The following is a 72,089-nucleotide window of genomic DNA, read 5'->3' as shown; positions in this document are numbered from 1 at the left end:
AACCAGAAAGCTTCTCTTCTTACTTCACAGGCTGCAATAGTGCTCCTTCCATCTTGCTCATTGTCTCCCCAGTCAGAATATGTATATCCAATTAAGTGGACATCATTCCTTCTATCATATTTCCGGCAATAGTGGATGGTTCCTTGTAAATATCTCAGTATGTGTTTTGATGCTATCCAATGATCATGCCTCGACTCCACTTGGAATTGACTGAGAACATTTACTGCAAAACATATGTCTGGTCGAGTATTCACCAAGTACATCAATGAGCCAATCAATTGTCTATACTTGGAAGGATCCACATGGCTCGATTTTCAACCCCTTAGTCTTTTTAAGTTTGTGATCATCGGGGTCGTCATTGGTTTGCAATCCATCATGCCAAACCTCTTCAACATCTTGATCACATACTTTCCTTGACCTAGATAGATCTCATCAAGTCCTTGCTAGACTTCCAGTCCCAAATAGTAGTGATTCAACCCTAGATCCTTCATGTCAAATTCTATTGCTAGTTGCTTCTTACACTCTTCAATTCGACCTTCCACACTTGTCAAGAGAAGATCATCCACATACAGAAGAATGATTACTGATTCTCCCTTCATAACCTTAATATAAAGGTTCGAATCAACAAAACTTTTTGTGAAGCCTAATCTCTATAGGTATGCATCCATCCTAGCATATCGTGCCCTTGGTGCTTGCTTGAGGCATCTGCAGACATATGCCTTTTTGTCTTTAACTTCAAATCCCAAGGGTTGTTCTATATAGACTTCCTCATCAATTGTGCCATTTGTTGAGAAATCTATAGGGTAATGATTAGAGTGATTTCTCTTTTCTTGATAACTGCTTGTGATGTATTTTAACTTTTTCTTACTTATTAACTTCTATACTTATTATTATGTTTGTATATCATCAAACAACTACCAAAACAAGAAGAACAAGAACACATAATATAGACTGCAAGCTAGGGCCAAAACCTCTCCAATTGAGAGGAAAACCCACAAATCTCTTCTCTTCCTTGTAGATTCTTCAATTGATGAATTCCAAGACCTTTAGACCAAAACTAATACCCTCTAGGACCAAGTCCAACCTTTCTAGATGATGTGCTTTCCTTGAACAAGTCAAACCCAGTCAAATGTCTTCCAGTAGCACAACTTTGATCCCCAGCTGCAGAATTTCAGCCTCCATTGCAGACTTGAAATTTTCGACCCTCCTGCAGTTGCTGCTGCCACATGTGTGAGCTTCGTTTTAGCCTTCCAAAGCTTCCTTAGACATTTCTTGGTACATATGGAGCTTGAGGATGGCTTCTTGTGACCTTCACTTGACCTTCTTGCCTTCCCTTCTTCAAGATTGAACTTGTAGAGGAAAACCCTAGATCTGCTCCATTGCAGACCTGAAATTTTCGGCCCTCCTGTAGTTGTTGCTGCCACACGTGTGAGCTTCGTTTTAGCCTTCCAAGGCTTCCTTAGACCTTCGCTGGGCTTTCTCTGACTTCTGGAGCTTGAGGATGGCTTCTTGTGACCTTCGCTTGACCTTCTTGCCTTCCCTTCTTCAAGATCAAACTTGTAGAGGAAAACCCTAGATCTGCGGCAAAAACCCTAACCTTCCTTTGCATGTGTGAGAGAGAAATAGCCCAAAACCAAGTCTTCTTCATCCTCTTCCTTTTTTGCTGCCTTCTTCTTCCTCTTCCTTCTCTTGAATGAGAGAGAGATGAATGTGCTTCAAGGAGGTCGCGTTTCCTCCGTTATATAGGCTCCTCAAGGTGGACGTGGCTCCTCATTTTAGGCCGACTTGCCAACTGCTAGGCCGACATGATCTTGAAGGGTGTTTTGACAAATTTAAAGACAAAAATACTTTTCTTTACAAGTTACAATGTGCCTGAAGGGGTATTCAACTTATGACAATGACTCTTTTGACTTCTTGACCTAGAACAAACCCTAGAAGCACTCAATGGGTGCTTGACCTATTAAATAAATGACCTTGAGCATGAAACCCATGCTCCAAAAATAAAAACAATAATTTTCTTTCATTTTACAATTTACAAGAATCAAAAAGTACATTTCATATTTATGAGGACCGAACCTAGTTACACATTTTTCAACACCATATAGGAATGCAGTCTTGACATCCATTTGGTGGGTGTTCCATCCCATCGATGATGCGAAAGAGACCAACGAACGAATAGTTGTATACCTTGCTATTGGAGCAAATGTCTCTTCGTATTCGATGCCTTCCTGTTGAGAGAAGTCCTTAGCCACAAATCTTGCCTGATATTTATCAATACTTCCATCTGCTGCATGTTTGATCTTGTAGAGGGAATTTACCACAGATTTGTCCTCAGGCCTAGGTATGATCGCCCAAATTCCATTCTTCATTATAAACTAATATTCTTCATTCATGGCATCCTTCAATTCTTGGTGATTGACAACTTCTTCAAAAGTGGATGGCTGTGCTTTAATTAGTTTTGTCATGTAGGCTACATACCCAGAATATCGTTTGGGATTCTTGCTTTCCTTGAATGTAATTTGAGTTGCTCCATGACCTTCTGCATCTAGAAGTGTAGACTTCAACCAGTTAGGTCTTTTTCTAGTTTCGTGGATTATTGCAGGTTGTATAAGTTCACAGGAACCTTCATCTTCATGGTTTGCTTCTTCTTCCTTACTAACTTCTTCAAATACCGGAAGTTCTTCATCATCAGAGTCCATAGGGAGATCCTTTGATTTTTTGAATGCAATATTTTCATCAAATATCACATCTTGACTGACTTTTATTTGGTGTGCTTTCTTTATGTAGATCCTATAGGCCTTAGAAGAGTCACTGTAGCCCACAAATGTTCTCTTCATGTCAGATGGATCCAACTTCTTCCTTTTTTCCTTAGGTATATGAATATAGATAGGACAACCAAATTTTCGGAGATGATCTACAGTTGGTTTCTTCCCAGTGAACACTTCTTCGGGAGACTTGTCGGGATTTCGATTTTGTATGTATACAACTGTCTTTGTAGCTTCACCCCACATAAATTTCGGTAAATCTTGATCATGTAGCATTGTTTTTACACTTTCTTCAATGGATTGATTCTTTCGTTTTGCAACTCCATTTTGTTCGGGATTATATGGGACTATTAACTCCCTCTTAATCCCAGACTCCTTACAGAAAGCTATGATTTCCTGAGATGTGTATTCTCCTCCATTATCGAATCTTGATATCTTGATTCTTCTTGTAAGGTTCTCTACTTCAGCTTTGAATTCTTGAAATTTGATAAATACTTCATCCTTGGATTTCATTAGGTAAATCCAAGTTTTCCTTGAATGGTCATCTATAAATGTGACATAATATAGATGACCTCCAAGTGATTTAGGAGTCATAGGACCACAAACATTGGAATGAATAAGATCCAAGATTTCTTTTGATCGTGAAGCATTGCTTCCAAATGGTCTCTTGGTGTTCTTACCCAATGCACATCCCTTGCATACTCCTTTGTGATTTTCTTTCAGTTCAGGGATTCCATCTACTATTGAATTTAGAGATGGAAGAATTTTGAAATGGAGATGACTGAATCTTCTATGCCAAAGTTCACATGGGCTGATTTCAATGTGAACTAAAGCTTGAGCAAGAGGAGATAGCAACCTGTAAAGTCTTCCTTCATGAATCCCAATCACTCTAGCATTTTCTATGCTTGAGTTTTTACCCCTTACTACCACTTTTCCATCAATGAAAGCCACTATATCACCTTTATCTTCTAGAGCTTGGTTTATACCTTCCTTCCTTCACTTGATAATACTTCCTTAAGTAAGCTTCGCACCTCTTGCTGCAGACTTGATAATCATTGAAATTTTGTGCCTGAAATGATGCCGAGTTGCCCTATAAATAGTTGTTGGAGCCTGTAATAAGCTGACTTGAAGAGGGTGAACCGACATGACTCCTTGGTGAAGATATTATTATTCTTATTGAAGACGACTTGAAGGAGAGGTAGTGTGCTCGACTTGGAGGGCTTTCATACTTAATTTAATGACTCATACAAAACGTAACATACCCAAGAAGGGTCCTTCATACATGACATTGGCTCAACTTGAGTTTTATGACTAGATGACAAAACCTAAAGGCTCACAATGGGAGCCATTACTAAAAATAAAATTCCTTGCTCATAAAACCCATGAGACAAACATTACAATAATAATTTATTTTTCTTCTTTTCATCAATTATATAAAATCACAATTACATATGTCATTATGAAGGCCGAACCTAGTTACATTTTTCAACACTCCCTCTTAATTAGGGAGGTATTCATAATGGTACTTTGTCATTCTCAATCTGAAGAATTTCTCATAAGAAGAGTTGGATTGGTAACCCATCTGTTTAGCATCATATCAACCAGCATTGTCACATAGCAAGGCCTTGTTGAACAACTCTATCTCTTCATGAGATCTGAGTTCCGGTGAGACCAATATGATGTATAGACACCCTCATCGTTGTATCTCTTGGAACATACTCCACCCAGGTTCTCAGGGTGTGTTCCTCCAAGACTATTCTTATCTTGGATTCCCAATCCTCAAAGAATATCGGTCCTCTACAACTACTCTTATTTGGATGCCCTAACACATCCTCAAAGACCATCAGATGCCAGATGTTTACCCAATCCTCCATTTTGTCTTCCCAAGTGAAAACAAGAATTCTATGTCTATCTCTCCTCTTAATTAGGGAGGACATATCTATTCCAATAAAGGAATGTACCTAAGCTCCCTCTTGGCTTAGGAATTTCCAAGTTTCTTCCAAGTAAGAAACTTGTTTCCAAGTTCCCTCTTAATCAGGGACCTACAACAACTCCTCAGGTGGAGATGATGGGACAACTCGCTGCTTGAAGAAATCCTCATCATGTCATGATTTTTTTGTTGTTGTTATTGTTGTTGTTTATGTTTGGTAATCATTATTTAGGAGTCTTCATGTTTGGGACTTCTACATAGGGCACCGACCATCCATCACTTTCATCCATGTCATCATCGGAAAGTGATCCATCAGTCCATATCTGGCCTTCCTTCATGCCATGCTACTTTCTTCATGCCATGTTTACTTAAGGATCTTTCATCCTACTATACGCGCATCGATGTTGGAAGACATCCATAGATCTTCCCTCGACAGCCCTGCATAAACCCGTCCAAATATTTGTTCAAAAATAAAGGAATGAACATTAAAATCAACATTGTCTTTGTGATGGTCTTTCAACATGACATCTTCTAGTTTGCATCAGTATCCTGCATACATATCGACACATGTCCCAAAGATATATATTGTCAAGGGTCTCTTTCTTTTTCAGACTCCATCAGAGTTTTCATATCTTCCATGGAGATATCCTAGTCAAATCTTCTTGATCTTTCGGATGTTGATTGCCTTTACCATGGTTGCATATTCCATGATCTCTTCCTTCCTTTCTTCACGCATTTCATTTCCAGGAGCTTCCAATTAGAGTTCTACAATTGTAGTTATCCACATCATACTTCATATGAGGACATATTATGTTGATTTCATCTAGTGAATGTGTGACCCATGCATTCCTGCATCCCTTTGAGGGAGAAGATCCTTTCTTTTGATCATGCTCTTAAGATAGAGCATTGGTTCATGATATCTGCAACCATATGACATGACTTCCACAATATCAAATGTAAGCACACATACCTCATTTTTCCTTTGGGTCATTCAGATTTCCTGCAACAACTTCCTTGATTGAAAGAGCTTCAATTCCTTGATTTGATTCACTTTTATGTCATCATACCATCATCCCATGAATTCCACAAGTTTGGAATTCTTGATGAAACACTTGCTTCCCCTCATGATCAGTGAACCAAGGATCTAAAGTATCCCCATCAACAAATGTTTCCTTTTGACAGATGTATGGTGAACCTTGAACTAGATGACCTTGCCACTTATGTTTCCAATGAGATTCCCAAGAGCTATGTCCTTGAATTCCATTGGTTCTAACCATCTTTAATGCTTTTCTATGATGATGTCCTGAGCTCTTGCTTTCAATGCTTCTATGATGCCTTGATGCATCCCATTTAGTGAATCATGATGGCCATATCTTACAACAAAAGACTTAGGAACTTGAAAAGAACTTAGGTGAGGAAGACTATCTAAATAGTGGAGATCTATTACTTCCTCCTTCTTGGATTTATTCTTTTCAGCTTCCTCCACTTCCTCAGTGATGTGGGCTTCTTCTCTTCCTCTTTTGTTATTGTCCTTCTTGAGCTTAGGACAATCTCTCCTATAATGCCCATATTCTTGACACCCATAGCATTGTATTTTAGCCACGTTCTTCTTTTTTCTGAGGACTAAACTTTCCAAATTTTCCCTTTCTTTTTGTCTTTGTAGCATATGCTTGATTTTGCTCACCTGCTCCCACATCAGATTTGGCCTTTAGTCTAGATTCTTCAATCTTGCATAATGACCATAGATCTTGGAATGGAGTAGCTTCTTTCTTCCCATAAATACTTGAAGTAAAGTTACCCTACTCCTCCGATAGTGCATTTAATACAACTGTAGTCATTTCTCTATCGGACATGACTTCTCTCGGATCTTGTAGTTGATCCCGGATTTCAGATATCCTCATAAAATATCAGGCTATTTCATCTTCCCTTGATATCTTCAGCTTGTAGAGTTCTTTCCTTAATGAGATGACTTCTCCAGCAGTGCTTACGGAATACAACTCTACCAGTTTGTCATAGATTTCTTTTTAAGTTTCAAGTTTGGATACATATGGGATAAGGGGATCCTTGATAGATTCTATGAGAATCCTTTGAGCCCTAACTTCCCCTTTCATATACTTTGCAAGAGCTTGACAATCTTACTTTCTTGGTTTAGTGATAGATCCTTTGACATGTTCCATAAACTCATTTTCAATGAGATTCAGATCTATCATTTTCTTCCATGCAAGATAGTTTGAAGCCCCAACCAATTTGTTGCTTTCCTTGCAAAAAGACATTTTTACAGATTCATATACTTACTTGATAGGATGCTCCTTCTCCTTGCTTCTTCCTTGATGTTGATGATGATATATATTTGATGTTGATGATGATATAGAGAGTAGAAAACTTCTCCTTGATGAAGGTAGTTTTCTTCAAGAGTGATCCTTGATCCCACAAAGAGTGAGATCTCTTTAGATCCTTTGATGAAGATCAATGATGACTTCTTAGTGACGTCTTCAATGGTAAGGACCTTGATTCGTAGATCTCTTCAACTTGGCCTTGTTTTCTTGATGATGATCAGGAGACTTCTTTGTAGAATCCTTCGATCTAGGGTTATAATGCTTCCTTTGTAGATCTTGTCTTAAAGATGATCTTTGTTTTGATGCCTTCTTTGAGATTTGATTCTTGAGTTTCCCTTGATAAGATACCCTTCCTTGACTTTGTCACCTTAGCTTTGATACCATGTTGAGAAATCTAGGGCATCAAGATTAGGTGTTTTCTCTTAATTAGATAACTGCTTAAGTGTTTTCTCTTAATTAGATAACTGCTTGTGAATGGTTTTTACTTTTTGATTAGGATCTTCTTTTTCTTATGTTATTATAATGTTATTCTTCATTAAACAACTACCAAGCATAAACCATAAAGAGATGACAGGCACAGAATATAGGCTATTTGCTAGAGCCAAAACCTCTCACTTTGAGAGGAAAACCCGAGCAAATTCTTCTTCTTATAGAGATTCCAATTGATGAATATCAAGACCAAGACCCTTGACCTATTTTCTATTCCAAGAACAAGACACAAGTTCCTTTGATGATAGTCAACCTTCTGCTCATTCCTTTGTTTGGGCTCCTCTTCCACTTTGACCTCCTTCTACTTCAAACCTTCGACCTCCTTGAATTAGTTTTGCAATCCCAATTCTAACTTGTACGTAAGACCTTTTCTTATGCCTTTCCTTTGCTTAGGATGGAGTCTCCTATTAGCTTGACTCGGCCTCCCTTATGACTTGAACTTGTTTCAACTCGGCTGCCCAAAAGGACTGTTGTTCTTCTCGGCTCCTTTTGTTACAACTGACCTTTTGCTACCCCACACGTGTAGAGGAAATTAACCAAAAAACAGACCTGAAATGAGCTTGGTTTATACCTTCTTTCGCTTGATAACAAACTTCCTTTAGTGAGCTTCTCACCTCTTGCTGCAGACTTGATAATCACTGAAATTCTCTGCCTGAAATGATGCTGAGCTACCCTATAAATAGTTGTTGGAACCTGTAATAAGCGGACTTGAAGAGGGTGAACCGACATGACTCTTTGGTGAAGATATTGTTATTCTTCTTGAAGTCGACTTGAAGGAGAGGTCTTGTGCTTGTCTTGGAGGGCTTTCATACTTAATTTAATGACTCACAAAATGTAACATGCCCAAGAAGGGTCCTTCATACATGACATTGACTCAATTTGTCTTTTATGACTAGATGACAAAACCTAAAGGCTGACAATGGGAGCCATTACTAAAAATAAAATTCCTTGCTTATGAAACCTATGAGACAAGCATTACAATAATAATTTTATTTTTCTTCTTTTCATCAATTACATAAAATCACAATTACATATGTCATTATTAAGACCGAACCTAGTTACACTTTTCAACAATTCATGACTTCAAATTGCTATTGTTGCTTTTCATGATATTCACTATGTCAAGAGAACTTGTACTTGTCTCAATACTTTCATTGTTTTCATTGTTTTAACAAAACATGCTGAAATGCCATCCATTTTGTTATAATTAAATGTTTTCATAGCAAAGTTATAATTGAATGCATATTATATTATTTAGGATTTATTGATATAGTGAGTGCTATACAAAAGCAGGTAAAGGAAGATGGAGGAGCATTGGTAAAACTGTAGAAATATTTTAGTGTGAGAGACTTGCAGATGTGTAGGAGTCCACAAGTATAGTGGGGAAAGGCAAATGAGGTATGTATAAGGACTCATTTGTTGATTCATGATTATATGATGTGTGTTTGTTGATATTTAGATGCAATACATATCAATAAATGTATTGAATTTGTTTCTATGATGTGAGGCACCATAGCAAAGGTATACTTGAGTGCATATTATATTATTTCAGACTTATTTATATAATGAATGCTATGCAAGTGTAGGGAAAGAAAGTCGGAGGAGCATTGATGAAACTATAGAAATATTTTTGTGAGAGATTTGCAAATGTGTAGGAGAGTGTACAACTAGAAACTGAGTTCAGGTGTATTTTTTCATTTCAATATAATGGTTCTCCTTTCTCCTTTCTTTTTCAAGAATTATAATTTTTGGTAATTGCATAAGATGCACTTTTGCATAATATTGCTAAAAAATGATTTTGTTTTCATTTATGATATTCTCATAATATGTTTAAGTGTTTATTTTGATTTATATTTGGTATATTGAGTGGGAAATTAAGGTAGGTTCTAACAGCCCATGATTCCATAGGTGTAGTGAGTAAATGTTTATTTTGATTTCTATTTGGTACATTGAGTGGGAAATTAGGGTAGGTTTTAACAACCCATGATTCCATAAATGTAGTGGGTAAAGGTGAATGTTGTGGAAAATGTATGGTCCCATGTGTGTTTTTATTTAAATTTGAGTCATTTTACATTATTAGCCATTTGTTTAATTATTGAATGCAATGCAATGTAGGTAAAGGAATGTGGGGGTCACTAATGAAAATATTGAAATATTTTCATGAGAGAGACATTGTAGTAGAGTGTTGAGGCAAAAGTGGAGGTCAGTTTTCTTTTGGTGTGAAAGTCATGTATGATATGCTATATAATATTTCTTGTTATGAGTACTATAGTTTTCTCCCCCTTATTTGTTTCATATTTCTCATAATATTTCATGTGTACTTAATATATTTTAGAATGTTTTCTAGTCTCTGTTTAATACTTATTCATTTTTTGGTGTGCAGGGTCCCCTTAGTTGGATGCTTTTTGTAGTTGTAGTGCGCTATCTCTTATTTGAGTTTTATGTTTTACTTTTGTTGGTTTTGTTGTATTTTTCTATTGTTGGTCATTTTTGTTTCTTTTGTTGTTCTATTTTATTTTTATAATGTTGTGGCTTTTATGTATTTGTATTTGCGAGCATGGCCATGCTAACTTACGTTTGGTATTTTGTTTTTTCTGTGTTTTTTGAGCTTATTTTCTCTTGTTCATATATATATATATATATATATGGATTCAATGGATGGGGAAATTAAAGAAGACCTAAAAGACCAATTGTGGGTTTAGGGCTGATGCGGAGTTTACAAGTGTAGTGGGCAAACATGAATGAGGTATGTATGGAGGAATTTACTTCTTTGTGGGGAAAGACCAAAGAGGTATGTATGGGGTACTTGTTTGTTACCAAGTTACATGGTTTCATGTCCATTTTAATTGAACTCATTTGTTGCTTCATCTTTATATCATGCATGTTTGTCGACATTTTGTGCAATACAAATCCAAAATGGTGAAAGGCCATTGGTGAAACTATCGACTAAATTTGTGTGATGTGAGGCACCGTAGCAAAGGTATGACTGAATGCATATTATATTATTTGAGATTTATTTATATATTGAGTGCTATGCAAATGTAGGGAAATGAAGGTGGAAGAGCATTGTGGTAAAACTACAAAAATATTTGTGTGAGAGACTTGCAGATGTGTAGGAGCCCACAAGTGTAGTGGGCAAAGGCAAATGAGATATGTATGAGAAAATTTACTTGTTTATGGGAAAATGCGAAAGAGGTATGTACGAGGGAACTTGCTTGTTACTAAATTATATGGTTTTGATTCCCATTTTAATTTAACTCATTTATTGATTCATTATAATGTGCGTTTGTTGAAATTTAGAAGCAACACAGATCAAGAAAGGTGAAGGACCACTGGTGAAACTACTGAATGTCTTTCTGTGACGTGAGACACCATAGCAAAGGTATAATTGAATGCATATTATATTATTTGGGATTTATTAATATAATGAACGCTATGCATATGTAGGTAAAGGAAGGTGGAGGAGAACTCATAAAACTATGGAAATATTTTTGTGTAAGAAAGTTGCAGATGTGTACGAGAGTTTATAGACAACAGGTGAGTTCAAGTATATTTTCTCATTTCAGTACAATGGTTCTCCTTTCCCCTTTCTTGTTGAGGAATTATGATTTTTTGTGATTGCATAAGATATATTTTTGCATAATATTGCTTAGAAGACTTTTTTTTTTCATTTATGATATTCTCATAATATATTTAAGTGTCTATTTTGATCTCTATTTGGTACATTGAGTGGGAAATTAAGGTAGGTTCTATTTGTGCCCTTTGAGTTTATTTTCTTTCGTTACATATTTTTTCCTGGATTCAATGGGTGGGGAAATTATGGAAGACCTTGACAACCCATAGTGTGGGTTTGGGGTTGATGCAGAGTCTACAAGTGTAGTGGGCAAAGGCGAATGAGGTATGTATGGAGGAATTTACTTGTTTATGGGGAGAGGTGAAAGAGGTATGTATGGGGGAACTTAGTTGTTTGTTACTAAATTATTTGGTTTCATGCATATTTTAATTTAACTCATTTGTTGTTTCATCATTGTATCATGTATGTTTGTTGAAATTTAGTTCAATACGGATCAAGAAAGGTGAAGAACCATTAATGAAACTACTGAATATGTTTGTGATGTGAGACACCATAGCAAAGGTATAATTAAATACATATTATATTATTTTTGATATTTATTTATATTATAAGTGCTATGCAAAATTACAAACGTAGGTAAAGGAATGTGGAAGAGCATTGGTAAAACTTGTGGATGTGTAGGAGTCCACAAGTGTAGTGGGCAAAGTCGAATGAGGTATGCATGGAGAAATTTACTTTATTTATTCGCAAAGGCGAAATAGGTATGTACGAGGGAACTTAGTTGTTTGTTACTAGATTATTTGATTTCATGCGTATTTTGATTGAACCCATTGTTGTTTCATCATTGTATCATGTATTATGTTTGTTGCAAAGTCGAATGAGGTATATATGGTGGAATTTGCTTGTTTATGGGGAGAGGCGAAAGAGGTATGTATGGAGGAACTTAGTTGTTTGTTACTAAATTATTTGGTTTCATGCATATTTTAATTGAACTCATTTGTTGTTTCATCATTGTATCATGTATGTTTGTTGAAATTTAGTTCAATACGGATCAAGAAAGGTGAAGGACCATTAATGAATCTACTGAACAACATAACAAAGGTGTTTGTGATGTGAGACAACATAACATACGTGTTTGTGATGTGAAGCACCATAGCAAAGGTATAATTGAATACATATTATATTATTTTTGATATTTATTTATATAATAAGTGCTATGCAAATTTAGGTAAAATAACGTGGAGGAGCATTGATAAAACTTGTGGATGTGTAGGAGTCCACAAGTGTAGTGGGCAAAGGCGAATGAGGTATGTATGGTGAAATTTACTTGTTTAGTCGCAAAGGCAAAAAGAGGGATGTACGAGGGAACTTAGTTGTTTGTTACTAAATTATTTGGTTTCATACATATTTTAATTGAACTCATTTGTTGTTTCATCATCGTATCATGTTTGTTTGTTGAAATTTAGTTAGTTCAATACAGATCAAGAAAAGTAAAGGACCATTAGTGAAATTACTGAATATGTTTTTGATGTGAGGCACCATAACAAAGGTATAATTGAAAACATATTATATTATTTTTGATATTTATTTATATAACAAGTGTTATGCAAATGTAGGTAAAAGAACATGGGGAAGCATTGATAAAACTTGTGGATTTGTAGGAGTCCACAACTGTAGTGAGCAAAGGCGAATGAGGTATGTGTGGAAAAATTTACTTGTTTATTAGCAAAGGCGAAAGAGGTATGTACGAGGGAACTTGTTTGTTACTAAATTATATGGTTTTGATTTCTATTTTAATATAGCTCATTTATTGATCCATTGTTATAGGATGTGCATTTGTTCAAATTTAGATGCCATGCAGATCAAGAAAGGTGAAGGACCATGGGTGAAACTACTGAATATCTAACTGTGACGTGAGACACCATAACAAAGGTATAGTTGAATGCATATTATATTGTTTGGGATTTATTTATATAATGAATACTATGCAAATGTAGGTGAAGGAAGACAAAGGAGAATTGATGAAACTAAAATATTTTTGTGTTAGAAAGTTACAGATGTGTAGGAGATTGTAGAGCTAGAAAGCGAGTTCAAGGATATCTTCTCATTCCAATGCAACGATACTCCTTTCTCCCTTCTTGTTAAGGAATTATGATTTTTTGTGATTGCATAAGATGTATTTTTGCATAATATTGCTTAGGAAACATTTTGTTTTCAATCATGATATTCTCATAAGATATTTGTTTCATGTTTCTTAGAATATTTTGTGTATTAAATATATTATTCATAATATGTTTTTGGTGTGCAGGGTGTCCTTGGTTGGCCATCGACGCATTTTGGGATTATTACTCAGTGTCTCCATCTATTGTTTTGTTTTGTTTGTTTGTTTAGTTTTGTTGTTTTTTTGCTATTGTTGGTTGCATCTTTCGTTATTGTTTTGTGTTTTTTTTTTTAAATAACTTTTACATGTTTTTTTTAAGCATGGCCATGCTAATTTGTTATTTGATATTTTGTTTTTTTTATGTGCTCTTTCATCTATTTTGTTTTTCTTATATGATTATCCATCTATTTTTCTTCTTTCCCTTTTTTGGGATTTAGTGGGTGGAGAAATTGAACAGGTCTTTACAACCTATATTTGGGTTTAGTACCGAAAGTGGAGTCGGAAAAGGCGATGGAGGTATGTATTTAGGAATTTACTTGTTTTCTAGTACATAACTATATGGTTATATGGTTCCATGCTTGTTTTAATTAAACTCATTTGTTGCTTTATAATTATATCATTTGTTTAAATTTAAATGCAATGAAGGTGGAGGCCCAGTGATGAAGTGATTGGATAGCTTTGTGTGAGAGAGATTTGGGACACTACAACAAAGGTTGTGGCCATGTCATAGAGGGTAAGTTATCTTTTGAGATAGACAGTGACTTTTTTTTTGTCTTTCCACTCCTAGGGCTTTTATTTGTTTGCATATGTGAGCATGGTCTCATAAATGAAGTCAAATATATGAAATAGTAGTAACAACCTCACCTTAAAATGTGCTTCTCTAGAAGAGGTATTCAATCAAGATAGACAAGATATGTGGACATCTCGCCAGCATGAGAAGATGTGCAAGTCAAACCTCCTTCATATGTGTGTCTTTCAACCTTTCAAGTGGCCAATCTTCAATTGAATGCATGCAATTATGTGTAAATAATCCCTTTGCAGTGAAAATTATGCAGTGAATGATAGAAAATAACATGTTGTAGCTAAATACAGTGCACCAATTGGAAATGACTAAATAGGTAGCCCCATTTAGCATAAAAAATGTGCATAAACTTAACATGAAGCCATAGATGTCGTCAATCAACATAAACAATGTGCATAAACTATGTACCATGAACCCATCTTCCTCAAACTAGTTGTATTTTTTCAATTTCGTAGGTAAGGTATGATAGATATTTTCCTTTTAGACACCTTTAACCTCCTCAAATAGGTTGATCTTCTTGTTTGTGTAAAAATGCATTGCATGGGCTCATTGTTGCAGAATCTAGTGGGTCTAGTGAATGGACTCACCGGGAAAGGGCCAAACTCTATGGCAACAATGAGGAAGGGTTTCCACTATTACCTCAACAAACTTCCTCCAGCTATTTAGTGATTTCAACCACAAGGGAGGCTTCCCTATGCCACCTACAAGGTATTCTAATACTATGGCTCAAGATGACTTTTTTTGGAGGTCCCGAGATAGGTAGAGGGCTTGGCAGGGCCTAATATGACCAAAATATTCAAAGCTAGGGTTCATGCTCTCTGAGGTTAGACTAATGACCCCTATGCAATAAAACAACACATTATGCCCAAATTTGTTTTCAAAACCCTAGTGATTACGCTAGATGTTTAAGAGAGAGGGCTTGGGGAAATTTAATTTAGTAACACAATTATAGACTAGTGCCTTAACCTACAAGGGCAACAAATGCTCTAATACTCTAATAGTGTGATGTCACCCTCCAAATGAGCTCAATAAGCCCTCAAGTGTGAGGTAATGTTAAGGAGTGCTCCATACTCCATGAAGTGCCTTAAGGATCATGTGCAAGCCATCAAAAGTCTCCATGACAATATGTCATGCGCAAAAGTGCCCTACATCACCCTTACAAGAGGAAAATGAGTGACATGACATCAAAATATCTCAAGTGTTGGGGCTCCAAGGTGGTGTACAACCCCTCGTCATCTCAAGGATGACCCATCTAGGCTCTAGATCAGGTGATGCCCATCAAATAGTGTCAGGGCCAGCTTGGGGTGGGGCTCCAAGGTGGTGTACAACCCCTCGTCATCTCAAGGATGACCCATCTAGGCTCTAGATCAGGTGATGCCCATCAAATAGTGTCAAGGCCAGCTTGGGGGCATCCTGGGTCCACTACGCACATCATCAATATCCCCAACACTAAGCATCATTGTGAAGTCCTCATATAGCCCAACACTCTTCTCTAGGTAGGCAATGTTGCACCAACAAAGTTGATCTCTCTCTTTGTACTAGATAGTACAACTTCTACTAGTGTGTTGACGAGGTGGGGCAATCACCTCAAGAAGCCTCTGCTGTGTGATGTGGACCACCTGACAAAACCCCGTCAAGATCTAGTGTAAATCAATCAATCATTAGGTAACTAAAAACCATAGATGCATCGTAGTGGCCCATACTTAAAGTTAGGGGCACAACCAATACTTCACACAAAGATCACCATCAAATATCTAACTAGACCAAGTCCCATATAGGTGTTTCCTCTCTTATGTTTGAAATTGCTAGATGGATAATCCTCTTAGGTGTTTCCAACCCCCAAGGGGAAGTGACAGGCGCCAAGTCAACCCATTAATCCATTGGTGCATGTGTAGATGATGGTAATGGAGTGGGAAAGTGTTAATTTTAGGTATGTTCTATGCTTAGAACAATTTATTTCAATTTTCTCAGTTAGCTCAATATCTTTTCCAGGTTAGCAATCACATCAACATTAAAGTAAACTGCAGATAGAACATAAACATAAATCACAGAAGACAAGCCAAGACAAGAGGACACAATATGTGGCGCTAGCCAGGGACAAACCCTAATGTGGGGAAACCCTTGATCAATTCTTCTTATATGTTCTTCAGTAGTTCAGCAGAGAGAGGGAGAGAGAGAGAGAGAGAGAGAGAGAGAGAGAGAGAGAGATAGTACATTTACAACAAAAGTCAACACTTTGACTTATCTAAATAAGAACATAGATCATCTCTAAGAATATGATACATGAGATCAGTTGAAGACATGTTGCTTCAACTGATTCTCCAAGATGACTGCTTCACTTATCATTGTGCTGCATCTCGTCATCATGCTGCACCATGCTGCACTTGTCATCACAATGCTGGACCTCATGACCATGTTGTACATGTCATACTGTTGCACCTGATGCTGCCACTGCTGTCCCATGTGCCATTGTTGCACCATGCTGCCACAGTTGTCCCATGTGCCATAGCTGCATCATGTTGCCACACTGCTGTCCCATGTGGTATGCTGAACCATGTTGTCATACAGCATGTCTCATGTGCTTGCAGCACCATGCTTGCCATGCTGTCCATGCTTGTCATGCTGTCCATGCTTGCTACGCTGTCCAAGCTTGCTATGCTTGCCATGCTGTCCAAGCTTGCTGCTGTCCATGTTTGCCTTAGCATTCCTTTGCTGTCCCATTTACTATGCAGCTGTCCCATGCAGCTCCATGCTTGCTGCTGCCTAGTTATATTGTTGTAGCTGTTGTCCCTAACAGTCATGCTATCCCAATTGTGCCATTATTGCACTATGCCATTGCCATACCTTGCTGTTGTCCAATAGCCTTGTCATACCTTGCTGTTCATGACTGATCTGGTTAGGGCACTAGGCAGCCCTACAGTCCTCGAACAACCCTCAAGAAAACTACGGTATACTCTCATGAGACACCTCCCCTAGCACGCTGTTGTTCAGGGCATGTTTGAACCCTCAAACTCTCCACGCTGTCCCTGTTTTGAGGTGGTTAGGACTGCGGCCTACCACAGTCCCACGCTGTCACCTACAACCCACCTTTTCGCTGCCCCAAACAACCCTTCTTCAACTCGGCCTACCCTCGGCCTCCTTCCAGCAGCTCGGTGCCTTGTTTTAGGCCTTAAAACAATCCTCCTTTTCAGCCGCATTAGTCCTGCGTCTAGGGCACCATATGCCTGCGGCTAGGGCACCATAGGTATGTTTAGGATAGCGTTAGGGCTGCCTTAGGATAGCGTTAGGCTTCTTCCTTGAGCTCCTTTAGGTCAACGCATAGAACCCTTCCATTGCTTCGCTGGCCTGCCTTCTTTGTTGCGGCTAGGGCAGCCTCTTTTCCTCCAACATCTAGGGCTTCCACTCCTAGATTTCTCTTCCACTAAAACCCAAGACAAGTGGAGAGAAATCAAGATAGAAGTGTGTGTGAAATGACTCTCAAGTCATCTCCTTTTATACTAAAACGTTGAGCACATGTGGGGTTTATTTGGTTGCTGGCCGACCTTGACGAATTGTCTTATAACACAAATAAATTCATAACTCCATGAATACTTATCGGAATCAAATGATCTTTAGATCAATCCTACACCTCTCGATGAGATGGATCCAAAAAAAATATCAACTGCCATAAATAAGATGACCCTCATGGAGTTTGGCCCTAGTTGCCAATTTTAACAGAAAGACTTCAGGGCCAAGGGTTATAGCCAAGTGACCAGCTAATGGTGGTCCAACATAGATGCAAGGGGGGAATAGTCGTGGAGGCATGAGTTACCCCTTTCCTTGGCTTGCTTTTTTCACACCTCTGGTGCGCCTTTTACTTCTTTATCATAATGTTTTTATATGGGTGTGTAGCTCGGGAGGCCAAGCTTGCATTTGAGAGATTTAGAATTTATTAATTCATAAGATGAGATGGTTTATTGCTCATCAGGGTTGGGACAATACAGGGGTTCCTTTTCATGTGTGGAGCATCAAGTGCTCTAGGAATCATGTGATGGCTAATTGGGAAGGGGGGTAGAGCTTATGCTAGGATTTTTCCCACATGCTAATTTTTATCCCAACCATTTTTGCATTTTTCCTTTATTGTGCCTTTCTTTTCTTTTATCATTCTTTTAGCTGCATCAACGTCTAGGGAAATGTTTTCTAGCCCAAACACTAGGATGAGGATAAGTGTGCTAATCCCCATGACCAATGATCACCTGCTTGAAGAATGGATATAGAATAGAGGGAATGATGGAAAGTGGCAAGTATGGAATATCACAGGTATGCTACTTCATTTGAAAATTCCACAATAGGAACCCCTACTGCAGCAAATTGATGTTGCTTCTCCTACTTGTTAATCCATACAAGTTATTTACTGTGTTCAATGGTAAATATCGAAGTAAATACCACTACAACCTTCACTTAATTAATTATTATACAGAAACAAGAGACTGAGCAAGAAAGAAAATACAACACAATAAACATCGTTATTTTTGGACAATTGTCCCCGAAAAAACGCAATGCGGAAAAACCGATGCAACAACTCTGAGGGTTTATTATTATTAAGCAGTAGCTCTAAATACAACTCCGGATGCCCTTCCAGCAATCCAGTAACAGAGAAAAAGACACTGGCAGAAAACTTAGTGAGATTACCTCACTTCACTCGGCAAATCCCTCTGATCCGACAACTGAACTGATTATCCCTGGCTACAACTGCGTTGCCCCTTTGCAATAACTGTGCAGGCCTACGTGGAGCTTTGCGTTGGGTCTCCATGCCTCCTGGAGCTTTGACGTCAACCCTCTCGGCTGATCCGACAACTCCCTAGCAATTTCGGACTTCTAATGGAAGGAAAATCTGCCTCTGCGCTAGCCCTTTTGTCTATGCATCAAGCACTACGTGGGCCCTCCTGGCCCAACGTCAGTGTTTCCTAGGTCTGCGCTGCCTCCATTGGTGCTTCTCTGCCTCTCTGCTGAGTATTCAGGGTTTCAGAGAAGATCCTCCAACCCAACTATCCCTGCCCCTCAACTGCAAGAAATCTCCTCAATCAAATTTTCCTCCTGAGAACTTTTCACTTCGGAAAATCGATTTCTTGATCTTTCTTGGTGTATTTTCCAAATCACCCTCAAGCCCTTTCTTATATCTTCCCGTTGGACAACCAACAACCTAGATTAACTCCTAATCAAAGGCTTAGATCGTTTTGACTTGATCTCCGTCTTTTTCTAGAAGTTACACCTACAATTAGATTAATACCCATTAATATTTTAATTTTCCTAAGTTTAGACTTAGGAACTCCATTAAAAATATTAATTATTTTAATATAATCATCTCTAGGTGGAATTTCCCAAAACGCTTTCTGGCTTCTTTGGAATGCATGTGCCCAAGCCTCCTTGCAAAATAATAGGCCTAGAGCACATCCGATGCTACCCCAAATCAACACTCCTTTTTAGCGAGGAATGTGCTCTAGCAATATACAAGTGCTTCATACTGCTCTGACTCTGAAGCATCGTCCTCTACGCGGCTGATGTCTAACATGCTGTCCAACAACTACTGTACTGCTGCTACAACTGTACTGCCGCCTTTGACACTGCCACCGCCATTGCTACATTTGTACTACAACTCCCTCTCAAATGTTGCATTTGCTATGCTGCTAGCACTGCCATTGCTAACACTGCATCTATACTGCAACTCAGTTGTTGAGAGAAGCAACTGAAAAACATCCAAAATTATTGAACTAATTGTGTTCAGTATGATACCACATGAATGCTGGAACTAACTGCTGCTAGTCTTTGCGCTAACACTCTGAATCTACTCCGCTGCTGTTGACCTCTGCCTTGTGCCATGTGCACTGTTGCGCTGTTCAGTCTCTTGTGCTCCTAGCTACTGTAACTGTCTCCCGGACACTCTTGGACACCCTCCGACACTAGTCCATCCTGCTACTGCAAAACTGGGCTTCCGTAGCAAGGTCTTGATCCAAGAGGTGGACTCCTCAAGGATCCTGCCCATCTGTAGCTCTTTCGAACTACAAATCCAAATCAGCCCACATCTCTCTTGGAGGTATCTCGGCTGTTATGGCGAACTCCTCCTGTTCGATCTTTGCGGCTGCAACCTTAGGATCGTGCTTCTCATCCTTTTCCGTTTTCTTCAAAGGACACTGGGATGCATAGTGGCCCATCTCGCCACATCTAAAACACTTCACCTTGGAGACGTCCTTCTTTTGTCTCTGTTGCCCTAGCTGCCCCTTCGATGCAAGGGCTGCATTGTCCTCCTCCTCCTTGGGCTTCGACCCACTGCTGCTGCTGCTTCCGTCAAGTTTGACCTTGACCAGGTCTCTCCTCATCTTCTCTTGTTTTAGAGCTGCCCACATCTCATCCCAATTAGGCAATGCTGCTACTCTAGACAAAGACTTGCCACTCATCTGAGACAGAATTGAGGGACAGTCTAACCAACTCTGAATCCCGAGGTGTATGCCCGCAACAGACAATTCATCACGAGTCGCCTTCAACTTCGTGAGGAATGGATGCACATGCTCTCCCTTTTGCATTTGAGCAGATCTTAGCTTCTGCTGTAAGTACATCTTTCGTTGCTCGGAAGATCCCTGATATAACGTGGCCAAGGCATTCGACATCTCCTTATAGCAGTCACTATGCTAGTGACATGATACACCACATGATCCTTGACTCCATCCAGGATCATCCTTTTGGCCTTTGCCATCTCAGTCGTGTACTTTTTTAGCGGATCTGCATCCGTAGGTTCAGCCAACACACTGGCGACGTACGTCTTGAGGGCATACTCATCTAGAAATAAAGACATTCTAGCCTTACAGATGACGTAGTTGAATGCTTTGTCCAACTTGTCTTGATCCCTTAAGCCACTAGCCATTGGTTTCCATATCTGCCAAAAATGTTGAAAATCCCTTCTCTGTTTCTCACGACTGCTCCTCAGCCAATGAGAAAACGGACTTCTCGGTGGGAAGTCTGGAGAGGAAAAGTTCCCTCAAGGTGCTTCTCTTCCTTGTTCTGACGTTTTTCAGCCCAACAAACGACCAGCTGAAAATTTGCGTCCCACCAGCTCTCTCACGCTGAGGCTTCAACGCTGCTCCCTTTGCCCTTGCAAAAATTCAAACTGGAAGTCCTCTCCGTCGACTCACTTGGATAGAGACTGTCTCGAAAATCTGCCTTCCTGTCTTGGAATCGCGTCAACCCTCTGGGGGTTTCAAACCACTGCTTCATGCAATTTTTTCGAACTCCCTCTTTTGCTCAGCGCTAGATCTACCGTCTCTGCTTTTCTTGCTTCCCCTGCAGCTCTGATACCATGTGAAAATTCGACAATAGGAACCCCTACTGCAGCAAAATGATGTTACTTCTCCTACTTGTTAATCCATACAAGTTATTTATTGTGTTCTACTGTAAATATCGAAGTAAAAACTACTGCAACCTTCACTTAATTAATTATTATACGGAAACAAGAGACTGAGCAAGAAAGAAAATACAACAAAATAGACACCGCTATTTTTGGACAAATGTCCCCGGAAAAATCCAATGCGGGAAAACTAGTGCAGTAGCTCTAAGGGTTTATTATTATTAAGAAGTAGTTCTGAATACAACTCTGGATGCCCTTTCGACAATCCAGTTACAGAGAAAAAGACACTGGCAGAAAACTTAGTGAGATTACCTCACTTCACCCGACAAATCCCTCTGATCCGGCAACTGAACTGACTATCCCCGGCTACAACTGCGCTGCCCCTTCGTAGTAACTGCATGGGCCTGCGTGGAGCTCTCTAAGGCTCTGCGTTAGCTCTGAGCTGGGTCTCCCTGCCTCTTGGTGCTCTGATGTCAACCCTCCCGGCTGATCGAACAAATCCATGGCAATTTCGGACTTCTGTTGGAAGGCAGCTCTGCCTCTGCACTGGCCCTTCTGGCTTTGTGTCAAGCACTGCGTGGGACCTCCTTACCCAACATCAATCCTTCCTGGGTCTGCGCTACCTCCACTGGTGCTTCTCTGCCTCTCTGCTGAGTATTCAGGGTTCCGGAGAAGATCCTCGAACCCGACTATCCTTGCCCCTCAACTACAAGGAATCTTCTCAATCGAATTTTCCTCCTGAGAACTTCTCACTTTAGAAAATCAATTTCTTGATCTCTCTTGGTGTCTGATGATGTCCTGAGCTCTTGCTTTCAATGCTTCTATGATGCCTTGATGGATCCCATTTAGTGAATCATGATAGCCATATCTACAACAAAAGACTTAGGAACTTGAAAAGAACTTAGGTGAGGAAGACTATCTAAATAGTAGGGATCTATTACTTCCTCCTCCTTGGATTTATTCTTTTGAGCTTCCTCCACTTCTTCGGTGATGTGGGTTTCTTCTCTTCCTCTTTTGTTATTGTCCTTCTTGAGCTTAGGACAATCTCTCCTATAGTGCCCATATTCTTGACACCCATAGCATTGTATTTTAGCCATGTTATTTATTTATTTATTTTCTGAGGACTAAACTTTCCAAATTTTCCCTTTCTTTTTGTCTTTGTAGCATATGCTTGATTTTTCTCACCTGCTCCCACATTAGATTTGGCCTTTAGTCTAGATTCTTCAATCTTGCACAGTGACCATAGATCTTAGAATGGAGTAGCTTCTTTCTTCCCATAAATACTTGAAGTAAAGTTACCCCACTCCTCGTGCATTTAATATAACTGTAGTCATTTCTATATTGGGCATGACTTCTCTCGGATCTTGTAGTTGATCTCGGATTTCAGATATCCTCATAAAGTATGAGGCTATTCCATCTTCCCTTGATATCTTCAGCTTGTAGAGTTCTTTCCTTAATGAGATGGCTTCTCCAGCAGTGCTTACATAATACAACTCTACCAGTTTGTCATAGATTTCTTTTGAAGTTTCAAGTTTGGATACATATGGGATAAGGGGATCCTTAATAGATTCTATGAGAATCCTTTGAGCCCTAACTTCCCCTTTCATATACTTTTGCAAGAGCTTGAACATCTTACTTTCTTGGTTTAGTGATAAATCCTTTTACATGTTCCATAACCTCATTTTCAATGAGATTCAGATCTATCATTTTCTTCCATGCAAGATAGTTTGAAGCCCCAACCAATTTGTTGCTTTCCTTGCAAAAAGACATTTTTACAGATTCATAAACTTACTTGATAGGATGCTCCTTCTCCTTGCTTCTTTCTTGATGTTGATGATGATAAAGAGAGTAGAAAACTTCTCCTTGATGAAGGTAGTTTTCTTCAAGAGTGATCCTTGATCCCACAAAGAGTGAGATCTCTTTGGATCCTTTGATGAAGATCAATGATGACTTCTTAGTGACGTTTTCAATGGTAAGGACCTTGATTTGTAGATCTTTTCAACTTGGCCTTGTTTTCTTGATGATGATCAGGAGACTTCTTTGTAGACTCCTTCTTCGATCTAGGGTTATAATGCTTTCTTTGTAGATCTTGTCTTAAAGATGATCTTTGCTTTGATGCCTTCTTCGAGATTTGATCCTTGAGTTTCCCTTGATAAGATGCCCTTCCTTGACTTTGTCACCTTAGCTCTGATACCATGTTGAGAAATCTAGGGCATCGAGATTAGGTGTTTTATCTTAATTAGATAACTGCCTGTGAATGCTCTTTACTTCTTGATTAGGATCTTCTTTTTCTTATGTTATTATAATGTTATTCTTCATCAAACAACTACCAAGCATAAACCATAAATAGACGAGAGACACTGAATATAGGCTATCTGCTAGCGCCAAAACCTCACTCTTAAGAGGAAAACCTGAACAAATTCTTCTTCTTATAGAGATTCCAATTGACGAATACCAAGACCAAGACCCTTCACCTATTTTCCATTCCAAGACCAAGACACAAGTTTCCTTGATGATAGTCAACCTTCTGCTCATTCCTTTGTCTGGGCTCCTCTTCCACTTCGACCTCCTTCTGCTTCAAACCTTTGACCTCTTTGAATTAGGTTTGCAATCCTAATTCTAACTTGTACATAAGACCTTTCCTTATGCCTTTCCTTCGCTTGGGATGGAGTCTCCTACTAGCTTGACTCGACCTCCCTTATGACTTGAACTTCTTTCAACTCGGCTACCCAAAAGCACTGTTGTTCTTCTCGGCTTCTTCTGTTGCAATTGATCTTTTGCTACCCCACGTGTAGAGGAAATTAACCCAAAAACAGACCTGAAATGAGCTTGGTTTATACCTACCTTCCTTCGCTTGATAACAGACTTCTTTTAGTGAGCTTCGCACCTCTTGCTGCAGACTTGATAATCATTGAAATTCTCTGCCTGAAATGATGCTGAGCTGCCCTATAAATAGTTGTTGGAGCCTGTAATAAGCTGAATTGAAGAGGGTGAACCGACATGACTCTTTGGTGAAGATATTGTTATTCTTCTTGAAGTCGACTTGAAGGAGATGTCTTGTGCTTGTCTTGGAGGGCTTTCATACTTAATTTAATGACTCACAAAATGTAACATGCCCAAGTAGGGTCCTTCATACATGACATTGACTCAATTTGTCTTTTATGACTAGATGACAAAACCTAAACGCTGACAATGGGAGCCATTACTAAAAGTAAAATTCATTGCTCATGAAACCCATGAGACAAGCATTACAATAATAATTTTATTTTTCTTCTTTTCATCAATTACATAAAATCACAATTACATATGTCATTATTAAGACCAAACCTAGTTGCACTTTTCAACAGTTCATGACTTCAAATTGCTATTGTTGCTTTTCATGATATTCAATATGTCAAGAGAACTTGTACTTGTCTCAATGCTTTCATTGTTTTAACAAAATGTGCTAAAATGCTGTCCATTTTGTTATAATTAAATGTTTTCATAGCAAAGGTATAATTGAATGCATATTATATTATTTAGGATTTATTGATATAGTGAGTGCTATGCAAATGCAGGTAAAGGAAGATGGAGGAGCATTGATAAAACTGCAGAAATATTTTTGTGTGAGAGACTTGCAGATGTGTAGGAGTCCACAAGTGTAGTGGGAAAAGGCAAATGAGGTATGTATGGGGACTCATTTGTTGATTCATGATTATATGATGTGTGTTTGTTGAAATTTAGATGGAATACAGATCATGGAATGTATTGAATTTGTTTCTGTGATGTGAGGCACCATAGAAAAGGTATAATTGAATGCATATTATATTATTTCAGATTTATTTATATAATGAATGCTATGCAAGTGTAGGTAAAGAAAGTTGGATGAGCATTGATGAAACTATAGAAATATTTTTGGAAGTGAGACTTGCAAATGTGTAGGAGAGTGTACAACTAGAAAGTGAGTTCAGGTGTACCTTCTCATTTCAATATAATGGTTCTCCTTTCTCCTTTCTTGTTGAAGAATTATGATTTTTGGTAATTGCATAAAATGCACTTTTGCATAATATTGCGCAAAAATAATTTTGTTTTCATTTATGATATTCTCATAATATATGTAAGTGTTTATTTTGATTTCTTTTTTGTACGTTGAGTGGGAAATTAAGGTAGGTTCTAACAACCTATGATTCCATAGGTGTAGTGGGTAAATGTTTATTTTGATTTCTATTTGATACATTGAGTGGGAAATTAAGGTAGGTTCTAACAACCCATGATTCCATAAATGTAGTGGGTAAAGGTGAATGTTGTGGCAAATGTATGGTCCCATATGTGTTTTTATTTAAATTTTCCATTTTACATTCTTAGCTATCTGTGTAATTATTGAATGCAATGCAATGTAGGTAAAGGAATGTGGGGGTCACTAATGAAAATATCGAAATATTTTCATGAGACATTATAGTAGAGTGTTGAAGCAAAAGAGGAGGTCAGTTTTCTTTTGGTGTGAAAGTCATGTATGATATGCTATATAATATTTCTTGTTATGAATACTATAGTTTTCTCCCCCCTTACTTGTTTGTTTCATATTTCTCATAATATTTCATGTGTACTTAATATATTTTAGAATATTTTCTAGTCTCTGTTTAATACTTATTCATTTTTTGGTGTGCAGGGTACTCTTGGTTGGCCATGGATGCTTTTTGCAATTATAGTGCGCTATCTCTTATTTGAGTTTTATGTTTTACTTTTGTTGGTTTCGTTGTATTTTTCTATTGTTGCTCATTTTTGTTTCTTTTTTTCTATTTTGTTTTTATAATGTTGTGGCTTTTATATATTTCTATTTGTGAGCATGGCCATGCTAACTTATGGTTTGATATATATATATATTTTTTGTGTGTTTTTTGAGCTTATTTTCTCTTGTTCATATATATATATATATATTTTCGGATTCAATGGGTGGGGAAATTAAAGAAGACCTAAAAGACCAATTGTGGGTTTAGGGTTGATGTGGAGTCTACAAGCGTAGTGGGCAAACATGAATGAAGTATGTATGGAGGAATTTACTTCTTTGTGGGGAAAGACGAAAGAGGTATATATGGGGGTACTTGTTTGTTACCAAGTTACATGGTTTCTTGCCCGTTTTAATTGAACTCATTTGTTGCTTCATCTTTATATCATGCATGTTTGTTGACATTTTGTGCAATACAGATCCAAAATGGTGAAGGGCCATTGTTGAAACTATCGTCTAAATTTGTGTTATGTCAGGCACCATAGCAAAGGTATAATTGAATGCATATTATATTATTTGAGATTTATTTATATATTGAGTGCTATGCAAATGTAGGGAAATGAAGGTGGAAGAGCTTTGATAAAACTACAAAAATATTTGTGTGAGAGACTTGTAGATGTGTTGGAGCCCACAAGTGTAGTGGGCAAAGGCAAATGAGGTATGTATGAGAAATTTACTTGTTTATGGGAAAATGTGAAAAAGGTTGTACGAGAGAACTTGTTTGTTACTAAATTATATGGTTTTGATTCCCATTTTAATTTAACTTATTTGTTGATTCATTATTATATAATGTGCGTTTGTTGAAATTTAGATGCAATATAGATCAAGAAAGGTGAAGGACCACTGGTTAAACTACTGAATGTTTTTTCTGTGATGTGAGACAACATAGCAAAGGTATAATTGAATGCATATTATATCATTTGAGATTTATTTATATATTTAGTGCTATGCAAATGTAGGGAAATGAAGGTCGAAGATCATTGATAAAACTACAAAAATATTTGTGTGTGAGACTTGCAGATGTGTCGGAGCCCACAAGTGTAGTGGGCAAAGGCAAATGAGGTATGTATGAGAAAATTTACTTGTTTATGGGAAAATGCGAAAGAGGTATGTACGAGGGAACTTGTTTGTTACTAAATTATATGGTTTTGATTCCCATTTTAATTTAACTCATTTGTTGATTCATTATTATATAATGTGCGTTTGTTGAAATTTAGATGCAATACAGATCAAGAAAGGTGAAGGACCACTGGTGAAACTACTGAATATTTTTCTGTGATGTGAGACACCATAGCAAAGGTATAATTGAATGCATATTATATTATTTGGGATTTATTTATATAATGAATGCTATGCAAATGTAGGTAAAGGAAGGTGGAGGAGAACTGATGAAACTATGGAAATATTTGTGTGAGAAAGTTGCAGATGTGTAGGAGAGTTTAGAGCCAAAAGGTGAGTTCAAGGATATCTTCTCATTTCAGTACAATGGTTCTCCTTTCCCCTTTCTTGTTGAGGAATTATGATTTTTTGTGATTGCATAAGATGTATTTTTGCATAATATTGCTTAGAAAACATTTTTTTTCATTTATTATATTCTCATAATATATTTAAGTGTCTATTTTGATTTCTATTTGGTACATTGAGTGGGAAATTAGGGTAGGTTCAATTTGTGTCCTTTGAGTTTATTTTCTTTCGTTACATATTGTTTGCTGAATTCAATGGGTGGGGAAATTATGGAAGACCTTGACAACGCATAGTGTGGGTTTGGGGTTGATGCAGAGTCTACAAGTGTAGTGGGCAAAGGCGAATGAGGGAACTTGGTTGTTTGTTATTAAATTATTTGGGGTTGATGCAGAGTCTACAAGTGTAGTGGGCAAAGGCGAATGAGGGAACTTGGTTGTTTGTTACTAAATTATTTGGTTTCTTGCATATTTTAATTTAACTCATTTGTTGCTTCATCATTGTATCATGTATGTCTGTTGAAATTTAGCTCAATACGGATCAAGAAAGGTGAAGAACCATTAATGAAATTAGTGAATATGTTTGTGATGTGAAACATCATAGCAAAGGTATAATTGAAAACATATGATATTATTTTTGATATTTATTTATATAACAAGTGTTATGCAAATGTAGGTAAAAGAACATGGAAGAGCATTGATAAAACTTGTGGATGTGTAGGAGTCCACAATTGTAGTGGGCAAAGGCGAATGAGGAACATGTGGAGAAATTTACTTGTTTATTGGCAAAGGCGAAAGAGGTATGTACGAGGAATAATTGAACTCATTTGTTGTTTCATCATCGTATCATATATGTTTGTTGAAATTTAGTTCAATACAGATCAAGAAAAGTGAAGGACCATTAGTGAAATCACTGAATATGTATCTGATGTGAGGCACCATAGCAAAGGTATAATTGAAAATATATTATATTATTTTTGATATTTGTTTATATAACAATTGTTATGCAAATGTAGGTAAAAGAACATGGAGGAGCATTGATAAAACTTGTGGATGTGTAGGAGTCCACAAGTGTAGTGGGCAAAGGCGAATGAGGTATGTGTGGAGAAATTTACTTGTTTATTGGCAAAGGCGAAAGAGGTATGTATGAGGGAACTTACTTGTTTGTTACTAAATTATATGGTTTTGATTTCCATTTTAATTTAACTCATTTATTGATTCGTTGTTATAGGATGTGCGTTTGTTCAAATTTAGATGCAATGCAGATTAAGAAAGGTGAAGGACCATGGGTGAAACTACTGAATATCTATCTGTGATGTGAGACACCATAACAAAGGTATAGTTGAATGCATATTATATTGTTTGAGATTTATTTATATAATGAATACTATGCAAATGCAGGTATAAAGGAAGACAAAGGAGAATTGATGAAACTACATAAATATTTTTGTGTGAGAAAGTTACAGATGTGTAGGGGAGTGTAGAGCTAGAAAGCGAGTTCAAGTATATCTTCTCATTCCAATGCAACGATACTCCTTTCTCTCTTCTTGTTAAGGAATTATGTTTTTTTGTGATTGCATAAGATGTATTTTTGCATAATATTGCTTAGGAAACTTTTTGTTTTCAATCATGATATTCTCATAAGATATTTGTTTCATGTTTCTTAGAATATTTTGTGTATTATATATATTATTCATAATATGTTTTTGGTGTGCAGGGTGTCCTTGGTTGGCCATCGACGAATTTTGGAATTACTACTCAGTGTCTCCATCTATTGTTTCTTTTTGTTTGTTTGTTTAGTTTTGTTGTTTTTTGGCTACTGTTGGTTGCATCTTTCGTTATTTTTGTGTGCTCTTTTTTTAAATAACTTTTACCTGTTTTTTTTAAGCATGGCCATGCTAATTTGTTATTTGATATTTTGTTTTTCTTATGTGCTCTTTCATCTATTTTTCTTACGTGATATTTTATTTTTCTTATATGATTATTCATCTATTTTTCTTCTTTCCCTTTTGTTTTGGGATTTAGTGGGTGGAGAAATTGAACAGGTCTTTACAACCTATATTTGGGTTTAGTTCCAAAAGTGTAGTGGGAAAAGGCGATGGAGGTATGTATTGAGGAATTTACTTGTTTGCTAGTACATAACTATATGGTTCCATGCTTGTTTTAATTAAACTCATTTGTTGCTTTATAATTATATCATTTGTTTAAATTTAAATGCAATGAAGGTGGAGGCCCACTGATGAAGTGATTGGATATCTTTGTGTGAGAGAGATTTGGGACACTATAGCAAAGGTTGTGGCCATGTCATAGAGGGTAAGTTATCTTTTGGGATAGAGGGTGAGTTTTTTTTGTCTTTCCACTCCCATGGCTTTTATTTGTTTGCATTTGTGAGCATGGTCTCATAAATGAAGTCAAATATCCGAAATAGTAGTAACAACCTCACCTTAAAATGTGCTTTTCAAGAAGAGGTATTCAATCAAGATAGACAAGATATGTGGACATCTCGCTAGCATGAGAAGATGTGCAAGTCAAACCTCCTTCATATGTGTGTCTTTCAACCTTTCAAGTGGCCAATCTTCAATTGAATGCATGCAATTATGTGTAAATAATCCCTTTGCAGTGAAAATTATGAAGAGAATGATGGAAAATAACATGTTGTAGCTAAATACAGTGCACCAATTGGAAACGACTAAATAGGTAGCCCCATTTAGCATAAACAATGTGCATAAACTTAACATGAAGCCATAGATGTTGTCAATCAACATAAACAATGTGCATAAACTATGTACCATGAACCCATCTTCCTCAAACTAGTTGTTGTTTTTCAATTTTGTAGGTAAGGTATGATAGACGTTTTCCTTTTAGACACCTTTAATCTCCTCAAATAGGTTGATCTTCTTGTTTGTGTAAAAAAGTATTGCATGGGCTCATTGCTGCAAAATCTAGTGGGTCCAGTGAATGGACTCACCGGGAAAGGGCCAAAGTCTATGGAAACAATGAGGAAGGGTTGCCACTATTACCTCAACAAACTTCCTCCAACTATTTAGTGTTTTCAACCACAAGGGAGGCTTCCCTATGCCACCTACAAGGTATTCTAATACTATGGCTGAAGATGACTTTTTTGGAGGTCTCGAGATAGGTAGAGGGCTTGGCAGGGCCTAATATGACCAAAATATTCAAAGCTAGGGTTCATGCTCTCTAAGGTTAGAGTAATGAACCCTATGCAATAAAACAACACATTATGCACAAATTTGTTTTTAAAACCCTAGTGATTACCCTAGATGTTTAAGAGAGAGAGGGTTTAGGGAAATTTAATTTAGTAGCACAATTATAGACTAGTGCCTTAACCTACAAGGGAACCAAATGCTCCAATACTCTAATAGTGTGATGTCACCCTCCAAATGAGCTCAATAAGCCCTCAAGTGTGAGGTAATGTTAAGGAGTGCTCCATACTCCATGAAGTGCCTTAAGGATCATGTGCAAGCCATCAAAAGTCTCCATGACAATATTTCATGCACAAAAGTGCCCTACATCACCCTTACAAGAGGAAAATGAGTGGCATGACATTAAAATATCTCAAGTGTTGGGGCTCCAAGGTGGTGTACAACCCCTCCCTTGTCATCTCAAGCATGACCCATCTAGGTTCTAGATCAGGTGATGCATCGTAGTGGCCCATACTTAAAGTTAGGGGCACAACCAATACTTCACACAAAGATCACTATCAAATATCTAACTAGACCAAGTCCCATATAGGTGTTTCCTCTCTTATGTTTGAAATTGCTAGATGGATAATCCTCTTAGGTGTTTCCAATCCCCAAGGGGAAGTGACAGGCCCCAAGTCAACCCATTAATCCATTGGTGCATGTGTAGATGATGGTAATGGAGTGGGAAAGACTTCAGGGCCAAGGGCCATAGCCAAGTGACCAACTAATGGTGGTCCAACATCCTAGGTATATAGATGCAAGGGGGAATAGTCGTGGAGGCATGAGTTACCCCTTTCCTTGGCTTGCTTTTTTCACACCTCTGGTGTGCCTTTTACTTCTTTATCATAATGTTTTTATATGGGTGTGTAGCTCGGGAGGCCAAGCTTGCATTTGAGAGATTTAAAATTTATTAACTCTTAAGATGAGATGGTTTATTGCTCATCAGGGTTTGGACAATGTAGGGGTTCCTTTTCATGTGTGGAGCATCAAATGCTCTAGGAATCATGTGATGGCTAATTTGGCGGGGTGGGGGGGTGGAGGGGAAGGGGGATAGAGCTTATGGTAGGATTTTGCCCACACACTAATTTTTATCCCAACCATTTTTGCACTAATTTTTATCCCAACCATTTTTGCATTTTTCCTTTACTGTGCCTTTCTTTGCTTTTATCATTCTTTTAGCCACATCAAAGTCTAGGGAAGTGTTTTCTAGCCCAAACACTAGGATGAGGATGAGAGTGTGCCAATCCTCATGACCAATGACCACCTGCTCGAAGAATGGATATAGAATAGAGGGAATGATGGAAAGTGGCAAGTATGGAATATCACAGGTATGCTACTTCATGTGAAAATTCCAGAATTGGAACCCCTACTACAACAAACTGATGTTACTTCTCCTACTTGTTAATCCATACAAGTTATTTACTGTGTTCTACTGTAAATATCGAAGTAAATACCACTACAACCTTCACTTAATTAATTATTATATGGAAACAAGAGACTGAGCAAGAAAGAAAATACAACACAATAAACACCGTTATTTTTTGACAAATGTCCCCGGAAAAACCCAATGCGGGAAAACCAGTGCAAAAACTCTGAGGGGTTATTATTATTAAGAAGTACCTCAGAATACAACTCCGGATGCCCTTCTAACAATCTAGTTACAAAGAAAAAGACGCTGGCATAAAACTTTGTGAGATTACCTCACTTCACTAGGCAAATCCCTCTGATCTGTCAACTGAACTGACTATCCCTAGCTACAACTGCGCTGCCCCTTTGCAGTAATTGTGTGGGCCTGCGTTGAGCTCTGTGCTGGGTCTCCTTGCCTCCTAGAGCTGTGATGTCAACCCTCCCGGCTGATCTGGCAACTCCCTGGCAATTTTGGACTTCTTCTGGAAGGCAACTCTGCCTCTGCGCTGGCCCTTCTGGCTCTGCGTCAAGCACTCCGTGGGCCCCCCCGGTCCAACGTTAGTCCTTCCTAGGTTTGCGCTGCCTCCACTGGTGCTTCTCTGCCTCTCTGCTGAGTATTCAGAGTTTCAAAGAAGATCCTCCAACCCAACTATCCCTGCCCCTCAACTGCAAGAAATCTCCTCAATCGAATTTTCCTCCTGAGAACTTCTCACTTCAGAAAATCGATTTCTTGATCTCTCTTGGTGTATTTTCCAAATGACCCTCAAGCCCTTTCTTATATCTTCCTGTTAGACAACCAACAACCTAGATTAACTCGTAATCAAAGGTTCAGATCGTTTTGACTTGATCTCCGTATTTTTCTAGAAGTTACACCCACAATTAGATTAATACCCATTAATATTTTAATTTTCCTAAGTTTAGACTTAGGAACTCCATTAAAAATATTAATTATTTTAATATAATCATCTTTGGGTGGAATTTCCCAAAACGCTTTCTGGGTTCTTTGGAATGCATGTGCCCAAGCCTCCTTGCAAAATTTTAGGCCTAGAGCACATCTGATGCTACCCCAAATCAACACTCCCTTTTAGCAAGGAATGTGCTATAGCAATATACTGCTGGTGCATACTGCTCTGACTCTGAAGCATCGTCCTCTACGCTGCTGATGTCTGACATGCCGTTCACCAACTATTGCGCCGCTGCTACAACTATAATGCTGCCTTTAACATTGCCACCGTCATTGCTACATCTATACTACAACTCCCTCTCAAATGCTGCATCTGCTATGCTACTAGCATTGCCACTGCTAACACTGCATCTGTACTGCAACTCAGTTGCTGAGAGAAGCAATTGAAAAACATCCAAAATTACTGAACTAATTGTGTTCAGTATGATACCACATGAACGCTGGAACTGACTGCTGCTAGTCTCTGTGCTGACCCTTTGAATCTACTGCGTTGATGCTAACCTCTGCCCTGTGCCATCTGCACTGCTGCCAACTCTGCTCTGTGCTGTTCAATCTCTCGCGCCCCTAGCAACTGTAACTATCTCCTCGACACTCCTCGGCACCATCCGACACTAGTTTATCCTGCTTTTGCAAAATCGGGCTTCCATAGAAAGGTCTTGATCCAAGAGGTGGACTCCTCAAGGATTTTGCCCATCTGTAGCTCTTTCGAATTACAACTCCAAATCAGCCCACCTCCCTCCTGGAGGTATCTCGACTGTCATGGCGAACTCCTCCTGTTCGATCTTTGTGGTTGCAACCTTAGGATCGTGCTTCTCATCCTTGTCCTTTTCTTCAAATGACACTAGGATGCATAATGGCCCATCTCACCACTTCTGAAACACTTCACGTTGGAGACGTCCTTCTTTCATCTTTGTTGCCCCAACTGCCCCTTCGATGCAAGGGCTACATTGTCCTCCTCCTCCTTGGGCTTCGACCCACTGCTGCTACTGCTTCCATCAAGTTTGACCTTGACCAGGTCTCTCCTTAGCTCCTCTTGTTTTAGAGCTGCCCACATCTCATCCCAATTAGGCAATGTTGCTCTGCCCAGGATACTCTGGACAAAGACTTGCCACTCATCTAAGACAAAATTGAGGGCCAGTCTAACCAACTCTGAATCCCGAGGTGTATGCCCCGCAACAGACAATTCATCACGAGTCTCCTTCAACTTCGTGAGGAATGGATCCACATGCTCTCCCTTCTGCATTTGAGTAGATCTTAGCTTCTGCTTTAAGTACATCTTCCGTTGCTCGGAAGATCCCTGATATAACGTGGCCAAGGCATCCCACATCTCCTTAGCAGTCGCTTTGCTAGCGACATTACACACCACATGATCCTTGACTCCATCTAGGATCATCCTTTTAGCCTTTGGCATCTCAGCCTTATACTTTTTTAGCGGATCTTCATTCCCAGGTTCAGCCAACACGTTGTCGACGTACGTCTTGAGGGCATTCTCATCTAGAAGTAAAGACATTCTAGCCTTCCAGATGACGTAGTTGAATGCTTCGTCCAACCTGTCCTGATCCCTCAAGCCAATAGCCATTGGTTGCCATATCTGCCAAAAATGTCGAAAATCCCCTCTGTTTCTCACTGCTGCTGCTCAGCCAATGAGAAAATGGACTTCTTGGTGAGAAGTCTGGAGAGGAAAAGTTCCCTCAAGGTGCTTCTCTTCTTTTGACGTTTTTCAGCCCAACAAACGGCCTGCTGAAAATTTGCGTCCCACCAGCTCTCTCACGTTGAGGCTTCAACGCTGCTCCCTCTGCCCCTGCAAAAGTTTGAACTTAAATTCCTTCTCTCCGTTGACTCACTCAGTTAGAGACTGCCTCAAAAATCTGCCTTCCAGGCTTGGAACTGCATCAACCCTCTGGGGGTTTCGAACTGTTGCCCCCTACAACTTTTTCGAACTCCCTCTTTTGCTCAACGCTAGATCTACCGTCTATGCTCTTCTTGCTTCACCTGCAACTCTGATACCATGTGAAAATTCAACAATAGGAACCCCTACTGCAACAAATTGATGTTACTTCTCCTACTTGTTAATCCATACAAGTTATTTACTGTGTTCTACGCAATATTTTAAGACTCCGACCCCGACTCCGACTTGGCCGAGGGTCGACTCCGACTCCGTTTTGACTCGGTCGGCTCGATTTCAATGACTCGGTCGTTGTAGAAAATATATTAAATATTTATTTTTTTATAAAAAACATAATTTTAAAGATTTTCATTCATGTTTCCAAACACATAGCATTAGAATATAGATAGAAGACAACATATGATCAAAGTAGGCTCATGAATATATCCATTATATCAAAATGGCACCTAGTGCACTATCCAATACATACATGATGATATAGAGATCAAAGCAAAAACACATAACCGAGGAGGCTAGAAATGGCATTATATTCCAAAATGGATTATAAGTCATCAAGGAACTAATACAAGGGTCCAAGAGTGTTCCTTACTCCAAGAAAGTCCCAAAGTACATGTGTACATCTTCAAAAGGTGCATCCTGCATCATGATGTCATCTAGGAGAGACCCTATGTTACCCTTTTCAAGCATGTGAGTGACATGGCACCCCTAAGGGCAAGCATTGGCATCAAAGAGGGATGTGCTAGCCCTCCTAAGCCATCTCAATGATAACCATCCTCATCTGTGCTTTGGAAGAAGGCACCATCCACCAAAATAGGGTCAAGGCTAGCCAGGGGGCATCTTCAGTGCATTTGGGCATATCATCAAATTGTCCAACGTCCAAGCTTTTAAGTTTAGTGTTTTAGCATTTGGAGGCTCATCAATGGGTGTAGCATCACGTGGAATCAACTCAAGGCTCGATGCTCATCTTTGGAGGGCCAAGGTTGGGGCCACAAAGTTAGGTTTGCTTTAAGAAATGAGCAAAGAACCTATTGGAAGGTTTTGAAGAAGGATGAAGCTATCCCTTAAGGAATCTCTATTACATATGTGATACCACCTAAACAAACCTCTCAAGATCAAGCGAGATAAACTTATTTAGGGACAAAAAACCATTAAAGTATCATTGTGAAAACCTTGGAGTCCCCCAAAAGCAAAAAATTAAAAAAAAATCGTTGTTTTTTAATTCACGGGCCGCTGTCATCCAACCCGGCCGCGTTATTACCGAGCTGGCTGAACTGGTTCACTGGCCAAGTTGACCCGGTGAGGCCTTGACTCGGACCAACTCAGCCGAATCGGTTCCGAGCCGACCGAATCTTAAAACACTGGTAAATGTCGAAGTAAATACTACTGTAGCCTTCACTTAATTAATTATTATACGGAAACAAGAGACGAAGCAAGAATGAAAATACAACACAACAGACATTGCTATTTTTGGACAAATTTCCTCGGAAAAACTCAATGCATGAAAACCGGTGCAGTAGCTCTGAGGGTTTATTATTATTAAGCGGTAGTTATGAATACAACTATGGATGCCCTTCCGACAATCCAGTTACAGAGAAAAATACACTGACAAAAAACTTAGTGAGATTATCTCACTTCACCCGACAAATCCCTTTGTTCCGGCAACTGAACTGACTATCCCCAGCTACAACTGCGCTGCTGCTTCGTAGTAACTGCATGAGCCTGCGTGGAGCTCTCTGAGGCTCTGCGTTAGCTCTGAGCTGGGTCTCCCTGCCTCCTAGAGCTCTGATGTCAACCCTCCCGGCTGATCCGACAGCTCCCTGGCAATTTCAGACTTCTTCTGGAAGGAAGCTCTGCTCCTTGGCAATTTCAGACTTCTGCTGGAAGGAAGCTCTGCCTCTGCGCTGGCCCTTCTGGCTCTGTGTCAAGCACTGCGTGGGCCCTCCTGGCCCAACGTCAGTCCTTCCTGGGTCTGCGCTGCCTCCATTGGTGTTTCTCTGCCTCTCTACTGAGTATTCAGGGTTCCGGAGAAGATCCTCGAACCCAACTATCCCTGCCCCTCAACTACAAGAAATCTCCTCAATCGAATTTTCCTCCTGAGAACTTCTCACTTCAAAAAATCAATTTCTTGATCTCTCTTGGTGTTTGATGATGTCCTGAGTTCTTGCTTTTACTGCTTCTCTATGATGATGCGCCGAGCTCTTGCTTTCAATGCTTCTATGATGCCTTGATGCATCCCATTTAGTGAATCATGATAGCCATATCTTACAACAGAAAACTTAGGGACTTGAAAAGAACTTAGGTGAGGAAGACTGTCTAAATAATGGAGATCTATTACTTCCTCCTTGGATTTATTCTTTTCAGCTTTCTCCACTTCCTCTGTGATGTGGGTTTCTTCTCTTCCTCCTTTGTTATTGTCCTTTTTGAACTTAGGACAATCTCTCCTATAGTGCCCATATTCTTGACACCCATAGCATTGTATTTTAGCCATGTTTTTTTTTTGAAGACTAAACTTTCCAAATTTTCCCTTTCTTTTTGCCTTTGTAGCATATGCTTGATTTTGCTCACTTATCCCCAATCAGATTTGGCCTTTAGTCTAGATTCTTCAATCTTGCACAGTGACCATAGATCTTGGAATGGAGTAGCTTCTTTCTTCCCATAAATACTTGAAGTAAAGTTACCCCACTCCTCCGATAGTGCATTTAATACAACTGTAGTCATTTCTCTATCGGACATGACTTCTCCCGGATCTTGTAGTTGATCCCAGATTTCAGATATCCTCATAAAGTATGAGGCTATTCCATCTTCCCTTGATATCTTCAACTTGTAGAGTTCTTTCCTTAATGAGATGACTTCTCCAGCAGTGCTTAGGGAATACAACTTTACCAGTTTGTCATAGATTTCTTTTGAAGTTTCAAGTTTGGATACATATGGGATAAGGGGATCCTTGATAGATTCTATGAGAATCCTTTGAGCCCTAACTTCCCCTTTCATATACTTTGCAAGAACTTGACCATCTTCCTTTCTTGGTTTAGTGATAGATCCTTTGACATGATCCATAACCTCATTTTCAATGAGATTCAGATCTATCATTTTCTTCCATGCAAGATAGTTTGAAGCCCCAACCAATTTGTTGCTTTCCTTGCAAAAAGACATTTTTACAGATTCATATACTTACTTGATATGATGCTCCTTCTCCTTGCTTCTTCCTTGATGTTGATGATGATATAGAGTAGAAAACTTCTCCTTGATGAAGGTAGTTTTCTTCAAGAGTGATCCTTGATCCCACAAAGAGTGAGATCTCTTTGGATCCTTTGATGAAGATCAATGATGACTTCTTAGTGACGTCTTCAATGGTAAGGACCTTGATTCGTAGATCTCTTCAACTTGGCCTTGTTTTCTTGATGATGATCAGGAGACTTCTTTGTAGACTCCTTCTTTGATCTAGGGTTATAATGCTTCCTTTGTAGATCTTGTCTTAAAGATGATCTTTGCTTTGATGCCTTCTTCGAGATTTGATCCTTGAGTTTCCCTTGATAAGATGCCCTTCCTTGACTTTGTCACCTTAGCTCTGATACCATGTTGAGAAATCTAGGGCATCGAGATTAGGTGTTTTCTCTTAATTAGATAACTGCTTGTGAATGCTTTTTACTTCTTGATTAGGATCTTCTTTTTCTTATGTTATTATAATGTTATTCTTCATTAAACAACTACCAAGCATAAACCATAAAGAGACGAGAGACACAGAATATAGGTTATCTGCTAGGGCCAAAACCTCTCACTCTTGAGAGGAAAACCCGAACAAATTATTCTTCTTATAAAGATTCTAATTGATGAATACCAAGACCAAGACCCTTGACCTATTTTCCATTCCAAGACCAAGACACAAGTTCCCTTGATGATAGTCAACCTTTTGCTCATTCCTTTGTCTGGGCTCCTCTTCCACTTCGACCTCCTTCTGCTTCAAACCTTCGACCTCCTTGAATTAGGTTTGCAATCCTAATTCTAACTTGTACATAAGACCTTTTCTTATGCCTTTCCTTCACTTGGGATGGAGTCTCCTACTAGCTTGACTCAGCCTCCCTTATGACTTGAACTTCTTTCAACTCGGCTACCCAAAAGGACTGTTGTTCTTCTCGGCTCCTTCTGTTGCAACTGATCTTTTGCTACCCCACATGTGTAGAGGAAATTAACCCAAAAACAAACCTGAAATGAGCTTGGTTTATACCTTCCTTCCTTTGCTTGATAACAGACTTCCTTTAGTGAGCTTTGCACCTCTTGCTGCAGACTTGATAACCCTATAAATAGTTGTTGGAGCCTGTAATAAGCCGACTTGAAGAGGGTGAACCGACAAGACTCTTTGGTGAAGATATTGTTATTCTTCATGAAGTCGACTTGAAGGAGAGGTCTTGTGCTTGTCTTGGAGGGCTTTCATACTTAATTTAATGACTCACAAAATGTAACATGCCCAAGAAGGGTCCTTCATACATGACATTGACTCAATTTGTCTTTTATGACTAGATGACAAAACCTAAAGGCTGACAATGGGAGCCATTACTAAAAATAAAATTCCTTGCTCATGAAACCCATGAGACAAGCATTACAATAATAATTTTATTTTTCTTCTTTTCATCAATTACATAAAATCACAATTACATATGTCATTATTAAGACCGAACCTAGTTACACTTTTCAACAATTCATGACTTCAAATTGCTATTGTTGCTTTTCATGATATTCACTATGTCAAGAGAACTTGTACTTGTCTCAATGCTTTCATTGTTTTAACAAAATGTGCTGAAATGCCGTTCATTTTGTTATAATTAAATGTTTTCATAACAAAGTTATAATTGAATGCATATCATATTATTTAGGATTTATTGATATAGTGAGTGCTATGCAAATGCAGGTAAAGGAAGATGGAGGAGGATTGATAAAACTGCAGAAATATTTTTGTGTGAGAGACTTGCAGATGTGTATGAGTCCACAAGTGTAGTGGGAAAAAGTCAAATGAGGTATGTATGGGGACTCATTTATTGATTCATGATTATATGATGTGTGTTTTTTGAAATTTAGATGCAATACAGATCAAGAAATGTATTGAATTTGTTTCTGTGATGTGAGGCACCATAGCAAAGGTATAATTGAGTGCATATTATATTATTTCAGATTTATTTATATAATGAATGCTATGCAAGTGTAGGTAAAGAAAGTTGGAGGAGCGTTGATGAAACTATAGAAATATTTTTGTGAGAGAGACTTGCAAATGTGTAGGAGAGTGTACAACTAGAAAGTGAGTTTAGGTGTATCTTCTCATTTCAATATAATGATTCTCCTTTCTCCTTTCTTGTTGAAGAATTATGATTTTTGGTAATTGCATAAGATGTACTTTTGCATAATATTGCTCAAAAATAATTTTGTTTTCATTTATGATATTCTCATAATATATTGAAGTGTTTATTTTGATTTCTATTTGGTACATTGAGTGGGAAATTAAGGTAGGTTCTAACAACCCATGATTCCATATTTCTATTTGGTACATTGAGTGGGAAATTAAGGTAGGTTCTAACAACCCATGATTCCATAGGTGTAGTGGATAAATGTTTATTTGGATTTTTATTTGGTACATTGAGTGGGAAATTAAGGTAGGTTCTAACAACCCATGATTCCAAAAATGTAGTGGGTAAAGGTGAATGTTGTGGCAAATGTATGGTCCCATATGTGTTTTTATTTAAATTTGAGTCATTTTACATTATTAGCCATCTGTTTAATTATTGAATGCAATGCAATGTAGGTAAAGGAATGTGGGTGTCACTAATGAAAGTATCGAAATATTTTCATGAGAGAGACATTGTAGTAGAGTGTTGAGGCAAAAGTGGAGGTCAATTTTCTTTTGGTGTGAAATTCATGTATGATATGCTATGTAATATTTCTGGTTATGAATACTATAATTTTCTCCCCCTTACTTATTTGTTTCATATTTCTCATAATATTTCATGTGTACTTAATATATTTTAGAATATTTTCTAGTCTGTTTAATACTTTCATTTTTTGGTGTGCAGGGTCCCTTTCGTTGGCCATGGATGCTTTTTGCAGTTGTAGTGCGCTATCTCTTATTTGAGTTTTATGTTTTACTTTTGTTGTTTTCGTTGTATTTTTCTGTTGTTGGTCATTTTTGTTTCTTTTGTTGTTCTATTTTGTTTTTATAATGTTGTGGCTTTTATATATTTGTATTTGTGAGCATGGCCATGCTAACTTACGGTTTGGTATTTTTTTTTGTGTGTTTTTTGAGCTTATTTTCTCTTGTTCATATATATATATATATATATACATATATATATATTTTGGATTCAATGGGTAAATTAAAGAAGACCTAAAAGACCAAATGTGGGTTTAGGGTTGATGCAGAGTCTACAAGTGTAGTGGGCAAACATGAATGAGGTATGTATGGAGGAATTTACTTCTTTATGGGGAAAGACGAAAGAGGTATGTATGGGGTACTTGTTTGTTACCAAGTTACATGGTTTCATGCCCATTTTAATTGAACTCATTTGTTGCTTCATCTTTATATCATGCATGTTTGTTGACATTTTGTGCAACATAGATCCAAAATGGTGAAGGGCCACCGGTGAAACTATCGAATAAATTTGTGTGATGTGAGGCACCGTAGCAAAGGTATAATTGAATGCATATTATATTATTTGAGATTCATTTATATATTGAGTGCTATGCAAATGTAGGGAAATGAAGGTGGAAGAGCATTAGTAAAGCTACAAAAATATATGTGTGAGAGACTTGCAGATGTGTAGGAGCCCACAAGTGTAGTGGGCAAAGGCAAATGAGGTATGTATGAGAAAATTTACTTGTTTATGGGAAAATGCAAAAGAGGTATGTATGAGGGAACTTGCTTGTTACTAAATTATATGGTTTTGATTCCCATTTTAATTTAACTCATTTATTGATTCATTATTATATAATGTGCGTTTGTTGAAATTTAGATGCAACACAGATCAAGAAAGGTGAGAGACCACTGGTGAAACTACTGGATGTCTTTCTGTGATGTGAGACACCATAGCAAAGGTATAATTGAATGCGTATTATATTATTTGGGATTTATTGATATAATGAACGCTATGCAAATGTAGGTAAAGGAAGTTGGAGGAGCACTGATGAAACTATGGAAATATTTTTTTGTGAGAAAGTTGCAGATGTGTACGAGAGTTTATAGCCAACAGGTGAGTTCAAGGATATATTCTCATTTCAGTACAATGGTTCTCCTTTCCCCTTTCTTATTGAAGAATTATGATTTTTTGTGATTGCATAAGATGTATTTTTGCATAATATTGCTTAGAAGACATTTTTTTCATTTATGATATTCTCATAACATATTTAAGTGTCTATTTTGATTTCTATTTGGTAGATTGCATGTGATATTAGGGTAGGTTCCATTTGTGTCCTTTGAGTTTATTTTCTTTCGTTACATATTTTTTCTTGCATTCAATGGGTGGGGAAATTATGGAAGACCTTGACAACCCATAGTGTGGGTTTGGGGTTGATGCAAAGTCTACAAGTGTAGTGGACAAAGGTGAATGAGGTATGTATGGAGGAATTTACTTGTTTATGGGGAGAGGCGAAAGAGGTATGTATGGGGGAATTTAGTTGTTTGTTACTAAATTATTTGGTTTCATGCATATTTTAACTTAAGTCATTTGTTGTTTCATCATTGTATCATGTATGTTTGTTGAAATTTAGTTCAATACAGATCAAGAAAGGTGAATACCATTAATGAAATTACTGAATATGTTTATGATATGAGACACCATAACAAATGTATAACTAAATACATATTATATTATTTTTGATATTTATTTATGTAATAAGTGCTATGCAAAATTGCAAATGCAGGTAAAGGAACGCGGAAGAGCATTGATAAAACTTGTGGATGTGTAGGAGTCCACAAGTGTAGTGGGCAAAGGCGAATGAGGTATGCATGGAGAAATTTACTTGTTTATTCGCAAAGGCGAAATAGGTATGTACGAGGGAACTTAGTTGTTTGTTACTAAATTATTTGGTTTCATGCATATTTTAATTGAACCCATTTGTTGTTTCATCATTGTATCATGTATGTTTGTTGAAATTTAGGTATGTATGTTTGTTGCAAAGTCGAATGAGGTATGTATGGAGGAATTTACTTGTTTATGGGGAGAGGCGAAAGAGGTATGTATGGAGGAACTTAGTTGTTTGTTACTAAATTATTTGGTTTCATGCATATTTTAATTGAACTCATTTGTTGTTTCATCATTGTATCATGTATGTTTGTTGAAATTTAGTTCAATACGGATCAAGAAAGGTGAAGGACCATTAATGAATCTACTGAATATGTTTGTGATGTGAGACAACATAACAAAGGTGTTTGTGATGTGAGGCACCATAACAAAGGTATAACTGAATACATATTATATTATTTTTGATATTTATTTATATAATAAGTGCTATGCAAATTTAGGTAAAGAAACGTGGAGGAGCATTGATAAAACTTATGGATGTGAGTGTAGTGGGCAAAGGCGAATGAGGTATGTATGGTGAAATTTAATTGTTTAGTCGCAAAGGCGAAAGAGGGATGTATGAGGGAACTTAGTTGTTTGTTACTAAATTATTTGGTTTCATACATATTTTAATTGAACTCATTTGTTGTTTCATCATTGTATCATGTATGTTTGTTGAAATTTAGTTCAATACAGATCAAGAAAAGTGAAGGACCATTAGTGAAATTACTGAATATGTTTGTGATGTGAGGCACCATAGCAAAGGTATAATTGAAAACATATTATATTATTTTTGATATTTATTTATATAACAAGTGTTATGCAAATGTAGGTAAAAGAACATGGAGGAGCATTGATAAAACTTGTGGATGTGTAGGAGTCCACAATTGTAGTGGGCAAAGGCGAATGAGGTATGTGTGGAGAAATTTACTTGTTTATTTGCAAAGACGAAAGAGGTATGTAAGAGGGAACTTACTTGTTTGTTACTAAATTATATGGTTTTGATTTCCATTTTAATTTAACTCATTTATTGATTCATTGTTATAGGATGTGCGTTTGTTCAAATTTAGATGCAATGCAGATCAAGAAAGGTGAAGGACCATGGGTGAAACTACTGAATATCTATCTGTGATGTGAGACACCATAACAAAGGTATAACTGAATGCATATTATATTGTTTGGGATTTATTTATATAATGAATACTATGCAAATGTAGGTAAAGGAAGACAAAGGAGAATTGATGAAACTACATAAATATTTTTGTGTGAGAAAGTTACAGATGTGTAGGAGAGTGTAGAGCTAGAAAGTGAGTTCAAGGATATCTTCTCATTCCAATGCAATGGTACTCCTTTCTCCCTTCTTGTTAAGGAATTATGATTTTTTGTGATTGCATAAGATGTATTTTTGCATAATATTGCTTAGGAAACATTTTGTTTTCAATCATGATATTCTCATAAGATATTTGTTTCATGTTTCTTAGAATATTTTGTGTATTAAATATATTATTCATAATATGTTTTTCGTGTGCAGGGTGTCCTTGGTTGGCCATCGACGCATTTTGGGATTACTACTCAGTGTCTCCATCTATTGTTTCTTTTTGTTTGTTTGTTTAGTTTTGTTCTTTTTTTGCTATTGTTGGTTGCATCTTTTGTTATTGTTGTGTGCTTTTTTTTTTAAATAACTTTTACGTGTTTTTTTTAAGCATGGCCATGCTAATTTGTTATTTGATATTTTGTTTTTTCTTATGTGCTCTTTCATCTATTTTTCTTACGTGATATTTTATTTTTCTTATATGATTATTCATCTATTTTTGTTCTTTCCCTTTTGTTTTGGGATTTAGTGGGTGGAGAAATTGAACAGGTCTTTACAACCTATATTTGGGTTTAGTTCCAAAAGTGTAGCGGGAAAAGGCGATGGAGGTATGGAGGTATGTATTGAGGGATTCACTTGTTTGCTAGTACATTACTATATGGTTATATGGTTCCATGCTTGTTTTAATAATACTCATTTGTTGCTTTATAATTATATCATTTGTTTATAGGTATGTATTGAGGGATTCACTTGTTTGCTAGTACATTACTATATGGTTATATGGTTCCATGCTTGTTTTAATAATACTCATTTGTTGCTTTATAATTATATCATTTGTTTAAATTTAAATGCAATGAAGGTGGAGGCCCACTGATGAAGTGATTGGATATCTTTGTGTGAGAGAGATTTGGGACACTATAACAAAGGTTGCGGCCATGTCATAGAGGGTAAGTTATCTTTTGGGATAGAGGGTGAATATCTTTTTTCTTTTTCTTTTTTTGTTTTTGTTTTTCCACTCCCATGGCTTTTATTTGTTTGCATTTGTGAGCATGGTCTCATAAACCAAGTCAAATATCCCAAATAGTAGTAACAACCTCACCTTAAAATGTGCTTTTCTAGAAGAGTTATTCAATCAAGATAGATAAGATATGTGGACAACTCGCCAGCATGAGAAGATGTGCAATTCAAACCTCCTTCATATGTGTGTCTTTCAACCTTTCCAATGGTCAATCTTCAATTCAATGCATGCAAATATGTGTAAATAATCCCTTTGCAGTGAAAATTATGCAGTGAATGATGGAAAATAACATGTAGCTAAATACAGTGCACCAATTGGAAATGACTAAATAGGTGGCCCCATTTAGCATAAACGATGTGCATAAACTTAATGTGAAGCTATAGATGTCGTCAATTAGCATAAACAATGTGCGTAAACTATGTACCATGAACCCATCTTCCTCAAACCAGTTGCTGTTTTCAATTTTGTAGGTAAGGTATGATAGACGTTTTCCTTTTAGACACCTTTAATCTCCTCAAATAGTTGATCTTCTTATTTGTGTAAAAAAGTATTGCCTAGGCTCATTGCCGCAAAATCTTGCAGGTACAGTGAATGGACTCACCGGGAAAGGGCCAAAGTCTATGGCAATAATGAGGAAGGGTTGCCACTATTACCTCAACAACCTTCCTCATGCTATTTAGTGATTTCAATCACAAGGGAGGCTTCCCTATGCCACCTACAAGGTATTCTAATACTATGGCTCAAGATGACTTGTTTTGGAGGTCCCGAGATAGGTAGAGGGCTTGGCAAGGCCTAATATGACCAAAATATTCAAAGCTAGGGTTCACGCTCTCTAATGTTAGACTAATGACCCCTATGCAATAAAACAACACATTATGCACAAATTTGTTTTTAAAACTCTAGTGATTACCCTAGATGTTTAAGAGAGAGGGTTTAGGGAAATTTAATTTAGTAGGACAATTATAGACTAGTGCCTTAACCTACAAGGGAAATAAATACTCTAATACTCTAATAGTGTGATGTCACTCTCCAAATTAGCTCAATAAGCCCTCCAGTGTGAGGTAATGTTAAGGAGTGCTCCATACTCCATGAAGTGCCTTAACGATCATGTGCAAGCCATCAAAAGTCTCCATGCCAATATGTCATGCGCAAAAGTGCCCTACATCACCCTTACAAGAGGAAAATGAGTGACATGACATCAAAATATCTCAAGTGTTGGGGCTCCAAGGTGGTGTACAACCCCTCCCTTGTCATCTCAAGGATGACCCATCTAGGTTCTAGATCAGGTATCGAACTCGTGACCTACGCTTTGATACCACTTGTTGGTAATCACGATTGCCGTTAGACCAAAACCCGCAGGTATTAGTTAACGATTGCATTACTAGAGATAAGGATCCACATGAGGCGGTTAGTCCATGTCGCGAAACACATGGGGAGCGCTGGTTTATCAAATGTTCAACAGTAGGGACCACAGGGACCACTACGATATACTTTGGTGCTGAGGCATGTTGAATTATTGAGGAAGGGAACCACCATAGGGATTGCATGAAATATATATGTTTAATAAAGAGAAGGGTTTTATCATCATAGCTAAGGTTTCATGAGTGTGTATTAGGGTTAGCTACAATACAATTAGTGTTTTTTCTAGGGTTTGCATGAGGTTAGGGCAACAAGGGTTATTCCTGTATTATAAGAATATTTGCCATCTCCAACAATGCCATATTGACATTAATGACAACCTTGACCAACAGTGTTCCCCTTTGTCATTGATGGCAATATTCTTGCCCTTTCAACATTCTCTCCCCCTATCAAGATGCTTCTTGATATGCTGCTCCATCGTATTCCCTTCATTAATGATAGTTCTCCATGATAGATATGTTGCTCCCCTTGTCAAGGTGCTCTTCCTTCTGGCAATGTGGTCCATGATAGATGTGTTTGCATTTCTTCATGTTATGAACTCCTCTAGCTTACGAAAGATTGATTTAAGAAAGATTGATGCGTAGTGATCAAGTGGAAGACATCTTCATAATTTCATGAGCTACTCCCGAGAGATGATCTATCAAGATTGTACATATATGACTCATCAAGGATTTCATATGGCTCTTCATGGATAACTTCTGCAAGAATAGTCAAGAATCATAAGCTCCCCCTAAGAGTATGCATGGTCTTCTTCTTGGCAGAATTTCATCATTAAAACTTGGTCTTCTTATTTGCAGTATTTCATCATTAAAACTTGGAAAATCATATTTGCCAAAGATATACTCATCAAATTAACAACATGAGTGGATGTCTTAGTTGTTCAAGAGACTTTTGGATCCAATTTGCTTCCTTCTCCATACTTGTGTAACTTTCTTTTCTTGCTTGGTAGACATGTTTTTAGCTTGTTTAGGGACCCGAGTCAAGTTACAATCACGAGCCATATGTCCAATGTTATGACAATTGAAGCATTTAGTTTTGTACATAAATGAAGAAGCATAATTTCCTCCTACAAAGTTGCTTATGAGCCATATGTCCAATGTTATGACAATTGAAGCATTCGGTTTTGTACATAAATGAAGAAGCATAATTTCCTCTTACAAAGTTGCTTATGGGAAACTGATGGGGACCATTATATTTGTCCTTGTGGTATGCCCTACAATCCTTTGCCATATGCCCAAAATTTGTACAAAAATAGCAATAACCAAAAAATATACTTTGGTACTTGGAGGATGGAGATTGCCTTGATGAACTTCTAAGGTCAATCTGTCTTGGGATCCTTTAATCAAATTTCTTGCTTCTTGCATTCTATACACCATCTGCATATCTTCTTGAAGTAGGGTTTCTTCCAATGTCATCTTGACTCTTCTCCTTGCTTTTGTTGGAGCTGGGGGCATTGATATTTCTTCCAAGCTTCTCCACATCCTTGTTGTTTGAAGAATTAGAGTTTGCGTCATTCCTTTTTGAGGGTTCATTTGCATAACTAAGACCTGATTTATCAAGAGGAGATCTTTGATGACTTAGGATGTCATCTAGGGTTTGGGAGCTCTTTAGACTCTTATTCAGATGATCAACTTCTTTTCTCAGGAGATTAATTTCTTCGTTCAACATCTTGCATTCTTCATCCTTCTTTGCTAGATGGTTCTCCATTTCTTCCTTTATTCTGGTTGCTTCACATGATTGGGCCTTAAGTGAGGTGATTTCTGATTTTAACTTGGACATATCTTCATTCTTTTCTTCAAGTTGGCATATCATGGCATTTCTTTCTTTTTCTGCTTTATCCAATTGATTTGTCATGGATATGACTTCTTCATGATGTATTTTCTTGTTTTGATGACAATCCTCCTTTAGCTTGGTGAGATCCTTATCTCTTTCTTGTACCTGAAGCTTAAATAGGTCAACTTCCTTCCTTGTCTTGTCAATGTTGTGGTGACCATCTTGTAATTGCTTCTTAAGCTCTTCATTAAGTCAACTTCCTTCCTTGTCTTGTCAAGGTTATGGTCACCATCTTGTAATTGCTTCTTAAGCTCTTCATTTTCTTTTTTCAAACTGCTTATCTCTTCTAGGGCAGCTATAAGTTTTGCTATGAGATCTTCTTTGAAGTCTTTTTTATTTTATTCATCTTCTAGGTCTTCCTTGGCCTTGATGTCTTCATTTATGTTTTCAACTTCCTTTATGGGTTCTAGATTTCCTTCTTGCTTTCCATCATCTTCATGAATAGAATTCATGGTCAATGCTCCTTTTGAGCGAAGATTTTGAAGTTTGTCCCACATACCTTTTGCCGATGAACATTTCTCCATTTTGGCCTTTATGGGATCCGATAGCCCAGTCAAGATTGCTTTCATTGCTCTTGCATTATATTCCTTGGATTCTATTTCCATCATGCTTTCAGTAATCATGGATTCCCAAACTTCAAAACCTTGAGCCATTAAAAAATTCTTCATTTTTGCCTTCCATATATCAAAGTTTCCATTGAACAATGGAGCTTTCCCAATTTGATTATCTTCTAGTTTCATGGTTGAAGAAGAGACCTCTTTAGAAGGATTGGAGGCTTTCTTCTTTGGACTTGCAATCAATGTTCTAAGGATATACCTTCAAGCTGTTAGGCTTTGAGTGAAGGTACTAGCTCTGATACCAATTGTTGGAAACACTGAGAGGGGGGGTGAATCAATATTTCTTTTCAATTGTTATTTTTACTAGTTAGATCACTTATAATTAGAACACAAAATGAACAATGATAGAATAAATAATTTTATTAATCAGATATATTGAGTACAATAATAGTGTAGGGCTCCAACCCTAGATGAAGACACCAATCTTCAATCTCCCAGGCTCCAACCTATATTATGCCAAGCATCAACTTGGACTTCCCAAGGCTCCAACCTTGTCAATTTGAGGCACCAACCTCTAGGGATCCAACCCTATCTCTGGTACAAGCTCCAACCTGGTCTCTTGAAGACTCCTATCCTCTAGGGCTCCAACCCTATCTTCCAAGGCACCAACCTTGTCTCTATGAGGCTCCAACCCTCAACTTCAATTCATCAAGATAAGTTTGATGATTCTTTATGGCTCCGAATATCTTCCGCAACGAGCACTAACAATATCTTCAAAACTGCCTTCTCCAAATCACTTCATCAATGACAACCTTATCTTCTTAGAAGGTATTGCCACTGCGCTTCATGTCACCCAAACAAAAACTCCAAGGTCACCTCATGATGGCTTCAATAAGTTGTCCCAAAAAATGAAGGCTTCTCCAAGGTGTGCACTAAATCTTCAAGGATGCTCAAAAAAGTCTTCACAAGATCTGTACACTAGACTTCACAAAATCTGCACACTAGAGATGCTCCAAACTTCACAAGATCTGCACACTAGAGACGCTCGAAACTTCTCAAAAGCTTCACTATCTAAAGCTCCAAATAATTCACTGTCTAGAGCTTCAATTTCTTCACTGCCCAAGGCTTCTTCACTATCCAAATACTTTACTGCTCAACTACTCCAAGAAATGCTCCAAGACTCCTAATGTTTCACGGTCCAAGACTTTTTCACTTCACTGTTCAAAATCATAAATTATTTAATATCACTATTCAAGCCTTCAATTCTTCATGAGTTCTTCATTGTCCAAAGATTTTAAGTCTGTTGATTTTGGGTAGGATTGGATGTGCTCTAGCTTCGAAATTTTGTGGAGGGACTAGAATACATGAGATCTCCAGAACCCAGAAATCGTTTGGAGAAATTCCACCCGGATGAGGAGTTATTAAAATAATTAATATTTTTAATGGGTTTCTAAGTCTAAACTTAGGAAAATAAAAATATTAATGTGTATTAATAAGAATATGGGTGAGAAACTTCTAAGTGACGAGGATCAAGCTTGTTTTAATCTTAGCCATTGAGTAAAGATTAGATCACGGTTGTTGATTCATCAACATGAAAAGTATAAGAGAAGGCTTGAGGGTCAGTTGGAGATACACTAAGAGATCAAAGAGTTCGATTTTCTGGGGCGTGGTTTGCTGAGAAAGTCGAGGTAAGTGATCTGAGTTGCAGTGAGTGGGGCAGTTCGGCAGAGGGTGCTGAGTCCAAGGCCGAGGATACATAGCAGAGAAGCAGCAGGAGAGACAACGCGGCTCCAGAGAGGGTGACACAGAAGCTAGAGGGGCTGACGTAGTACCTTAGAGGCAACGCTGGGGTTTTCTGTGGGGCAGAGAGAGTAGCAGTTCATCAAATCGACTTCTGAGCAAGGGAGGCTCACTGGGAGGTTGACGCAATTCCTAGAGGAGGTGACGCAGTTCTAGCGCAGAGCTTGGAGCAACCATCGCTGCCCAGCACTAGGAACATCAATTGTCATTTGTGGGGTTTGATCATCTAGTTGCTGGAATTGTCAAAATATTTGTCTCTGGATAGAGGTACTTTTGCTAGGTTTATTCACTGTTGGGTGAGCCGGGTTTGGCACCCTAGTTGTATTCAGAAATCTGCTTAATAATGCAAACCCTCTATATGCTGCACTGATTTTCCCGAATTGGGTTTTTCTGGGGATGATTGTCCAAAAATAATGGTGTCCCTTGTGTGATTGTCTCAATTTATTTCAGTTCATGATCTGTATATATGTGTAGGCTGCAATAGTGTTTTCATCACTGTTTAAGTAATTAAATAACTTGTTGAATGTAAAGAACAAGTAGGAGATGATGAACCAGTGATTGTAGTAGGATTTCTGATGTGTAAATTCAGAAATTTTCACATGGTATCAGAGCATTGCAGATCATAGGAGATTGAAGACACCAGCCGAGAAATCCAGAGAATTTGCTGCAGAGTAGTTGTCTTGAGTGACAGTGCTGCTTCAGAGGCAGAGGAACAACTGCAGGAGTGAAATTGAGCCAAAGAAGTGACGCAGAGGCTCATGTAGTGCCTACGTCAGCATTTCGAGCCTGCAGAGGGTGACGCAGAGCCATAGAGGAGCCCACGCAATGATTGTGTCAGCGCTCTGGGCAAGTGCAGAGCCTGAGAGCTTCGAAACAGTCAATTACCAGGCTGAGGGAGAAGAGAAGATTCGATTTGAGGAGCTGGTGGGACGGTGTTTCTGATTGGTGTAGAACAGTTTGTGGAGACACAATCGAGGTAGAGGGAGTCACTGCCTTGACAAATTTCTAGCCAAAGAAATCTAGATCCAGGTTGCAGCAGCAAAGGAGGATTGGAGAGGAAGTGATTCGATAGTCGGTAGGAGGATTTTCGTGAAGGAAATTGAGACTCAGAGGGTGTCTAGAGGTGCTTGTTCCTTAAAGGATTTTTAGCGCCAAAGAAATCCAGATACAAGTCGTTTTAGATTGACAGTGGGAGAGGGAGAAGAGAATTTGACCCAGACCTATTTTTGAGCAGAGATGGCAATGAATGGGTTAAGGGATTATGACAGATTGGATGGAGCATCCAATTTTGTCATCTGGAAGGCCAAGATCCTAGCAATCCTAGACAAACATCACATCAAGGACTATGCCTTGAAGGTAGTTGCTGAGCCGGTCGACGTTGATCCATTGAAGAAGTACGAGGAGGCCCAGGCTAAGGCCAAGTGCATGATCCTAGATAGGGTCAAAGATCATGTAGTACCACACATTGCTGAGAAGAACACAACAAGGGAGATGTGGGAGATGCTGATGTGGGAGGTGCTGACCACCTTGTATCAGGGATCTTCCGTCCAATGAAAGATGCTATTAGAAAATCAGCTGAGACAGTACCAGATGCAGAAGGGAGAAGAGATCGATCCCTTCCTTCTTAGGTTGCAAGGGATTCACGACTAGTTGACTTCTGTGGGGTCTACACCAGATCCCGAGTTCATGGTCAGCACTGTCCTAAATGTAGTTACCTAGGACTTAGAGATTTTTGTCCAAAGTATCTTGGGCAAAGTGACTCTCCCCAGTTGGGAGGAGATGTGGGTAGCTCTTCGATAAGAAGAGCTTGGGAGGATGACAAAGACAGGGAGTAGCGGCAAGGGAGCCCGGGTCAAGAAGGAGGAGGAGGAGGATGCGACTCTCGCATCGACGAGACAACAAGGGCAACAAAAGAGAAAGAAGAAGGACATAACCAAGGTCAAATGCTTCAACTGTGGGGAATTGGGACATTATGCCACTCAGTGCCCCCGGAAGAAGGGCAAGGGGGAGGCTTCTGAATCAAAGGCTGCTCCAGTGAAAGCGGACAAGGAAAGCGAGGATGACGATTGTGCCATGAGTGCTCATGCACCTCTATAGAAGAGGTGGGGTGACATGGAGTTGTAGTCGAGAGGACTACATGAGGGCAGGATCCTTGAGGTGCCCAAACTCTGGGATCGCATACAGCTACGGGAGCCCTTAGCGACAGTAGGAAAGTGACGGGTGTTGGTTGGAGCGAGGTGTGATGGAGCGACAGTGGCATTGCTAGAGTGCCAAAGTTTGAGGCAGCGTAGTGGATGTTGTAGCGGTGCGAGAGGCACAGAGCAGTTTGCAACAGCGTAGTGGCAACAGAGGGTCAATGGAGATTAGCAGCAAATGTAGCTTTAGGATCACGAGGCATCCACGCTGAACAAGATGTCAGTTTTTGGGTGAATTTTCAATTGCTTACTTCTTAGTAACTGAGTTGCAGTGCAACAGTTAGCAGTGGCAGTGCTATGGGCAGCATGATGCAACATTTTGAGAGGGAGCTGCAGTACAGATGTAGCAGTGGTAGTGGCAGAAACATGGGCAGTAGTACATGAAGCATTGGTGCAATGGAAGGGTAGCAGGCCAAGCATCAACAACATAGAGGACTGATGCAGTGGATCAATGTAGTACTTTTGTTGAGAAGTGTTACTAGAGCACATTCCTCGCTAAGAGGGAGTGTTGATTTTGGGTAGCATCAGATGTGCTCTAGCTCTGAAATTTTGTGGAGGGGCTAGAATACATGAGATCTCCAGAACCCAGAAATCGTTTGGAGAAATTCCACCCGGATGAGGAGTTATTAAAATAATTAATATTTTTAATGGGTTCTTAAGTCTAAACTTAGGAAAATAAAAATATTAATGTGTATTAATAAGAATATGGCTGAGAAACTTCTAAGTGACGAGGATCAAGCCTGTTCTAATCTTAGCCATTGATTAAAGATTAGATCACGACCGTTGATTCATCAACAGGAAAAGTATAAGAGGAGACTTGAGGGTCAGTTGGAGATACACCAAGAGATCAAAGAGTTCGATTTTTCTAGGGCGTGGTTTGCTGAGAAAGTCGAGCTAAGTGATCTGAGTTACAATGAGAGGGGCAGTTCGGTAGAGGGACCTGAGTCCAAGGCCGAGGATACATGGCAGAGAAGCGAAGCAACAACGCAACTCCAGAGAGGGTGACACAAAAGCTAGAGGGGCTGATGCAGTCCCTTAGAGGCATTGCTGGGGTTTTCTGTGGGGCAGAGAGAGCAGTAGTTCAACAAATCGACTTCTGAGCTAGGGAGGTTCACTGGGAGGGTGACACAACTCCTAGAGGAGGTGTTGCAATTCCAGCGTAGAGCTTGGAGCAGCCATCATTGCCCAGCATTGGGAACAACAATTGTCATATGTGGGGTTTGATCATCCAGTTGCTGGAATTGTCAAAATATCTGTCTCCGGATAGAGGTACCTTTTCCAGGTTTATTCTCTGTTGGGTGAGCCGGATTTGGCACCCTACTTGTATTCAAAAATCTGCTTAATAATACAATCCCTCTATATGTTGCACTGGTTTTCCCGAATTGGGTTTTTTCTGGGGACGATTGTCCAAAAATAACGGTGTCCCTTGTGTGATTGTCTCAGTTTATTTCAGTTCGTGATCTGTATATATGTGTAGGCTGCAAGTGTTTTCATTGCTGTTTAAGTAATTAAATAACTTGTTGAATGTAAAGAACAAGTAGGAGATGATAAACCAGTGATTGCAGTAAGATTTCTAATGTTTAGATTTAGAAATGTTCACAAAGTCACCACAGGTCTGAGCTATAATTGGACTAGACTTCCACCGATCAAGTCACAGTTCTGGGCTTATGTGTGTGCCAAGATTCCACAGGTCTTTGATGTGTAGACTGAGCTTTATAAACACTGTCACAGGTTCAAGCCAAGTCACAGATCCAAACCATAACATGTGACTGTTCTTCTAAAGTTTTTACTGGTCCGAGCTTCAAAGAGGCACCCAACAGATCTACTTAACACCACATGTCTGAGTTAATAAGTTCGAGACTGTTCTATATATACAAGAAACTATCATAGGTTATCAAGTTTTATTACTGTCCGACACCAAGCTCACATGTGAAAGGTCTGTCACATATTAGAGAAGAAATCTATCTGAGCTCCAGTTCAGAGACAGTCCGAAACTTTGAAAGGTAAAACAAGTCCGAGGCACTACTCAACGGGTCCGAGCTTCAACCTAGGCTGCAACAGGTCCGAAGGTTGATTCGAGCCTCAATCCAAGGCACTGTTGTATGACCGTAGATGTAGAAGGTCTGAATTGTTGATATCACAGGTCCGAGTCAAGTGATCCGAGCTAACTTTCCTCAACAAGTGATTCGAGCTAACTGTCCTCAACAAGTGATCCGAACTAACTTTCCTCCAATCTGAGCTAACTGTCCTTTAAGGTTTATTGTTGGTTCGAGTGTCAACAGATCTGAGCTCTTAACGAATGACTGTCCATAGTGACTGTTCTCAAGGTAATCACAGATCTGATGTGAGGTCCGAGCTCCAGAAGTTATCACAGAGATATGAATCCAAGCCTCCACAAATTGTTGTAGCTTTGAGCCTCCCACAGATGACTGTTCCACTTAGTCTGGGCTTTCCACAAGTGATAATGATTATAGGTTTAATGCCTTTCTAGAGGAGTGTAACTCAGGTCCGAGCTTGAAAGACCCTTAACACAAGAATTGCCCAAACAATTAATGTTCTTTTTCCTCCTTGAGTTTTGTCTCCTTCTGAGCCTCATATCTGTATTGATCACTGAGATTTTATGACTTGAATGTCGAGTTTTAAGTGTTAATATATACAAGTTTTTTTGAGTTATACGAATAGACATGTCAGTTGGAGGAGAGGCTGACTTTTGTTGAAGCCGACTAGTGGCATTTGTATATATTTGCATTTATTTATTTAGATGACAAAACGTTGGTTAGGTAGGGACCACAGGGACCAATACGATATACTTTGGTGCTGAGGCATGTGGAATTATTGAGGAAGGGAACCACCATAGGGATTGCATGAAATGTATATGTTGAATAAAGAGTAGGGTTTTATCATCATAGCTAGGGTTTCATGAGTGTGTATTAATGTTAGCTACAATACAATTAGGGTTTTTTCTAGGGTTTGCATGAGGTTAGGACAACAAGGGTTATTCATGTATTATAAGAATATTTGTGATCTCCAACAATGCTATATTGACATCAATGACAACCTTGACCAACATATTCAGAGTATTTCTTAGGACATTTTCTTTCCTTAAAGGTGCCACGGGGAGCTGGATGTCCCTCTACATCCTTCAATGTACTTCGAAGCCATGCCAACCTTTTCTTGGATTTTGGAACAACGACCCTAAGTGGTTCCACTAGCTCAATGGACCCTTCTAGCTCTTCCTAATGATCTAAAGGATGTTCCAAAGGTACATAAGGACCTAAATCCACATCCTTGGGAGCCTACTGCTTTTCATCATCACGAGAGAGACCCTTTCAATCTTTAGTAGGCTGCATCATTCCACTCTATTTGACTCTCTGCTCCCTCTAAACTAGAATCTCTTCTAGTCTTCTGGCATGGTTCTAGATGTCTAGTTCCATTTCTCCCTCTTGAACACAAATCTCTCTATCAGAGTTTGTGCTCCACCCTGGGAGAATACTCTTGTCATAAACTTTTCTTTATTCTTCCCAATGCTTACATCTATTGCCTAAGCCTAAGCAACCTTCACAATGTACCTGCAACCCTCATTAGGAGGTCCTTTTAATCTGAGGATTGTAGGGAATTGTCAACTCCCTCTTGATCCTTGCCTTCTTGCAGTAAGCATTGCAATCTCATCAAGCTAGAAATGCTCATCCTTGTCCTCATCATCAACATGTTGCTTTCCTTTCCTTTCAGGCATGAGCTAGGGTTTCTTTTTTCAATGGAAACATCGATCTAGGTCTAGCTCTAGGGGTTTATCTAAAAACCCTAGGGCTGTCTTATCCAAGACTTCTAGTCTTCTAGGGTTTACAAAACCTTAGACTTCCAACTTTCATCGACATCCTGTGAATCACGTCACTGGAAAATTTTCTCCTCAACTCCCTCTAGTTCTAGAGTATCTTTCAACTTTGTTCCTAAAACTGCCCAACAAGGCCCAAAAGTGAGCGCTTATCTTGGTTCTGGTACTCTAATTTCTAGAGCTTAAGTCATCCCTATTCTATGATATCAAATAATTAAGAATAATTCATCTCAGCCATGCTACCAATTGATTGATCCAACTTCAAGTGGCACGAGCATGGTCCAAACTTCTTGGTAGATCTTAGATGTCTGCTCGATCCTGGGAGAATCTTCTATTATGCACTTTAAATCTCCTAGGTTAATGTCTTATGAACATTAGTGGATCTATGTTGTTATTCACCCCACACATAATCTTTAACCAATTACTCATTAGTGCTTTGAGGTTAAATCTCTTCATATTAAATTTTTTATTTTACTTGATTAGAATTAGGCTATAATCCACCCATATAGTGTTTGACTTTGTTAAATCGTTCCTCCATAATTTATGTGATTTTTTCGCATAAAATCAGTGGAAATAAAAAGTAAATATGTAGTACATTGTTTATGTTACGATAATTAAACAAATTTACCAGGAATTACTTGCCCACCATAATTTATGGAATTCTTTGCATAAATTTAGGTAAGTAAATATGTTGCTACATAAAGATTGTAACAACTCAAAAATTTAACACAAATTTTTCCTTGCAAGATCTTATTGTTATGATACCATGTTGATTTTTCAAGTGCTAGACAAACACAATTTTCCACATCTGGTAATTACTTCCAATGATATATGAACATCATTAAGTAACTATACACAAAAATTCAACTTCTTAGAAACATTGGCTCTTCCTTAGATTACTTCATACGATCATTAAGTAATTATACACAAAAATTCAACTTCTTAGAAACATTGGCCTCTTCCTTAGATTACTTCATACGTCTGAGAGAGAGAGAAACATATGTGGTAACAGTGTAATGGGTGTCTTTTTTATAGTGATATTAAGTTGCCCCAAAGAGGTGGTTGCCCTAGATTACTTGATACGTCTGAGAGAGAGAAATATGTGTGTGATAAGTGTGTAATGGGTGTCTTTTTTATAGTGATATTAAGTTGTCTGCCCCAAAGAGGTGGTTGCCCTAAAGAGGCATGTCTCTGTTTAAATTAAATTAATTTTTGTCTTTCTTTCTTTTAATTTTAACTTAAATTAAAATTAAATTAAATTAAATTAAATTTTCGTTCTTTTGATTTTGACTTGTGTGGCTGGGAATACCTCCCGCAGCTACCCAAAAATCAACAAAAAAAGGAGATGAAAGCGAGTCTTAAAAGAAACAAATGCATTAGAAGATCGAAGCCGTATCTTTCTCTTCATTCTCAACACCTCATTTATTTGGAACTTGCTATGGTTCATCCATCTGGAGTGGATCCATCTGGCCACTCCACACGATAATGAGACTTCAAGCAGCTAATTCTTGCTTCTAAGGGTGAAACAATTTCTTATCCTTCTGTTTGGGTTAAGATTCATCATTGTCAAGTGCATGGTTCTTCACCCTAATTGATCATCCTGGTTTGAGGTGGAAGTCCCAAACATATTGATCATCCTGGTTTGACTAAAAATCATATTGTGATTGATCTGGAATTATCAGATCAAAATTGCTCATCTCACAGAAGCCATAACTCTAAAAGTCCCAAACATATTTACCTTTCCATATATATAATAGGTGTGACCACTTATTGATAGCCACTTGTCCAACCCTCCCTGCTTTATAATGTTCTCATTACCATTGACATTAACATTGATATATCTATAAGCAATACCCTTAGAACAACCTAGGAACACAACTACTAAAATGAAATATGTTCTTTAACTAGACAGCAAGGAGATAAAAGCAACAAAAGCAACAAATGTATAAGAAGATTGAATGCATTACTTTTACTTTATCTCCATTCTTACTCTCCATGATTCTTCCATTCTGCCACCCATAGATTAGTGTGACTTCTATCCGTTAATACCAACAAACAAAGAGGGAGAGAACCTGTTTCTGATTCTTCTCTTGTGGTTTTGTTCCATAAATGTCACATCATGAGGGTGCATGTTCCTTCCCCTGTTTCTGATCCTTCTCTTGTGGTTAAGTTCCATAAATGTCACATCATGAGGGTGCATGTTCCTTCCCCTTGCCTGATTGTGCTGGTTTGAGGTAGAGTGACAACATTTGTTTGTTCTTTTGCACCTGTGATAGTTGTTACCCCTAGCATTACCATTTTTATATTTGGGCAATTAGTTACATAATAATTATGAATTAATTTTAGCAAACTTGTGAAAAAATAACATGTATGATGATTCAAGTAGAATTCTTGGATTTTTAAACTATGCTATAATTTAGAAACATTCTCAATGTTTTGAATGGACACCGGACACCCTACCCATCATTAGGGAATCCAATTGAATCTTTGGTCCCCTTCAAAGTTTCAAAGCTTCAATTGGATCCCATGATGATGGGTATAATTCCACTTTTTAAAAAGCCAAAAATTCTAATTGAACTTTGACAAACTATGAACCTCTACATAGTGAAATATGTAAGTTGATGTTTTTGTGAGTCCGTGTTAGAGATTTTGGCTTCTTCTTGTTAAACAATTTTCATTACATCTCTTCATCTCTCATATAATTGAAAAATATCTTGTGCGGTGATTCAAGTAGAATTCTTGGGTTTTTAAACTGCGTTATAATTTAGAAACATTCCCAATGTTTAGAGTGGACACGTGACCCATCATTAGGGAATCCAATTATGCTTGCAAGGATCTATCACAATCTTCAAAACAAGATGCAAAGTTGCAAACCAATCTCGACTGCGAAAGATATTAGTTGTAGGCTTCTAAGGAAGTTTTTGATATTGAAATTATTTATAGTTTAGAAGGTGATAAATTAACTATGGCACCAATTGGAGTTGGACAAGTAAAAAGAATCCTTTGGGCAAGAGCCATCTATTGGTCCAATAGGTAATTCTTTTCACTCTAATCAACGTTTTGCATTTTTGTTTTTCCATGGATCGATATATAATTGTTAGACCAAAGATGTCTCTGGTTCAGGAATTCCACAAGCATCTGCTCAAAACCCTCTTCAATGACTATTGGATTCACAAAGAAACTCACAACTATCAACAAAGCAAGAACAAGAAGATAAATCTACACTCCCTCTTACAACAACACAATTCCTTCGGGTTGAGTACACTTATTAGCTTCCTTGGGGTTGAGTGCACCTATTAGCTTTGTCTGATGAGGTTAATTTTGAATCCTTTTCATGTATCAATGCCTACTCCAACCCCTCTATCTACTGAATATACTACATAATTGCCACATCTATTCCCTATTAAAGGTGGATCAACATCCATAGACATTGTTTTCTCCAAGTTTTACGAAGAATGTTTTAGAAATGCAAAGTTGAAGTGGTGCATTACCCCCATTTAAGCCATCTGCATACTTCATTGTGATTCCTCTACTTTCGTATATCTTTGAAAGAGTTTCAAAGTTCTTCAAACTTAACATTTGTGGTAGTCAAACAACTCTATCTGTGCAATAGAGACTGATGAAAGGAAGTTAGTCAAGTCATAGAGGCAATGATTGTATTTTGTCTCCAATTAATGTGCAGGTTGTGATGCAGATGTTGGCACACTTCTTGATTTCCTTTTCTCGATGATAATCTTTACAGAGCACAAATTGTTGTGTTAAACAATGTTATTATTTCAAGAGCAGCACACAATTTTAATAAACTTGTTTAGTTGTAGTTCCAATCCAAAAGAAAACTAGATCAGGTTTAGTTCACAATTCTATAAACTTGGACAACCCTGATTCAACGGATCTGTCAATACATGGTCATCCTTTGACTGCTTACATTCGAGCAGGATATACACGCCTCCAAGTTTCAACAAATGCTATCTAGGAAGGTGGTCTTTGTCCATGTGCTTTTTTATGAGACAATTGATGATATTATCCAAACTCACTTAGGGACTTGCCCTTTGTTTCTATTCGCAACAAGGTCCTAGTAGAAATTTCTACCTTCACTGTTTCTTGATTTCGTTACCTGGCTTTATCTACTTCCATAAATGTCCAAATGTTCAGTACATCCTGCTGGCCTGTTTTCTATCATTCGGTAGAAGTAATGTCATGGTACTTATTTATCTAAGATTTGATCATGGCACAAGTATCAGGATTCAGAGCCACTGATATGTATATTTACATTTTTGGTCTGATTCTACTAGAGACTTCATGTGTCAACATTCATGTGTTTGTCTATTTGGTGATAGAAGTTTGGCTTATACATTGCCTTCAATTATCTGCATAATTGAGGATTTTGTGTTATGGAGTCATAACATTTTCCAAGTGCATGTGAGTTGCAGGAGAGACTTTGTAGTATTTCTCTCTCTTGTACATATGGGACCACAAGCCTCCATTTCTTGAGAGCATCAACATGTCTTCTATATTCGTGATACAAGTCACAATGGTATAACTGATCATTAACTATGTAACTAGTGAAAATTGTAATTGATGTGCAAATTAACAGTGTAATTATATTACTCTAATGGAAGATTGTACAATAACCTTTATCATATGTTTATATTTGCCGTTGTTTGTTCAGGTTGGGAAATTCATCCAGGTCGTGTCCACATTCTTCGGAGGTTTTGTTGTCGCCTTCATCAAAGGATGGAAACTTACCCTAGTAATGCTATGTACGATTCCCCTTCTTGCACTGGCGGGCAGTGCTATGGCTATGATAATATCAAAGATGTCAAGCTGACGCCAGCAAGCATATGTAGAAGCGGGCAATGTTGTGGAGCAGACAATTGGTTCATTTAGGACGGTAAGTATGTGATCAACAACACAAACCACGCCTTTTCATGTCATAAAACCAGGTTTCTTTAGATCTGAAATTGAGGGTTACCATGTTTTCATACGAGCACCAGTTCTATTGTATATAATCTATTCAGATTAATAACACGTTTTAGTTACATTTCAGGTTGCTGCTTTTATCGGGGAGAAGAATGCTGTTACTGACTATGAAAATTCCCTTACAATTGCTTACAAGGCTACTGCTCGTTAATGGTTGGCAGCTAGTTTGGGCGTTGGGTCTTTACATTTTATTTTGTTCTCCACCTTTGCATTGGCTCTTTGGTATGGATAACGGTTAATTATTCATGAAGGATATTCTGGCGCCGAGTGTGATTAATGTCATCTTTGCAGTTCTGACTGGAGGCATGTGAGTTGAATCTGCATTGTGAAATGCATTATTGTCACTTGATCAGGAAATTTGACTATAGGGATTTGCACTTATTCAAACTAGATAAATTCACATTAATTAATGAGAACACAATGATAAATGTTCTGCTGGATTTCAGGTCTCCGGGACAGGCGTGACCATGTTTAAATGCCTTTGGAGCTGGACAAGCTGCAGCTTACAAAATGTTTGAGACAATTGATAGAAAGCCAGAGATTGATGTATATGCGTCACCATGTTTAAATGCCTTTGGAGCTGGACAAGCTGCAGCTTACAAAATGTTTGAGACAATTTATAGAAAGCCAGAGATTGATGTATATGATACAAATGGATTGGTACTTGAGGATATTCAGGTTGATATTGAGCTTAAAGATGTACACTTCGGTTATCCAGTGCGGCTTTATGTTCATATATTTTCTGGGTTCTCACTGGAAATACCCAGAGGTACCATTGCAGCTATAGAGGTACCACTACAGCTATAGTTGGAGAGAGTGGAAGTGGGAAGTCCACAGTTATATTATCTTATAGATAGATTCTATGATCCACAAGCTGGTGAAGTGCTTATAGATAGTGTCAATATCAAACAATTTAATGGATAAGGCAAAAAATTGGACTTGTAAGCCAGGAACCTGCTCTCTTTGAAACCACTATTAAGGAGAATATTGCATATGGTAAAGATGGGGCAACACCAGAGGAAATACAGGCTGCTGCAGAGCTTGCTAATGCGGCAAAATTTATTAGTAACATGCCTCAAGTTTGTAGAAATAGATCTTCATTATTGGTGATTGGTATGTTCCTCCTTGTGGAAATGCGTTTCTTTTGCACAACATTTTGTGTATGCTGACAGTCATGGTTGCTCTTTTCAGGGGTTTGATACCCAATTCGTAGAGCATGGGTACCCAATTATATGGAGGTCAAAAGCAAAGGATTGCAATTGCGTGGGCTATTTTAAAAGATGCCCGAATTCTCCTCGTCGATGAAGCTGCCAGTGCCTTGGATGCAGAGTCTGAAAGAGTGGTTCAAGAAGCTGTTGATAGAATTATGAGAAATAGAACAACAGTTATTGTTGCAGATCGTCTGGCTACTGTCAGAAATGCTGATATGATCGCTGTCGTCCAGCGTGGCTGTATTGTTGAAAAGGGTAAATTTTTGCAATGCTTTAGTTTTTAATCTTTATTAACAAACAACACAGATATCGACAATCTAGCATCCACTTGCTTATAAAACATTTTTTCTCCATTCCATTATTAACAAATATTGTTCAAACAACAAAAAATATTTGATATTTTGCAACAGGCTTAGTGAGGTGACTCTTCTGTGTTACTCATTACTCACGCAGAGCTATTAATGGATATGAGAAATGTTAATTTCAGGTTCACACTCCCAGCTCATCATGAACCCATCTGGGCCATTCTCCCAGCTTATACGTCTGCAGGAAACACATCCATCAAAAGAACAATATGCAAATGATCCTGAGCATATGTAAATGCATTTGCGTGATTCCAGGACCGTTGGCAGGCTTAGTAGTCGAAAGTCATCTCTTAGACGATCTATAAGCAGTGGATCATCGGGAATTGGTGGTAGTTGTAACTCTGTTTCTTTTCCATTTTCGTTGCCTGGTGGAGTTGGTCTCCAGGAAAATGTTCAAGTAGGCAAAAGTAAGCCAAAGAAGGGCTTCATGAATTGGTTTTCGTCCAAAAATCAGGGAGATGTCGAGGATGGGCAGTTAAAATATGGAAAAAGTGTTGTTTCATGCCTAGCATCTCTCAACAAGGCAGAGACTCTAGTGTTCATACTGGGATCCATTGCAGCAGTTGTTCATGGGGTTACATTTCCTATTTTTAGTCTCTTGCTTCCAAGTGTTATTGCCAGTTTTTACGAACTTCCACATAAGCTTCGAAAAGATGCCAGATTCTGGGCACTTATGTATATAGTTTTGCAAGCAACATGCCTCCTCATGGGACCAACACAGATCATCTGTTTTGCTGTTGCTGGTGGCAGGCTTGTGCGACCTATACGATCATTGACATTTAACAAGATTGTTTACCAGGAGATTGGATGGTTTGATGATAGTGGACAAACCTTTTACCGTTTTGTTAATGGGAGGAAAACACTCCAAAGAGTAAACACTAAATTTGTATTCGCCTTGGGCAGACGTTAGATATATCATATTGGTGATTATCGAAACTCCAAATTTGTGCAATAGGTGCAAGATTATCAACAGATGCTGCGACAGTGCGTAGTATAGTGGAAGATGTTGTTCAGAATATTTCAACAATCACTGCTGGTATTGTTATAGCTTTTTCAGCAAACTAGAAGTTGGCACTTTTGATATTAGCTCTCCTGCATCTGCTAGGTCTTTAAGGTTGAGTTCCAGTGAAGTTCCTGTAGGGTTTTTCTGCTGATGCAAAGGTTAGGAATGTCACTGGCTCTGAAAAGAGTGTACAGACTGCATATTGCTAGACATGGTTTATAAATCATATTAGAATATGTATAACTGGACAAGTTTTTCAATTGTGGTTCATGGTTTAATACAAATCGGACTTTCAACTGTAGACCAGGAGGATTCTCCTCTTCCTAAAGAGCTTTAAACATTTTGGGATGTTATTACTATAGAAAGGGATCATATTCCAGGTGATGTATGAGGAAGCCAGTCAGGTTGCAAATGATGCTGTTTGGAAGCATTCGAACCGTTTCCTCCTTTTCTGTCTCTACAATGAGCCTTTACAATGAAAAATGCTCTGCTCCCTTGACCGGGACGGCATTATGTTGTTCTTTCATGGCAAGAAGGACCGGGATTTCTGCCTTGTCTCTGAGACCAATTTACATATCAATGGGCATTTCATTGGCAAGAGCAAGAAAGAGGGTCCGAAGCGCGATTTCACCTGGGTGCAGTCCATCGGTATGCAGTTCGATTCCCACAAGCTCTACCTGGGCGCCAACAAGGTTGCCACGTGGGACGATGCCCACGATGAACTTTCTCTCTTCCTGGATGACCAGCCGATCGTCCTCCCGCCGGCCCGGGGCGCCGAGTGGGAGTCTGGTTGGACACAACTCCCCTGAATATTATTAGGCATGGGAAATAATTTAATTCACATCGAGAATGCATATATTTTAATACTGTGTAATATATTTTAATGTATATACTGCAGTCAGTGATTGGATGTAATTTAATTCAGCAATGCATATACAACAGTTGGATGGAATTTGAATTGTCCAGACTATCAATATTATAAAACATTTAGTCTTAAAACTCTGAGAACTGGTAATGGAGTTGGGTAATCCACAGAACTGGTAATGCAGTTGGGTAGTCCAGTTGGATATATTGAGACGTGCCCTAAATCCTGCAGAGTTCAATGCAATCTCTGTGGAAGCTCTATGATACTGAAGGTTGCAGATCTCAGTGCAATCCCCACCCTTGAAGAGGATTCTTAAATATCTATCATTCAAAAAAATTAAATATCTATCACTCATACTTTTTTGGTTCGTGTATCTCTGTGCATGACATATTATTTCTGTGATTCTATATATATGCAATATGTGTAATATATTATTGTTGTTTTTTTATTTGAAAATGATTTTTGTTTGTAAATATCCGTGTAAATCATCTGTGTATTCTTTAAGGATTACATGTCAAAGTACTTTGTAGGAGATTTATCCAGTCCAGGTAGCATTGGTTTACACGCGCCATCAATATTATTTCAATTTTTGATGAGATTTTATTCTTTTCAAATTTGAGCATCTTTGGTCATTGTGCAGGTATAACTATACTTGGAAGGAGGTTAAACCAGTTCAGAATTCATCTTAGATCAATGTAGTGTCTAAATTTTTTTAAAAAAGATATCTGATTTTTTTGGCCTTTGGAGTTAGGATGGAAGCAAGTTTATATGATTCTTCTATTAAAATTTGGATAGTAATAAAGCAGTTTATATGCTTCTTTAATCAAAATTTGGTTTAATCAAAATTTGGTTAGTAATAAAGCAGTTTATATGCTTCTTTTATTAAAATTTTGTTAGTAACAAATCAAGTTTATATGCTTCTTTTATTAAAATATAAGATTTGGTTAGTAACAAATCAAGTTTATATGCTTCTTTTATTAAAATATAAGATAAATATAAGATAAGTATAATATAAGATAAGTATACTCTATTTATAGAAATATGAAAGATAATTTAAGAACTTCTTTTATTAAAATATAAGATAAAGATAAATATAAGATAAGTATACTCTATTTATAGAAATATGTATGCTTCTTTTATTAAAATATAAGATAAATATAAGATAAGTATAATATAAGATAAGTATACTCTATTTATAGAAATATGAAAGATAATTTAAGAACTTCTTTTATTAAAATATAAGATAAAGATAAATATAAGATAAGTATACTCTATTTATAGAAATATGAAAGATAATTTAAGAAAGTAATATGTATGGATTTATTTAGTTTATTTTAATTTTTTACATTTTTTAATGATAATGATAGATAAAGAATTTATAGAAATATGAACGATAATTTTAGAAAGCAATACAAGTTTATATGCTTCTTTTATTAAAATATAAGATAAATATAAGATAAGTATACTCTATTTATAGAAATATGAAAGATAATTTAAGAACTTCTTTTATTAAAATATAAGATAAATATAAGATAAGTACACTCTATTTATAGAAGTATGAAAGATAATTTAAGAAAGTAATATGTATGGATTTATTTAGTTTATTTTAATTTTTTACCTTTTTTAATGGTAATGATAGATAAAGAATTTTTTGAATACATAAAATAAATTAATGTAGCGTGTTTTTAAAAATGTGATGCATTCTAATAAACTTATAAATAGATAAACTTAGAAGTCTCTTATTTTTATAAATAGAAAATTTATTTATTTATTTTTACCAAAATCTCTATTAATTTTAATAAATTTCCTACTCCTTTTTCATCACTGTCAATTAATTAACATAGGGAATGTAAATGAGCTTTTTGTTTTTTTAATCACTATGAATTAATTAACATGTGGAATATAAAAAGAAATATAAACCAATTATAATGATAGATAAAGAATTTTTTGAATACATAAAATAAATTAATGTAGCGTGTTCTTAAAAATGTGATGCATTCTGATAAACTTATAAATAGATTATAAAAGTTTCTTATTTTTATAAATATAAAATTTATTTATTTATTTTTACCAAAATCTCTATTAATTTTAATAAATTTCCCACTCCTTTTTTTTTATAAATCACTGTCAATTAATTAACATAGGGAATATAAATGAGCTTTTTGTTTTTTTAATCACTATGAATTAATTAACATGTGGAATATAAAAAGAAATATAAATCAACTTTCCACTGTAAATTAATTAAACTCTGGAATATGAATTAATTAAACTATAGAATATAAATGAATTTTTTGTTTTTTTTTTTTTTTTTTGCCCACGGGGCTTTGGATTGACGGTGAATGGGTGCGCTGTTAAGGCACTCCTTGCAATAGGTCACCGGTTCAAATCCCCCGTGGATACTTAGGTTAGTCTTAACTAGAAATTTTTTTTTTGTTTTTTTGTTTTTTTAATCACTATGAATTAATTAACATGTGGAATATAAAAAGAAATATAAATTAACTTAATATGTGGAATATAAAAAGAAATATAAATTAACTTTCCACGGTGAATTAATTAAACTATGGAATATGAATTAATTAAACTATAGAATATAAATGAACTTTTTGTTTTTTTAATCACTATGAATTATTTAACATGTGGAATATAAAAAGAAATATAAACCAACTTTCCATTGTGAATTAATTAAACTATGGAATATAAAAGAGATGTAAATCCACTTTCCCTATTTTTTAATCACTATGAATTAATTAACGTATGGAATGAAATATAAATAAATTTTCATTTACACTAATTCATCAAATATAAATAAATTTTCATTTACATGAATTCATCAGAGTTTGTCCTAACCATATTTATAATCAATTAGATTTTGTCCCAATTATATTTATAATCAATTAGATATTGTTTCAACTATATTTATTGCAAATATCAAGATCTTCACCAAAGTATGAACATCTCATTGTGTTACAAGATTTCTCCTTTTATTAAGTTAAAAAAAATCAATTATATGTATTGCAAAGATCAAGAGCCCTACTAAAGAGCCCTACTAAGATATCATTGTGATTTTACTTTTATTAAGTAGAAAAAGAATTTCACATATTATTGTTTTTTGAAAGGGTCATTGGGTTTAGGTAATGAAGGTGAGGTAAAGCATTGACCAGGGATGTTTCATTTATGGTTTTTGCAATGTGACCCTGTAATTTTGCAATATGACTTAACAACTTTTATTTTTTATTTTTTATTTTTTATATAAAAATGAGACAAACTTAAGTTATAACATTAAAAATATATTCACTTGGTGGTAGAAGTTGTAGATTAATTTGGGCAATGATTTCCAATGAGTGACATTCCATATAAACTAATTACTTCAACAAGAAGAACTTTATTGAGTTGCATTCACAAATCCTTGCGAGCATAGCTAATTTTCAATGCTACATACTCTTCACTATCTTAAATGCTAGATATCCTTCACAATCTTAATTTAGGTTGATAAAAAAATTAAATATTCCACTTAAAAACTCCAAAAAAATATTCAAATTTATCTCTGTGCCAATTTATAAAAAGTTATTAGTTATATTCCAAATTACTATAGTCAAATCTTAGCTTTAGTGGTTTGGTGAACTCTCAAGACCATTTATGAAATAGTGGCATCTAGGTGGAATAGTGACCACTGATAATTCAAAGTTATGAATTCTCTTGAAATTCTCATTCCAATTAAAAAAATAAATTTATATCATCCAAATCACTATAATAAAATACATAAAATTGAGATATTTAGAGATGAATTATGTTGGCAGTTTAATTTTAATTTAGTTTAATTTAATTTGAACCTTGACTCTTTTAATTAGAGAAACTAAATCATGAATAGACCAACCATCTTAAAACATAGGCTACAACAAACAAATCCAACAAATTTAAAACCAAAGTACTAGGATTGTCGTCATCCATACTAGTTCCCAAATTGAGGTTTGAAATTGATTAACAATGAGTTGGTTGTACTAGGATTGCCATTCACTACTAGTTACCAAATTGAGGTTTGAAATTGATTAATAATAAATTGGCTTGTTCACCTACTCCACTCGCATAATTTCTTGTGAACTATTAGTGATGACTATAAATTTGGAAAGCTCACTTCTCATCATGATATTCCATCTTAACATCAATGTGACCATCAAAACAGTGATGGCCTTTAAGAAACATAAGTGAACCATGAAAACACCTTTCTATTCGTCTTGCTACCAACAATTAAGGCTTTCATTGCACTGCATGATTGCCCATAACTGATGGATAACTTGATAATTATTTGTTTAAAAATATGAAATTGTAAAATAATTTTCATCCATTTTTCATACCTATATACTTATATAATCATATACAATAAATACCAAATAATATTTAACCATTGTACTTTTTTTTTTTTTTCAAAAAATAATATTTTGATGGCACCGTTTTCAGCCTGGTACCAATTGCGCTCCTTGAACGGGCAATCCGGTGCATTCACGTTCCAACTCATGCTTGATTCATTCCACAATTCATAAACATCATAATAAATGGCTCATTTATACAAAGCAATTTTATAATGATAAATCAAATAGATAAAATAGAATAAAATCCACTCAGTATTCTCCTCTTTTCATGACTTTCCCTACATATGTTTCAACATATCTTCAATGAATTTGAATTTCCATTGCCTAAAAAGCTGGGCAATGGACATCAAGTTTATAAGGGAAAGCTACACACATTTTGAAGCGCAATTCTTTTTTGAAATCAAACTAATTTAAATTTATAATACGATTTACATTACAAGCACGGTTTCATTGCCATGAATCCCAACTGGATTATATGCTACACTTCTGCAATTGTTTTCTGCGCAGATCTTATACAGGACACAGAGCCAACTCATGTATTTAGTATATTAAACACATACAATGTGCTGAAACAAAGTTTTCAATTAGCTGGCTAAACATAGAGCCATACTAAACACAGATACCATCACAATTTCAAATCTGATATTTACCCCTTCAACGTTGGACCACAATTGCCACTGTCCATAAATAAATTGAGGTTACCATTACCTGTAACTAATACCAGATCATTGGCCATTTCGCATTCAATGATCCTTTGCCTCAACCAAAGGGAATCTATTTGTCTTTTTCAACCAATTTCAACAAATGCCTCACTCAAAAAGCAATCACCACACAAACAATGGAAATAAGGACTAGTGGTTTAATTTTACTTATAAATTACTATTGTTTCTCCAATTGGAAAACCTGTTCAAGTCTTGCCACAGAAATAGCCCTACATGGGCGCAAATAAATCACATAGTGGACCGGACCGTCAAAAGCGCATATAAATCGGGGAGCTAAATAACAGGTAGATGGCAAGAATGTGCGATTTCTGGGCACAAGTAGCCCAGAGTTTGGTCAACATCTTGAGAGAGCGAGAGGACGCTGCCAATGAAGATCTCGAGACTGTCGAGAGTGATTGAGATCATTTTTAATCGAAACAAACACTCATCTCATCTCTCAACTTCGCGTCCCTCCGCACTGGTATCCTTTGCTTGTTCAGAAACGTGGAGCGCAGAAAATTTGGTACGCTATCTGCTTATAAACTTAAAACGTTCTTGGCTTATCCGCTCACAAGCTTATTAGTTTATATGCCTATTGGCTATAAGTTTATAATCAGATAAGCGTAGTGTCTAATAACTAGATAAGTTTATCAGTTTATAAGTTCAAGAGGTTATATTTCTATAAGCACTGTGCGTATAAGCTTATAAGTCCACGAGCTTATTAGTCTATAGGTAGATGTGTTTATCAAATTATAAGGCCTTATCTTATCAGTTTAAAAGCCCAAGGGCTTATCAGTTTATAAGCAAACAAACTTATAATCTTATAAGCCGATAAGCTTATAAGTCTATAAGCAGATAAGCTTATTAGATTATAAGAAATCGAGCTTATCAATTTATAAGCAGAATTGCTTATAATATTATAAGCACATGCCTTATTAGTTTATAAGCTTATATCTTATAAGCAGACGAACCTATCAATTTATAACCAGATAAACTTATCATTTATAAGCAGATGGGCTTATCAATATATAATCAGACGACCGTATCCATTTAAAAGCTGATAAGTTCTCAATTTATAATCGGACGTATTTATCCGTTTATAAGCAGAAGAACTTATAATTTTATAAGCAGCCGTTCTTATTAGTTTATAAGCTATCAGGTTATAAGCCCACAGGCTTATTAATTTATAACCAGAGCTACTTATCAGTTTATAGTCTATCAAATGATAAGCAGATAAATCCATTGGCAAATAACCTTTTCTGTTATTGGCTCATCTGCTTAAGCACACGAAGTATTTCTGCCGGAAGCGCTGCGGCGGGAGACAGCACCAGAAGCAGGTCAGGTTGCAGGTCTGTCTGAGGCGCTGCGGCCGACAATCTGTGTAGTATTGACAGATATTGAATAATACACATTCAAACTCTTCACAGTGTTGATCGAATCTGTAATCTG

General features: G+C 37.4%; 2 long non-coding RNA genes and 1 pseudogene across 3 annotated transcripts; all 3 read left to right on the top strand.

Annotated features, from left to right (window-relative positions):
• The first annotated feature begins 10,233 nt into the window (after window positions 1–10,233).
• Window positions 10,234–12,256, top strand: LOC149236092 (uncharacterized). The gene is made up of 4 exons (XR_016268377.1): window positions 10,234–10,715; window positions 10,821–11,057; window positions 11,386–12,021; window positions 12,135–12,256. It is a non-coding gene; the product is annotated as an uncharacterized LOC149236092 (long non-coding RNA).
• A 1,377-nt stretch (window positions 12,257–13,633) lies between these two features.
• Window positions 13,634–25,142, top strand: LOC149236091 (uncharacterized). Its single transcript, XR_016268376.1, has 3 exons — window positions 13,634–13,771; window positions 13,901–13,988; window positions 24,993–25,142. It is a non-coding gene; the product is annotated as an uncharacterized LOC149236091 (long non-coding RNA).
• Window positions 25,143–40,036: 14,894 nt separating this feature from the next.
• LOC149236090 (ABC transporter B family member 11-like) lies at window positions 40,037–65,063 on the top strand (annotated as a pseudogene). The gene is made up of 9 exons (XR_016246206.1): window positions 40,037–40,152; window positions 41,200–42,372; window positions 43,043–43,947; window positions 44,060–44,525; window positions 44,714–45,110; window positions 61,818–62,039; window positions 62,196–63,207; window positions 63,320–63,594; window positions 63,827–65,063. The product of XR_016246206.1 is annotated as an ABC transporter B family member 11-like (transcript).
• The last annotated feature ends 7,026 nt before the right edge of the window (window positions 65,064–72,089 follow it).

Source organism: Pinus tabuliformis, chromosome 8, assembly GCF_031772625.1.
Source record: "Pinus tabuliformis cultivar Carrire ecotype Pingquan chromosome 8, CPIR1, whole genome shotgun sequence".
In the NCBI taxonomy this organism is placed as follows: domain Eukaryota; kingdom Viridiplantae; phylum Streptophyta; class Pinopsida; order Pinales; family Pinaceae; genus Pinus; species Pinus tabuliformis.
Note: the sequence above shows the minus strand (reverse complement) of the source record. Positions and strands in the feature narration are given on the sequence as shown.